Here is a 72,089-nt window from a genome sequence, read left to right as displayed (position 1 = left end):
TAAAAAAAAGTCCGAGTTTACTCCACAAGAAATAAAATTCTTAGGTCACATAATATGGCCCAAATGGATAAGACCAGATTCAAGCAAAATGGATGCAATTGCGAAATTTCCGTACCCACGGACGAAAAAACAACTCAAAAGTTTCATTAGTTTATCATCCTTTTTCCGAAGATTTCTGACGACTCAGCAGTTTAACAGCGAAGCGTTACTGAGCCTGTTAAAGGAAAATGAACAATAGTACTGGACATCGCAGTGCAGGGAAGATTTTGACAGTATTAAGAAGGCACTCATTAATGCACCGGCTCTCCATCATCCGCATATGTCAAAGGATTTCTTCATCGCATCAAATGCCTCAAATTATGGAATCGGGGCATGCCTGTTTCAAACTGAACAGATAAATAGCTGGAAGTCCAAATGATCGGATTTGCCAGTAGAATACTAACCAAATGTGAACGCTCCTACACAGTGACCGAACTTGAGGCACTCGCTGTAGTATTTGCTTTTAAAAAATTCCGGTACTATGTATATGGGAAGCATGTTAACGTCCTGTGTGATCATCAGACTTTGAGTTTTATGTTAACTTGCAAGTGACTGCATGGACGTTTAGCTCGGTGGACTCTAGCTCTGCAAGAATATGACTTCGAAATCAGGCATGTTCTTGGACCTAATAATACAATTGCCGACGCATTATCCAGGCTACCGCAAGATTTACCAGAGTTTGCAGCGTTGGCTCAAAACTCCACGGAATATAAGATCTTGCTGGTAAAAGACAAAGCTAATAGAAAAAAATTATCCATCGTTGTGGAAAAAGCTGAAGCAATGCCAAGAAAGTGATCCGACGTGGAAGAACATCAAAGACATATTGCGTCAGCAAAGTGACAGTTCTTTTCACCAGTATTATCAGTTAAGCAACGATACTCTGTTTTACAAATCAGACAATCCTAACAGTAATTGGTGTATTCCATCAGACCAGCTTGAATACCTACTTTGGTTAACACATCGAGCATGGTGGCATTTCGGTATTATCAAATGCACAATGAAGGTTAATCAGTATTGTTTCTATCCGAATATAAAAAGAAAAATACAAGGACTTATAAGAACATGTAAGATATACCAGAAAGTGAAACCGAGCAATGTATGCAGGGACATTGAATTACATCCCATTATTGCACGATGCCCGCGTCAGGTCGCAGTTGTCAACATTGCAGGACCACTACCAACTGCTAGAGGGGGGCTAAAATATATCTTAGCAGTGTATGATTTATTTACTAAATATATAAAGATGTATCCACTCCGAACGACAACTGCCAGCAGTACTGGGAAAAGGTTAAAAAATGATTATATCAAGTTTGTCGGATACCCATCTACTGTGATAACTGATAATGTTACATATTTCACTGGAGAGAGGTGGAAGGATCTTATGGAAGACAATAACATCAAACATGTCTTGATTTCACCGTTTTCTCCCAGCAGTAATCCGGGCGTGAGAACTTTTAGAGAGATAAACTGGTTCATCCGAACTTACGCCCACAATAAGCACACTAAGTGGGTAGAATACCTAAATAGTTTTATGGAAACCTACAATAATTTACAGCATATATCAACCGATTTTACACAGTGTGAACTAATGAACGAACAGAAGAACGAAGTAAATGAATGGGATAATCCCATACCAAAGATCCAAGAAGAAAAACTAACACATCAGGAAAAACTGGATATGACATTAAAGAATATAAGCCGCCAAGTAGAACTCCGCAAGGAAAAATTTGATAAAAAAACTTACTAACAAACAAGAATACAGTGTAGATGAATTGGTATTGCTAAGAACACATCCCAAGGCACCGCTGATCAGGAGGAAGAACAGAAAATGGCAATTATTGTACGAATGACCATTTAAAATAATCTCAATCCCACATGACGGATGTTATGTACTAGAAGATGTCAGTACAGGGAACCTACAAGGACTGTATTGTCATAGAGACATTAAGAAATACTAGCAGTAGGAAGCCACTTTTATGCCGGCCGCGGTGGCCGATCGGTTCTAGGCGCTACAGTCTGGAACCGCGCGACCGCTGAAGTTGTAGGTTCGAATCCTACCTCGGGCATGGATGTGTGTGATGTCTTTAGGTTAGTTAGGTTTAAGTAGTTCTAAGCTCTAGGGGACTGATGACCTCAGAAGTTAAGTCCCATGGTGCTCAGAGCCAAACCACTTTTATGCGTCTGTAAAGAAAATAATATGTCCAGTGCGAAAGCACAATAGCACAATGTAAATGAGTAAATAGTAATTACTGTGAAAATATTATCATAAGTAATTTCATGAATTTATATGTACTAGTCTGTAAGCTCACATGTCAGTAATTACACTGTAGTATTCATGAAATATAAATCCCAATGGGGGAGAATAATGTTTTATGATAATAATTTTAATTATTCTAAAAAAGTTCATTTACTCGATACAAGTTAGTGCAAATGCTATCTTAGTACACATAATTTTTCCTATCTTTTCTATGTAGGTTATAGAAATTCCGTATATACACACTGTGTTTATTCATGTACGAGGGTAAATGAGTCATGAATGTTTCTATGAACCTCACCTATGTAAACGCACACACGTAACGAATGTTAATTGTGTTTGAATTGCATGTCTGTATGTATCCGCGTTCACTATTCATGGAACGTCTTCCTGTTGTGTACCGTTTTGGATACGTTTTTTCCTTACGCGGTTTTATTTGCCGTTTGCTTTTATGAGCTTTTCTCTTGTTAGATAAACCGAACATGGACATCTGTCCATAATCTGGTAATAATTCTAACAAAAATATGAATGAATGAGTATAACGAACAGAAATAAAATGTATGTCATCAAATGTGTAAATGTACTGGTATCTACACAGTCAATGATGATCCTATGGTCAGAACAATGTGGAAGATTCTAACAGTCATCTTGTCTCATATTTTTTGACAGTATATGATCTTTACTATCATGTTATTAAAATATGGAACAATGTCCATATGAACAAAAAATTCATTATTTTGTAAAGTGCCAGTTGTATAGAAGATTGTCTGTTGTGTGGTTTATGAAACACTAGCAGCAGTCAGGACAGTGAAGCGTGTCTCACAAGAACTGTGAAAGCTAGTGTACTCGTGAAAAACCGTGTTTTCTTTTAAGAAAAGTGATGAACAGTGATTATAACTGTGATTATTGAACATACAAAAGCTCATAGGGTGTTAATGTTAGCAGCAACGACATGGACGTTGAAAAACTGTTAGCAGTATTAAAATTGATATAAAACTGTAGACCTCAAATAAAGGTGTTACGAATCATCTTCGCGTGCCAAATGTTACGAGACAGACTGTACAGCCAGCCGCACGGCAACAATATAATGCAACGCTGGCTACGCAACGCCTCGCGGAAATGTTTGCTTAGCGCAGGAGATAAACAGAGCACACGATGGACACCAAAATGAAAAACGGTGCAGTGTCGTACATGTGCACGGTTTATTAAAGTTGACAATGAATCGCTAAATTCAAACGGACAGTATCAAGATGCAGGACATCATCCGAAAACAAACTGTATGAATCCGTGTGAATGAAAGCGAATATGAAACTAACAATTCTTCCACAGGATAAATATAATAATTACCTTGTTACTGATAGCCCTTTACGACATTTCATGTACCCACCTTGTACGAGAGGGACGTGAAAAGAGAGAAGCACGACGTGCTGCAGTAATACTTCAGACAGCAACAGATCCTGACAAGGGTGCGGCCGACAGCAGCCGACGCTCCATGCACGCGGTCGGGGGCGCTCCAACAGTGGTCTCTACCTGCCTGCGATCCAGCTGCTCGACGCGGGGGCGGCTACGAGACGTCGTCGGGGAATCGTTATACGAAATTTGTTATTTGAGCTACATGACCTTTTAAATTTTCATGTTAAATCTCCTTGAAAGACTCTATTGACCTCTGATGCGACTGAACATAAATATAAATTGGTTTGTTCAAAATATTATCCGTTGTATTCATTTCAAGCCTGACACATAAAAGAAGGTAACTGTATTTTCTTGAAGCCCCTTGGACGGTTTTGTTCCCGGTTTTCCGAATCCAGTGAACCCAGATGGGGGGGGGGATAATTACTCCGGGTAGTCTCCGCCGCACTTTCCAAGATTCTGCAGTTACTGAAGTCATTTACACGATCACATCAACACTAATTGTGTCAAGAGTTACTCAATGCATATTTGAACATTTGCGTGATGAGAACAGTGTGTTAACAATGAACAACAAGGATATGGTGGCCTTATATATCTATCAGTTTTTTCTCAGCCCAAGGTGCAATGTAATATCCAGGCATATATTTATTCATAAAATTATTTACGACATCATTGTGAGTGGAATCTGAGTAAACATTCTTGTGATATTAATTAAAAAAGGACTTCATCGTTACGAAAATAATAAATAATTATTGTCAGTGACATGATTTAACATTCTGTAAAAACCTGTATCTCAGACAATACCTATGATAACGAAAATCTCCATCATTTGTTATCTATGATCCTTCTAGAATAACCCTTCTTCTTGTTCGAGTTCGAACTGTTGCACTGATCGGATGTGACTGATGTCTTGTAGCACTGAGGTTTGTAAAAACTGTATTATGTTGTTAAGTATTGTAATATTTGTAAAATAGGGTTTCTCTGTTATTGAAATCAATATGTGTGTTTGAATTTTTATTTTTATTTGATTCTCGTCCTCTATAAATGCTAAGTTTTCTGTTCAGCTACAATGGAGCGCAGCCATTAGCGCTATTGATCTACAAAGCAGTTTATTGGTATAATGCTGAATAATAAGTGATTAACATTGAGAATTTTTCTAAATGTTAATGCATATAGTAAACGTAGAGAAAAGATTTATATGTATTATTTGTTAATAGTAAAACAATGCCTAAACCAGATCCGATAAGTGATTCTCTTATGTTAGCCGCCATCTTAGTGAAAAATTGCAGCGGCAGTTTTAAATTGAAATTTTAAACAGACATAAATCTTGATGGTCAGTTACTGCGATAACTGTGTACTGGTGGCCCAGAACACACTCTGAGGTAATCAATTCCACTTAGATTGAGAATCATCTTTAAATATAGTGCAAACAAGCATCTTACGTGATAAAAATTGTTCTCTGCTAATGTATGAAGTCTGAGTATTTCGTAAGAACTTTCATGAAATATTTTTGACAGGAAAGAAAACTTTAGTGTTGTGTGCGTGTAGTATTGCGTGTAAAAACTGTTCATTTTGCTTAAAGAAAAGTGATGCCACCTCGAATAACAGTAGCAGTAAATTGTATAAGATTACTTTCGTTCATGAACTTAGTGCCTTTTACACTGCTTGACAGACAACATTGCTACACGTTCACAAGTGAAGATTTCTTTAACAAAATAAGGACTAGTAGCCGGGAGAGGCAATGATTAAATAAAACGCTAATAATAATTAATTTGTTTTGTTGTAGTTCTGCCCAAAATGGCAAAACACCTATTCTACGACGCGCTACATGCCCTATCTTCGAGGCCTCGATGTCTTCATCTTCCCAGAAGTTTACGCAAGATCGCATGCGGTCCGGGTTGTCCTGACCTACCTCGATACAGAGAGAGTTCAACTGCTGCCCTATCCAGCCCATTCTTTAGCTCTCTCAGCCATTAGAAAAGCTGGTCACTGGTTGCAAAGAGACTGGAACGCCTCCACTATATAGCCATTGCGACTGATGAACTCTGGCAAAGAAATGAACCAGTATGGAATGACATGCGTATCTGCCACCCAGACTGTGGTGCAGGATTTGGGTGGAGTGGAGTTGTCAGTGGATTCTGCAAGTACAGGCTTATAATCAATACTTCCTTTATTAAATAATATATTACGACACCAGAGAATGTATAAACAGTTTCAATTTCAAGAATAATAATTTCAGGAATCAAATGATTCAAGATATCGAAGCAATATACCGTCCTAACAGGAATACAACAAAGCTTATCTTACAATTAGCTGCCTCAATACATAACAGGACTTACGATAAAATACACCAATCCAAGATGGTGGAAATAGCCCACTTGTGTAAAGGACTCCCCATACGCCGTCTACGTCAGTGCAGTGAGGGTACAATAGCGCAACAGACCTACCAGGCAATGTGTTCGATTACCATCATCTTTAATTACTTTAAAATTCATATGTCTTCTGCGAATTTGATGCACTTCATGTTTGAACAATTTCGATAGTACCGCTATGTCACTGTAAATCTGTCAGAGGCAACAAAGAATTTTTAAGAGCAGTTGACTGTAACAGACAGTGTCTTCAAAGAAGGATGTAAGATCAGCTACAACAAAAATAAAACAAAAGACAGTGAAATTTAGTCGAATTAAAGCACGCGATGCCCAGGGAATTGGATTAGGAAATGAGACAGTAAAAGAAGTAAATGATTTTTGCTATTTGGGCAGCGAAATAACTGATGAGGACCAAAGTAGGGAGGACTGACAGTAGCAAGGACTGTATTTCTGAAAAAGAGGACTTACTTAACAACTAATATTAATTTAAGTTTCAGGAAGTATTTTATGAAGGCATTTGTCTCGAGTGTTGCCCTGTACGGACGCGAAACATGGACGATGGAAAAGAGAACAGAAGCTTTTTAAATGCGATTCTATAAAATTTCTGAATGTTAGGTGTGTAGCTGTCGCAACTAATGATGAGGTACTGGACAGAATCGGGGAGGAAAGAAATTTGTATCATAACTTGACCAAAGGAAGGAATCAGTTGATAGGACACATTCCGAAATCAGTCTTCGGACTGAAGACAACACCAAAAACAACAACAACATTGCCATACATACGAGAAGGAATCCACTACCGTACAATTACAGTATTTGTAACCGATTCTTGAGTATTGCTCATCAGTCTGGGATCCTTACCAGGTTGGATTAATATAGGAAATATGCAAGATCCAACAAAGAACGTTATGTTTCCTCACGGGATCATTTAGTCTGCCCTATGGCATTACGGAGATGATGAACAAACTTCAGTGGCAGACGCTGCAAGAGAGGCGTTGTGCATCGTGGAGAGGTTGACTGCTAAAATTCCGAGAGAGTACATTCCGATAAGAGTCAGACAACATATCACTTCCACCCACATACGTCTCGCGAAATGACCACAACCAGTAAATTTGAGAAATTAGAGCTAATACGGATGTCTACCGACAATGATTCTTCCCACGCATCATTCACGAATGGAACAAGGAGCGGGTATCAAATATTGGTTCCAGCGGTACCCTCCACCACAAACAGTCGTGTGGCTTGCGGAGTATTGAGGTAGATGTAGCAATGTATAGAACATGGGTTGCAGTCGGCATTATAACTACGTTGTCTTGAATATTCCTGTCACTTTCAGTGAATCCCACATTTTCCAGTTAGTTTGTCAGTATCGGTCTTGGCACATCAGCGCAAGTAAGACCATGGCAACAAACACATATCGAAGACGACTGGCGACTGATCGAAATTTTGTGCATGTAAATGGGATCGTCAAGCAGGTTATACATCTGAAAAACTCAGAAATCTAATTTCTTTTCGTTGTAGAAGACAAATTATCGCAAAAACATGTTAACAGAGGCATAAAAGATACACCAACGTCGTTCCTCGAAGGAAAAATTTTGGCAACAGTGAACATGAAATCTCGGATAATTCATAGCACACTTCTTATTCTCGTTAATTAAATACGCGATTCTCTCACACAGACAAATTCTCTCTCTCTTTCTCTCTCTCTCTCTCTCTCTCTCTCTCTCTCTCTGTCTCGCTCACTCTCTGCATTATTCCTTCGTATTTTTTAACAGCGAACGTCTTTTTATGTCTTGAAAAACGACTTAAACTCGTTCTGTGCTCTGGATCCTCTACGTTACACAGCAACCGATTATGAAAGCCTTAGATTTAAATAATGATGAAAAACAATCGCTGGCGAGACTTTTACTCAGTCTTAGCGTATATCTTCAAGATAGTAACCGCTTCGACCTTAAGTTGTTTTGCGGTATTTGCTGGTGCCGCAGTCGTGCTGAATGTATTACTATCTTCAATCAATAATAAATCATTTATACGCTGCGAATATTTCCGTACTTGACTTGCACGAAATCGTGAAAGGGAACTTCTGTCTTGGAATAATAATTAATGTACTGGTAGTTCACAGAATATATACGTAACAGAGATACGTCAAGGAAGCGATGATACTAATCTCTCTGATATTCTAACGTTTTCTCAGGCGGAGACCTTTGGAAAGTTGATAAAATAAGTTTCTCTCCGGCATAGTATTTTCAATAAGGCGTCGTCCAGATTATTTTAGCTAATCTTTATCTGTACCAAATACCTCTGCATGAAATCAATAGGATAAAAATACAGCGAGAGAAGGAGGCACAGGAAACTACTCGGGTGACAGCGAAATGTACGTCCACGTGCAAATAAAGTTCGCAGCACATAAGACGATTATTAGCCTCATGCAGGAAAAGAGAAAATTCGTTGTGACTGAACCTACTTGTCGGATGCACACAGTATCCTTATGATAACGATTTGCAGCCCATCACCGACCAAGTTCTAGCGACTAGAAAGTTTATGAATTCCGTAGGCTCTACTCTTGCTGCTGCGGACCACGTATGGCTTCGACAAGTTGCTATTCCACCGGCTAATTCGCCTCTTCCGATTGGTACAATTCCGTCAGCGTTAAGCAAATGTTCAAATGTGTGTGAAATCTTATGGGACTTAACTGCTAAGGTTCAAATGGCTCTGAGCACTATGGGACTTAACATCTATGGTCATCAGTCCCCTAGAACTTAGAACTACTTAAACCTAACTAACCTAAGGACATCACACAACACCCAGTCATCACGAGGCAGAGAAAATCCCTGACCCCGCCGGGAATCGAACCCGGGAACCCGGGCGTGGGAAGCGAGAACGCTACCGCACGACCACGAGCTGCGGACAACTGCTAAGGTCATCAGTCCCTAAGCTTACACACTAATTAAGCTAAATTATCCTAAGGACAAACACACACATCCATGCCCGAGGGAGGACTCGAACCTCCGCCGGGACCAGCCGCACAGTCCATGACTGCAGCGCCTGTGACCGCTCGGCTAATCCCGCGCGGCCAGCGTTAAGCAAGCTGATGTCCCACTCAACGAAACTTGCAGACTCATCTCCATCTGAAACCTAGGCTCGCAGTTAATACCCACACGTGGCTGGAACTGCTCCACGGACTTCCTACAAAGAGAGAACAAAGAAGTTCGTGTTCGAACAGCAGTCATACGGCGTTCGACCGGCTACCTAAGGATTAAGCTCTAGAAATATACTGCCTGGCAAAAAATGAAGCACCCAAAAGATACTCATACCATCGGCGGGTATGTAAATGATTAGAGTAGCAATTCACTGTGACAGGTAGAATGGCTACAACAGTGTTTAGCTGAATGTGTTCGCAGCTGTGAATATGAACCGCCTCCAGCTGTATAATGGAATGACGGAAATGAAAATTTGTGCCGGACCAGCATTCGAACCTGGATTCCCCGCTTTATACGAGCCCCTTTTTTTCATTTTGTTCGTCATTGTTCCCGTCATTTGACCTGGGCTGACATCACATGACACTCCTTCAAGTCCATCTTTGAATATTTCACTCAGTTTTTTTTTTAAATATTATTATTACTGCTGAGGGCAGCTAGCCCTCTGACCGAAAACGCCGAGCTGCTATGCCGGCACTGCTTCGGCTATCTGAGCACGACTCACGGCCAGATACATACAGCCGTACGTCGTTGTCCATGTGTCACATCTGTACTCGTGCATCCCATTAATGTTATTCACATACAGGCGAGACATGTTCTATTTGCAAGGCGCAAGACCGGTTTCGGCAGATAAATAAGAAATTGCAGTGCCTGTTTTGGATGTCCATATCCGACGGAACATTTCATCCTACTTCTTCACAGCACAGGCACCATGATTTAGTATTCTCAAAGTTTTTAGTGTCGTAACCAGGTCTAGTGATGTATATTATAAGAGGCTGAATGGCTTCAGATTTAAGTGTCGAGAAAACATGTAATTACACCTTTTACGCAACGACACAAACTCAGCACAATAGGCTGTAGGATGATAGGACTGGACCAAAGTAACACATCAGGCAATCACCATCGACAGTTCCTTCTAACATTTTATTTGGTACCTTTAAACAAGAGAACTTGGCAAATAAAACCATCACATGTTTAAAGCTACCACACAGCTTTAAAAATTGCCCTTCAGGTGAAAATAAATTACTTCAGTTTTAAACATTCATAAAAACGTGGCACTTACGGCCGATTACACATTTACTGAAATGAGTTAAATTTTATATACTCTAAACTATAATCAGGCTGAGGAACAATTTACTAAAATTTAACTAATGTACTCTTTCATTACGACAGTGATTGTTATTACCAAAATAATTCAGAGTTCAGGCAACAATCAGATACCATGGCACACAATAGGTTACTTAAATGGTAGGCACCACATAATTTAGCATATAACATATAAAATTTCGAGTTGGCAAACAAGCTCTTGAGATTCAACAACTACGCTCAGAAAACGGACGCCTGCCCGTTCAGCTGTTTCCAATGCAGACTCGACATGGACCCCCAGACGGGAGCAGCAACGGTCACGAATGGGCACGAGAAAACCCCAGAACTAGTGGGTACCTACAACAGGTTGACATCTGGCTTAAATAACTAGAAACACAACAACTCATTACAACACATTAGTAAAATTGATACATGAAACTAATTACAGTATCGATCTACTGTCATTGAAGCAATTCTAGTACCACCATCCATAGAATCCGTTTCAGGCCATTAAACACACAATAACAACTGGCCTCTCAATAACTGCTAAGAATTCAGGATATATATGTATATATATATGTTGTTGTTGTTGTGGTCTTCAGTCCTGGGACTGGTTTGATGCAGATCTCCATGCTACTCTATCCTGTGCAAGCTGCTTCATCTCCCAGTACCTACTGCAGCCTACATCCTTCTGAATCTGCTTAGTGTATTCATCTCTTGGTCTCCCTCTACGATTTTTACCCTCCACGCTGCCCTCCAATACTAAATTGGTGATCCCTCGATGTCTCAGAACATGTCCTGCCAACCGATCCCTTCTTCTAGTATATATTAACTCTGTGGTGAGATGTAAATACAATAACTACGCTGTATGTAAACAAGGATTAGCAAACTTCTTTCAATGGTGGTTAAACATTGACAGCAGGGATCTACAACGGAATGTCTCAGCACTCCAGATCCTTATAAATGTTAATGATCACACCCCCATACACCTTAAAACATTACATATTAAACCAAATAAAATCAACACATTGTAGACCAGACTCAGTAAGAGTAGCGACGGCCGCCCAAGAAAATACTGTCAACCTCACAGAACCCAGCAGTTGATTCCGACCACAATTTACAGGACAAGCAACGCCCTTACCCTCTTGCTTGTTCGGGGAAGCCAGCCGCCGCAGATCCCGATGCCAGGAGACGTGAAGCAAGCGAAAAAACAACCCCAACGGCTTCCCAGTACGTCTCTTTCCACGCCGTCGATATTTGCCATGGCGCCGTCACCCTGGTAAACAGCCCCTTCTGGACGTGCCCTGCTTGCTGGCTGACACCGGACATTAGCTGTCCGCCACAGTTCCCAAAACGCCGTTACTGCTCGGCATCCCTAAGCAAACTCACTCCCTCAGCTTTTCCTCCCCTCCCGATCTGCCCGGTTGGTGGCGCCAGAGCGCGCTCTGCGCACACCGCCGGAAAGATGACCCATACCGGCAACGGTAACATCGCTGATCGAGCCACACGGCTCACAGATGTTGAATGATCACTGAGGAAGACGCTAAGTTGCCGCGTACTCCAGTGAGACGGAGTTTCACCATCTGACAGGGCTTGAAAGAGTCATTGAGCGTCTCCATTTGGCTCGCTGGTCGAATCTTGTAATATCCAGATCTGTGGAGCATTTGGAAGTGGCAGATATGACAGTGACCTTTTGTTGCCCTGCATGGGAACGTGAAAGCAGGTATACGCGTGGTCAAGATTCTGGTCAACCACGTCTCACCACCAAAAGGGAGGATGGCCCTATGGTGCACCAATAATGGACTCCCTGCAACATTCTGTGCCATCCTGCAACACTGGTCGCAGACTAGCAGCAGCCCAACTAGGGATTTTTCGTCCCATACGCGGGCTGCCATAAACCAAACCACAAACGGCTGTGTTTGGAGTGTTGTGACTGAGAAGTATGGAGTGCTAGTGAATGGCGTCTCATCGCCTCCTTATCCCTGTTTATTTCATGCTTCCATCTTGTCCGTGGCCTCCCTCGGCTCCATCTGCCTTCCATAGATCCCGAGAATGCTACTCGTGGCAGTCTTCTATCTTCCATCCCAACAAGGTGTCCCGCCCACATTAGTCTTCTTTTCTTCCTCCATCGCACAATATCAGCTTGTGAAGTGAGGTTTGTTAGTTCCTGGTTTTTTAATCACCTCCATTTCTGTGACTGAGTGTCCCTTTTGGGCCCAAATATTTTCCTTAGTATCTTTCTCTCGAACACTAGTAGTTTCTGTTCACCTGTTTTCCTTAATGTAAATGTTTCAGAGCCACATAGAGCTACAGGGTGTTTTGTATACCGCCTGGAAGACGGCGCGTGGGTCTGCTCATGTAAACTGAAGGGTAGGCCGAATGTAGAAATCGAGTAGGAGCAGGAAAAGGAAGTACTGCGATACTGCGGTGCGGGTCTCTCGCATCGTCCCCTACGCTCTGTCATCATCAATATAAGATTGTGTGAGTGAGGCAGTCCACATTCAATTGTGTACGCCCAGCATCCAACGGTTCCAAAGATACGGTATTTCGGATGACTTCAATAAATCTCATTTGTTTTTGTTGGAAAATTCGTGTTATTATGTCGTGTCTATGCAGGGGGCTTGTCCGTATCTTACAGTTAGTTTTTCCCTGATTTCAGGCCACTACGAGCTGCATGTAAATCTTATGTAGAGGTCAGGTCGTCCATATTTTCTTATGTAGGTCATACCATGTTGAGTGTATTCATGTATATGTGTCGGACTTCCTATGTACGATGTGGGTAAGATTAGTGTTGTTCCAATGTCGTCTATGTTTCCGTCATTTTCATCTCGAAGGTGGATCTTTTCTTCCATGCGTAGATTCTTCTGATTCATTCTTATGTAAAGCATCCGTACTGCTTCTATTTTTGTGCGTATATATATACCAGGAATTGTTGGAATAAACTGCGAGTGTCGAGAATGGGATTGTACGTTTCCTCTCTCTGACCACCAACCTTTCGACAGGCTCGCGTACGTGTCAGATACGCAGCGACACTGTTCGTCACCTTTTCTTGGAAAGCGGGAGGGAGGGAAATCCCCCCTTCTTTCTAGCCTCCTCTTTTGAGCCCACCCTACTTCAGTCCTGGCTGCTGCCCGCTACTTACAAACAGCAAGCTAGTAACACGTGCTTCGTATCTGAAGAATATGCGCGACCCTCCGTGTAAGTTTTTAACTTTTCATTTACCATTATTTATCGTTAAATGTTTAATGCTTATTAGCTATTTAAAGTAGTGTACACGGTGAATTTACATGTATCTCGAATCGACAATGAAATTAAAGGAAATTGTGCCAGATAGAAGCGACCTTCAATCCTTGCAGCATGTTATTTAGTCAGTTTCGTTTAATATTTACTTATTAGGTACTGTGGGAGACAAAGAGATGTATAACTGAAACGATCCTTCGGATGCTGAAGCAGTGATAAATGCAATTCTGCGTGATACCGACGATGAGGATGATCAGGACAACAGTTTTGTAGAGGACAGTGACACTGCCGATGAAGAGCACGTATCGGAAAGAGACGGAGGTTCTTATACGAAACCAAGTGCTCAGTCCAGCTCAGAAGACGATGAAGATGTGAGCACCAAATCGACATTTCACTCTATTTAAAGGAAAAATAAAATAATAATCGAGGTTTGGAAATGGCAAAAAAAGCCAAGGAACAGGCAAAGTCGAGGTACACAAAATATTTTACTTCATCTACACGGAGTAACCGGACCTGCGGAAAACGTGACTAATATTCTAGATTCATGGAAATGCCTCATCTCTGACGCAATGATCGTATAAAATACAAACAAATGTATTCTTAGGATACAAGATAACTATTCTCCTTCAAGGGACGCTCCACAGACTGACACAGTGGAAATGACTTATTCGGGCTGCTTTATCTTGCTGGGGTGTACCACGCGAATCATCTCAATCTCGACGACTTATGGCGAATGGATGACTTCCTAACCGTCATCAGTATAAAAAGATTTCAGTTTTTAATGCGATCTATTCGTTTTGATTATGTGGAAACAAGAGAAGAACGAAGAAAAACTGATCGCCTAACTCATATAAGAATTATTTTTGAAGAATTCGTTGCGAACTGCCAAAAATGCTATTCAGTTGGTGAAAATGTCACAATCGGTGAAAAACTCGAGGATTTGCGAGGCAGATGCGGTTTCATACAATATATGCCAAAAAAACCAAGCAAATATAACATAAAATTTATACCTTGGTCTACTCTCGGCTATATTACACATGTTGTTGTTGTGGTCTTCAGTCCTGAGACTGGTTTGAGGCAGCTCTCCATGCTACTCTACCCTGTGCAAGCTTTTTCATCTCCCAGTACCTACTGCAACCTACATCCTTCTGAATCTGCTTAGTGTATTCATCTCTTGGTCTCCCCCTACGATTTTTACCCTCCACGCTGCCCTCCAATACTAAATTGGTGATCCCTTGATGCCTCAGAACATGTCCTACCAACCGATCCCTTCTTCTGGTCAAGTTGTGCCACAAACTTCTCTTCTCCCCAATCCTATTCAATACTTCCTCATTAGTTATGTGATCTACCCATCTAATCTTCAGCATTCTTCTGTAGCACCACATTTCGAAAGCTTCTATTCTCTTCTTGTCCAAACTATTTATCGTCCATGTTTCACTTCCATACATGGCAACACTCCATACGAATACTTTCAGAAATGACTTCCTGACACCTAAATCAATACTGGATGTTAACAAATTTCTCTTCTTCAGAAACGCTTTCCTTGCCATTGCCAGCCTACATTTTATATCCTCTCTACTTCGACCATCATCAGTTATTTTGCTCCCCAAATAGCAAAACTCCTTTACTACTTTAAGTGTCTCATTTCCTAATCTAATTCCCTCAGCATCACCCGACTTAATTAGACTACATTCCATTATCCTTGTTTTGCTTTTGTTGATGTTCATCTTATATCCTCCTTTCAAGACACTGTCCATTCCATTCAACTGCTCTTCCAAGTCCTTTGCTGTCTCTGACAGAATTACAATGTTATCGGCGAACCTCAAAGTTTTTATTTCTTCTCCATGAATTTTAATACCTACTCCGAATTTTTCTTTTGTTTCCTTTACTGCTTGCTCAATATACAGATTGAACAACATCGGGGACAGGCTACAACCCTGTCCTACTCCCTTCCCAACCACTGCTTCCCTTTCATGTCCCTCGACTCTTATAACTGCCATCTGGTTTCTGTACAAATTGTAAATAGCCTTTCGCTCCCTATATTTTACCCCTGCCACCTTTAGAATTTGAAAGAGAGTATTCCAGTCAACATTGTCAAAAGCTTTCTCTAAGTCTACAAATGCTAGAAACGTAGGTTTGCCTTTCCTTAATCTTTCTTCTAAGATAAGTCGTAAGGTCAGTATTGCCTCACGTGTTCCAGTGTTTCTACGGAATCCAAACTGATCTTCCCCGAGGTTGGCGTCTACTAGTTTTTCCATTCGTCTGTAAAGAATTCGCGTTACTATTTTGCAGCTGTGACTTATTAAGCTGATAGTTCGGTAATTTTCACATCTGTCAACACCTGCTTTCTTTGGGATTGGAATTATTATATTCTTCTTGAAGTCTGAGGCTATTTCGCCTGTCTCATACATCTTGCTCACCAGATGGTAGAGTTTTGTCAGGACTGGCTCTCCCAAGGCCATCAGTAGTTCTAATGGAATGTTGTCTACTCCCGGGGCCTTGTTTCGACTCAGGTCTTTCAGTGCTCTGTCAAACTCTTCACGCAGTATCTTATCTCCCATTTTGTCTTCATCTACATCCTCTTCCATTTCCATAATATTGTCCTCAAGTACATCGCCCTTGTATAAACCCTCTATATACTCCTTCCACCTTTCTGCCTTTCCTTCTTTGCTTAGAACTGGGTTTCCATCTGAGCTCTTGATATTCATACAAGTCGTTCTCTTATCTCCAAAGGTCTCTTTAATTTTCCTGTAGGCGGTATCTATCTTACCCCTAGTGAGATAGGCCTCTACATCCTTACATTTGTCCTCTAGCCATCCCTGCTTAGCCATTTTGCACTTCCTGTCGATCTCATTTTTGAGACGTTTGTATTCCTTTTTGCCTGTTTCACTTACTGCATTTTTATATTTTCTCCTTTCATCAATTAAATTCAATATTTCTTCTGTTACCCAAGGATTTCTACTAGCCCTCGTCTTTTTACCTACTTGATCCTCTGCTGCCTTCACTACTTCATCCCTCAAAGCTACCCATTCTTCTTCTACTGTATTTATTTCCCCTATTCCTGTCAATTGCTCCCTTATGCTCTCCCTGAATCTCTGTACAACCTCTGGTTCTTTTAGTTTATCCAGGTCCCATCTCCTTAAATTCCCGCCTTTTTGCAGTTTCTTCAGTTTTAATCTACAGGTCATAACCAATAGATTGTGGTCAGAGTCCACATCTGCCCCTGGAAATGTCTTACAATTTAAAACCTGGTTCCTAAATCTCTGTCTTACCATTATATAATCTATCTGATACCTTTTAGTATCTCCAGGGTTCTTCCATGTATACAACCTTCTATCATGATTCTTAAACCAAGTGTTAGTTATGATTATGTTGTGCTCTGTGCAAAATTCTACCAGGCGGCTTCCTCTTTCATTTCTGTCCCCCAATCCATATTCACCTACTATGTTTCCTTCTCTCCCTTTTCCTACACTCGAATTCCAGTCACCCATGACTATTAAATTTTCGTCTCCCTTCACAATCTGAATAATTTCTTTTATTTCATCATACATTTCTTCAATTTCTTCGTCATCTGCAGAGCTAGTTGGCACATAAACTTGTACTACTGTAGTAGGTGTGGGCTTCGTATCTATCTTGGCCACAATAATGCGTTCACTATGCTGTTTGTAGTAGCTTACCCGCATTCCTATTTTCCTATTCATTATTAAACCTACTCCTGCATTACCCCTATTTGATTTTGTGTTTATAACCCTGTAGTCACCTGACCAGAAGTCTTGTTCCTCCTGCCACCGAACTTCACTAATTCCCACTAAATCTAACTTCAACCTATCCATTTCCCTTTTTAAATTTTCTAACCTACCTGCCCGATTAAGGGATCTGACATTCCACGCTCCGATCCGTAGAACGCCAGTTTTCTTTCTCCTGATAACGACATCCTCTTGAGTAGTCCCCGCCCGGAGATCCGAATGGGGGACTATTTTACCTCCGGAATATTTTACCCAAGAGGACGCCATCATCATGTAATCATACAGTAAAGCTGTAAAGCTGCAAGCCCTCGGGAAAAATTACGGCTGTAGTTTCCCCTTGCTTTCAGCCGTTTGCAGTACCAGCACAGCAAGGCCGTTTTGGTTATTGTTACAAGGCCAGATCAGTCAATCATCCAGACTGTTGCCCTTGCAACTACTGAAAAGGCTGCTGCCCCTCTTCAGGAACCACACGTTTGTCTGGCCTCTCAACAGATACCCCTCCGTTGTGGTTGCACCTACGGTACGGCTATCTGTATCGCTGAGGCATGCAAGCCTCCCCACCAGCGGCAAGGTCCATGGTTCATGGGGGGATATTACACATATAATATGGAAATTACGCTGGAACCCAGCCAGAAGATCCATTTAGTGTAAGCAATAAACCATCCAACGTTGTGAAATGGTTAGCAGCACCCATTTTCTACAGTGGGAGAAATATCACGGCCGACAGTTGGTTTACGGATAACGATTTGGTAAAGGAATTGGCATTAAAAAAATTTCATACGTTGGCACGTTACTTAAAAGTAAGCCTCGGATTCCTCCAGAATTCACAGCGACCAAAAAGCGACAGCCCCACTCACGTATGTTTGGTTTTCGCGAAGAGGCAACACTTGTTTCATATGTGCCAAAAAAGTACAAGAATGTTTTGTTGATATCCAGCTTTCAAAACGATGGAAAAATCTATGGAGGAACAGGTGATCTCAAGAAACCAAAAATTATAACTTCTTACAATCAACGACAAACTTTGCGGCCCTTTCAACGTTGCGAGAAATACAAAGTGATGGCCTCTGGAGGTTGCTGCCACAAATTCATTTAAAATCTGGAAAGGAAACACCAGCGATAATCTCAAGAGAAGAAAATATCTCAACTATCTTTCGAACGAACTTGAGCAGGAACATGTAAAAAGGAGAAGTACTAAAGTAACTGGAAACTTCCGTAAAAAAGTTTTAAATGCGTCGCACACGGAAGACGAACACCAATAGCAACAAGGAAGAGGAGAAGATCAACCTCAGGAGCCCCTGAAGAAAAGATATAGGCCATGTTTAGTTAGTAAGAAAACGAGAATCGCCCGTTTCAAATGTGAAATATGTGGACAGTTTATTTGTTTACAGCATTCAAGAAATGTTTGCATTAATTGCATTTCAACTTCTAAATAACTTTAGTACATTGAGAAACCAAAATATCAAGCATAATCCTGTATAAATTTGACATTCATACACGGAAAGTATCAGCGCCTCGAAAAACTGTGGGAAGAAAATGTGTGTTTTCAAAAAAAAGCACTCCGTCTTCAGGCCACGAGTGGCCTACCAGGACCATCCGACCGCCGTGTCATCCTCAGCGGAGGACGCGGGTAGGAGGGGCGTGGGGTCAGCACACTTATGATGGTATTCTTGACCGAAGCCGCTACTATTCGGTCGAGTAGCTCCTCAATTGGCATCACGAGGCTGAGTGCACCCCGAAAAATGGCATGGCGGCTGGAGGGTCACCCATCCACGTGCCGGCCACGCCCATCAGCGCTTAACTTCGGTGACCTCACGGGAACCGGTGTAGCCCCTGCGCCAAGGCCGTTGCCGTTCGTTTTGAAACATAACTTCATTTTTAAATAAAATTTTACTTGGCTTTTGTTTGTATAACCCATGAACAATAGCTAATATTACTTTTGTGACTAAAATTTAATGTTTTAAAAGACATGAAGTTTGTTAACAAGTGCTATCTGCGGTATATGCGCGACCGCCCTTGTCCGACTACAAGGCGCGCCTATCGGAAGGTTAAGCGGTAAGCACAGAACTCCTTGGAAGTGACTTTTTGGTTTGTTTCTACGCCTGTCCGGGCTGGATTTGTTTCACATTAAAATGATATCCATCCGCTGCGTGCAGAAATATTACGGGCTAGTGTAGGACATCATATAAACGGTGTGTCTCCCGTTGTAGTCCCTTCTCTTCTTCGTTGTACAATAATGTCACGGCTTGTGTTTTCATTGTCTAAGATTATGATCGCGACTTCGTCTATATGAAGTGCATTAAATCGACATTCTTATTCTCCAGGTGGTCTTTTGTCGGCTGGAATTGTAACTTATTGTCATCAGAAAACATTCGATCTAGTGCTGTTCTGAATATGTTAATCACTTGATTTTTTTTTTTTTTTTTTTTTTTTTTTTTAAGATCCTCTGTACATCCTGAACTACTTCTCTTGTCAATACAGTTTATTTGTGCATCGTTGAAACAGTTTCTGTTTCTTCATTTCCGATTAAATAAACTTGCAGAAATTTATGGTCCTTGTTGGGTACTGATAGCAATGATGCAATGTGGTGATAGATTTGTCTTTGGATGGAAAAACATAATCGGTTTCTTCCTGTAGTGTTGATTGAAGTGACACCAAAAGATGTCATTTGGAACCCAGGCACTGTGCGCTTTATATTTTGCAGAAAGTGTTTTGATTCTGGAGTTTCCTCGGTCATGTAACGTGAAAATTCCTGCAGAGGTGCTTCCTAGTGGTAGTAATCGAATTTTTCCATTCGTGCAACAGAATCATGGTGTTCCACCACTGATTTTTTTCGCGTTGCAAAATTGGCAGGTGTTTTCCATTTTCCCGATTACGACGCGCTTGTGTTAGTCGGATCGTAATGAAATGCTTCATCTGTTGCGTTGTACTGTTTACCTGTCCTCGTCCGCGCTTCTCGTAGGGTGATGTTTTCATGGCTGGCTTCAGATGGCTATCTTTTATTATAAGAGTGTGTCACAATCCTTGATTCTTCAATCCATTCATTTCGTTGTTCTTCCGTTTCTCTGCTTCTCATGGTGACCATTCTCGTTCGTTGGGAACTTAAACTTACTTCGCACTCTTCCTCCGTTTAATTTTTCGCTGTCCTTTTTTGATTTCGCCGTTTTGCTTCAGAACACGCAAGATCTCCCACTCTTTTACGTTTGGGCATTGTCTAAAATATAAATCAAATCAACTTTTTATTAACAAATACTCAAGTTCACGTTTCACACTTAATTCTGATTTATATTCAGTCACTGTATCACTTTGACTACTCACACTTCACTGTTTGTTTTTATTCACTCATTACACAACTTTTTCGATTCCTCCCTTCGTCACTGACAAGAAACCGGCGTTCGAACCCACTATATATCTTTACCATTGTGTAGCCCCACCAGTGGCGAATTCCAGAACATAACAAAACGGCTTCGAATGGTCCACAATGTTCCAAAACATTCCACAACATTCGTGACTGTTCTGGAATGTTCCACAATGATCTGGGATGTTCCTGAACACTCTGGGATCCTCCCGAATGTTCCAGATATTCCTGTATCATTGATTAGCATTCCGGAACATTGTGGAATGTCGAGGAACGTTCTTGAACGTTCTAGAAATTTCTAAAGGGCGAAACCTCCCAGACCTTATATCTTCAAAAGCACTCCCTTCGGGTACAAACGGGAACCTTCTTCGCGGATGGACGATAGAGGGCTACCACCATGTAACCTTGATCGTGCCGGCCCTCGTTTCTGAGTTTTAGCGGTACGCACAATTGTACACTGATACTTGTCTTAACGTCACCTACATCGTTTAGGAGGTTGATAAACGTTAACAAGAATCATCCAGTACGTGTCAGCCAACATCAGTCTAATTTTTACTTCGACACTTTTGCAGAGACTTTTGTTCTGGTTTGTTTTTGGCCAAATGTTTGAGCGGAACTTGCCCGAATTTTCATAGCCGAACAAAGGAAACAAACAAATGGAGTATCAAACTGAACACCTTGAGTTCTATTTTTACATAAAGGTAATTAAGAAGAACTTAATTATGATTTCAAGGAAAATTTTAGTCTGAATTTTCATAGCCAATCAAAAAGTGGGAAATGGAGAAACTGACTAGCTCGACGTCTAGTTTTGCAAAAAAATGTTCAGTTGCCTGAAAGTAATCCGGGTAATGGAGAAAAACTTTGTGATTTGAGGGACAACTGAAATATTTCACTAGTTGCTGCTCCTAACTACGCAAAACTTCTGAGGCTCACTTGAGTGTTCATAACAAAAGGATTATCCACCAATGGCTTTCTGGGCTTATTGCAGCTTCAGCAAGCATCTTTTGACATTACTTTTCACTGTGGAATAGGCACCTCGCCACAAGTACGCCACACACGTGTTTTTCTTTAAGCAAGAGGTTTTCACAGCTATTTTTCTGTGCAGTAGAAGCCTGGACCTCTCACTTTCCATCCCTTGCATGTTTCCTGTAAATTTCGTGGTTTTTGTGATCATTTTAATTAGATTCACACAAATGGGTTAGCTTTAAACCTTGATAAAATATAGGTCATCCAGTTTCGCAGAGCAAGTTATTGAACGTGGATACTGAAACCATACAGTAGATGTGTTAAAATTATGATCAGTTGCTTTTGCAATGAGGATAATTGCCAACTTCGTAGAGATGAAACTCAGCAAGTTAACATATTTCCTTTAATTGATTCATATGCCATAATATTCTGAGATAACGCTACACTTATTTAAGTAAAACAAACTAATTCATATTGTATGTGGAATTTGCACATGTGTACCTTGTTTGCATATGTTTAACCTGTTGGGAAAATTAACTACGGCCTCACAGCACTTTATTCACTGATGAAATTTGCGGTCGACAACTCACCTGAGAGTCAAGAGAAACAAACATTCAGATAGCCAATTCTAGATTTTTTAAAAAAAGTGATCAGCACTGCCCTCTAGTAACTAACTTAGGTACAGAAAGAAGTGCTGTACACAGCTAAGAAAATGCTTGATAGTCTACCCACAAAAATAAAATGTCCGACTCACAGCAGCTGTATTTTCATACAAAGATTAAAGTTGTTCCTCTGTCGCAACTCTTTTCTATTTCATGAGGGTAGTCCTGAATACAAAAATATAGTCAATTACAAATCTTGTAATAGTATGTAGCCATACAAACATACATTTCTAAGAAGTGTGAGCAACATTTGTTCCACTGACACATTAGACATCATGAAGTTCATCATGGGACATGTGATAAAGTAACACTAAATTCCTGTGACCCTCCAAATAAAATTCCATAATCCAGAAGCTGGTGTTTGTAATTATCAAATTTCAGGAAATCTTTCATAGTCAACATTCACACACTTTGTCACCCATTGTCAGTACAGAAAATGGCTAACAATCTTCACTGAGATATCTACAGAAATGTGCATCTGCATCTGGCAGGTCTGCATCCCCTTCCTCAAAGGCGATATGCAATAGGCTTCTTTGTGAGTGACCTCAAACATTATCAGTGAAAGCTTTTACAGCATAATAGGTCACAGGCAAGTTATGTGTTGTGTACTGTACACTTTCATGGTTTGTGTGTAAAACCAATCTGGTCTTGATGGAAATGGATCAGTTCAATGTCCTCGCAGAAAAAATCATCACTGGTATACAGTAGAGATGGGCAAAACTGTTCTTTTCAGAGATCGGATCAGAACTGTTCACTCCCTGAAATGAACTAGCTCTTTTTCATGACTCACCACTCATTCACAATAGAAAATAAATGGAAGGCACATTGCCCTTTAAACTTGGTTTATTCCAGTACTATACCTGTATTTTGATCTTATTTGATCCTGTTTTGAAGTAATACAGATAATGAGTAAGATTTTTGTATTGTTTATTGAAATTTCCACGATATGACAAAGTTTTTGATTACTGATTTATTTTGCACTATCGTGGTTTTTTGGGTGATCGTAAAATGTTGTAACTTGAGATTTGCATTAACAACATATTTGGCTATAATGTATTAAAATTTCATTAACCTTGTACACATACATCACAAGCCATATATTTTTAAAGTGAACGTTTCCTTCTGAAGACGCCTAAAATTGCGAAATCCGTACCAGAATAAGAAAAAACAAATATAAATTTGACTGTAAGACTAAAGTGCTGCATATAGCCTTACACAGAATAAAACAAGGAAAATATTAGTGTATCACATTTTGCGATACGTTTATTGGTTCGCTCATAATTAAAGCGTAAATTCGAGTGTCCATAATAAAAATCCTATAGTAAGAGGAGCCATCAGGAACCTAATCTGATCAGTTTAAACAAATAAAAATAAGATGAAAACAAATGATGTATACGTAACATAATAACGTAATATACATAGCGGTATTACTACGAAGAACAATATCCAGTAGAGACGAACTCCGATGCAGAGGTGCTGAGTCAAGCAGGTCGAGCCGCGAGCTGTATTACTGCGTGAGCTAAGACCGCAGAGACCAGAGTGACACCTGAGTTGCTTTGCTCAACGCTCTGGCTAGAGTCGAGAACGGTGGGGTGAGCGTTGAGCGGGCGAGTTCCGAGGGTGGGGGGAGCGGTGAACGGCTACCAGTCACCCGCTCCGAGACAAATCGTCCGTTCTCTTGCGAGCAGGTTGTTGCAAGTAGTTCTTATGTTCTCCGCTAGGAGGCTCTCTGTCCTGTTGCTCGCATCAACTGCCCAGAGGGCAGGACATGCGACTGAAACGATCGCCGACGGAGTGCGATGCTAAGTTAAGGTGCGCCAGACACTGCACGCGGCGGAGGAAGCACAGAGACGGCACGCCATATCTGAAACACAAAATCCAATGGGGCACTGCACAATGCAGGCAGCCAGGCAGAGGCCGGCACTGGCTGTGTTGTGTGGCGTGCAGTGTGCTCTGACCAGCAGAGGCCCCGCTGACATGCTCGACTCTCTCTCTCTCTCTCTCTCTCTCTCTCTCTCTCTCTCTCTCTCTCTCTCTGCTGTGGGAAACGTTTGGAGCTACCGTTCTTTTTTTTCTGAATCACTGATTGTTCACTCCTTTGAAACATTCAACTTTATGAATCAGTTCAGGAGCGGATCCCCATCTCTAGTATACAGGTCATGGATCAAGTACCACAGAGCAGTATCGAAAAGTGTTGGTAAACAGAAACACAGTATTTTGTCTGAGTATTTCTAGATATACAAGTGGCATTTTGTGACAAGGAGACTTGTCTTTACAAAATAGTTTAACAAAAATATTGGGTTATTCATGTCAGATTTTTCTTCTAAAATTCATTAGATTAAATTTTCCGTAAAATTAAGTGTTCCAGCCGTCTAAGCCAAGCTGGGAGTACATCACCTTCACATCTCGTTCTCATGAAACCAGCATTTGTTTTTTACAAATTGAGGACGAAGGCGAAACACAGCAACAGATGCAAAGCAACTGGCTTTAAATGTCAATTTTATCCAACTGAGCATACATTTGGGTAACAGGCTTTCTGATACTGTTCTCGCAAAAAGTCATCACTGGTATACAGGTCATGGATCACGTACCACAGAGCACTATCAAAAAGTGTTGGTACACAGAAAGACGAATTTAGTCACTGCAAATAACAATGCTTCTTTCATTACTGTTATTATTTGTTTATTTTTAAGCACTCAAATTATCTAGTAAAGCAAAATTCCCAGTTAATCAATGGTATAGTGCTTCGTGGATTTCGGAGTAAATTCTAGAATCACTTGGCCTTCCACAGTTTCGAACACCCGATATTTTAGGGGTGAGTGAGAGAAACGAATGCACCCTATTGCGCATCGCGTATTTGTATGTGCAAGTCAAAGAAAAACAGTTACGAGAAAAAGATGGACCCGGCGGCCAAATGGCGGCAGACAAGTACCTGCTGTACGGTCCAAAGGAGAACAACAAGAAAACTTTATGTAGTATTCTGTGCTCTTTAGTGTCTGTTCACTGTCAAAAGACTGAGAACAATTGAATATAGATTTCTATGTTCATTCGTGTATTGGACTCATTTGAGACTAGAGACTTTTGAATTCCTTCAAGTCTTGGCTATTAACGAAGCAAGACACACGCATGCTATTTGAATATGTGTAAATGACTCTAATGTTTAAGGAATAAGTTAGCTTGCAGAAGTTATTGTCTGTGAAAGTTGAAAATATATAGTGATTGAACTGAAAAGTATTTTACGGGTACCAAAATTATTTGAAGGATAGAGAAGTATTTTAATAAATTCCTTTAACCAGCTATAGTCTTTGGAGAAAACGCTTTTGGGAGATCAGCGGAGCTGATTACCCAGAGAAGAGGATCGGCCACGCACAACGTGCAAGTTAACTGAACTGAAAGACGTGTGTGCCTTGCAACCCAATACCACATTATCTCTTGTCGTGCAAAAAACGTTAGGAGGCGCAGGAGTAAAAGCCGCCCCAGAGCACTTCATGCAATAAAAAATGGGCGTGAGGAGTTACAGATTCGATTGTGTAAGTGCCTCTGTCGGGTGTTTCATGAAGTGGTAAATAAATTGAATATCAGCTTATGTATGGGAGAATATTACAGCAGCAAAAGCTTGCCGTGATGGAAACAGAAGTTGAGTTGCTAGCAAAGATGGCCATTCCAACATTAACCATCTTATCTCACCAGTAGTGTCATTGTCCCTTTAAGATATTGTAGCTTCTTATTATAGCTGATTTATGATTTCTTTCCTCTTAATCATTAAGCAGGCATGCGGTGCATTTTGTACACGTGTACCTGTGCTACCAAGGTAAACACATTTGACCAAAATCACAGTTTAATCATAGTTTAATTAAAAAACAAGAAAATAAACTTACTTAATATGAGTTAAAGCACTGTCTAATTGAACAATAATGAAATAACTTACTTTGTCCCACTCCATAGCCAAGGCAAGTGTTACCCCACAGTAATGACCCACTCAAAGCATTATACAGCGCTGTTGCATCAGGTCCCAGCCAAGCATTTATTTGATTGCAAATTATCTGCCTCATTGGGGGATTGTGCTGCTAGTTCGTAATCTGGGTCATTTCCTTGCACAGATCATTAATTTTTTTTCTCACCAACCTCGCTGTTTATTTTCTATTACGCGCATCAGTCACATCTGCTCCTGAACTACTGGACTGATTTGAATCAAACTTTCTACACACAACAGGCAACAATCACCGTGGGATAAGAACTATCCACCTATCACTGTTCAACAGATATGACGTCAAAGACTGAGGATATGTGAAAAATGCCACATCATGCGTGACATTTTAATATATTTGTTCTTTACTACTAAGATACTCCAAGAGGCGAGTCAACTTACAGACATCCCTGACACATGGCAACACTTGACAGCTTTGAACTGCTAAGAGCAAATGGCTATAGGCAAAAACTATACCCGTATATAGAGCTATTTAAAGAGGTGTTCTACGAGACGTTTACAGAATCATGTTGTACACATGCTCCTTAATTTGGGTACTGTACCTGCATCATGCACATTTCTTTGTATGACTCATCATTTCAGAGGCATTCCCATGAATACAGGAAAATGAAGTTTTATGAAAAAATGGCACATTGCAATCAGCGATTAATGAGTCAACAAGTTATAAACACTGATCGGCTTCAAATTATGTTTCATTAATCTGACTGAAGCCTCATTAGTGAGAACATCCTCACAGATATTGAAAATGTTATCTGAAGTCGATTATGTAATACCACCACTAGAAAAATGGAACTAAAAACTCTCACTGCAATAGTTCTGTGTTTGACAAACAATGAAACATCCCTGAACTCTTATACACAGTACATGAAACTGATTTATTTGCGCCCATGTTATCAGCCACAGCTGTCAGACTAAAGTAAATTAAGAGCTTCAACATTTCTTGTTTACATCATTTCCAATTAAAAATTTTGGAAGAGGTACATGTCACAGGTCAATAATAATTAATAATGGTTAAAGTTGCTCCAAAAATTTATTGGTTTGCTATAATAATAATAATAATAATAATAAAGACAGGCTAAATGCACATATTGATGCGCATTTCCTCACAAATGCGATGATTGACGAAATTGCACTTTTGATGCTTTTTATATGCAGTTTAAATTGTTTTAAAGTAAGTTATGAAGTAATGAAAATATTTAAAAGTAAGTAAGATTAAATGCACATAATATTGCCAAACACATGTTCTTAATTATAATGGTAACTTTTTTGGCTTCAAATGAGTGGATAATGTCTCCATAACTGCTTTGATCTGTTGGAACTACAATCCTAATTTTAGCTTTGCAAAAAATCACTCTTCACAACGAAATTAGAACAAAAAAAGGAAGAAACTTCCACTCAGTAAGCAGCAGAGAACTTAACGAGCCCTTCTTTGTGTATTGTGTATGAGTACACTGTTTTTGTTGGTGGTGCTGCTGCTGCTGGGTAAGTACAAGTTGTTCTGTTTTTTATTATAACTTATGCAAATATATAATAAATACTTAAATTCTTTCTTCCATAGGTAACTAATGGCAGTCTTTTGTACATGGTTATCTGTGCTTCTAAGCACAGTTTTTGTTCCGTAATTCTCCCTCAATTTGCTGAAGAGTTTATGTAGAAAAATAATCTTATACAGCTCCAAAGCCAGGACTATAATAATTTGTACTTATTTTAAACAATATCCTTCATCACATAAAATGCGAAAAGCAGTCTTCTGCTTTGAAGACATATGATACTAAGCTCAGCTGTAAATTTTAAATTAAGTATTAAAATTAAATACAATTCCATTCTTCGATTTGTGACAAATGAATTTTTCCTCCCTAAAAAGCCACACTGTTTATTATGGTACTTTAACACCATACTTAAAACAGATCTGAGCTGCCATATAAAGAGAAAGACATCACTCAAGAATAGCTACTCACGTGCAGAATTCAAGGCACATCTCAAATGAATCATTTACAGCCTACAAAAATGCTTTTTAAGCAACTAAACATTCAAAATGAACATTTTAAGAGTGTAATTTTTAACAAAAAACTGGTCCACGAAAGAATCATGCATCAGACTGATTAGCCTTCTCCATCCCTATTAATAGGGTCTTTCCTTTTTTCCACAAAAATCTTTTTTTTTTTCAATTTCTATAAGAAATAAACTTACATTTCATTGAACCACAGTTATATGGCTTCATAAACTAATACATGTGTATAATTATAAATAAATCAAAAATATGAAATCCTCTCACTACATGCTTGACTACTACCATGAAAACCAATGCACAAAAATCTGAATAGAAATATTAACTGGTCAGTCTGTTTGGTTCACCATCAAGTGTATCTGTCATATATGTAATCTTCAGTATTCTAGAGAAAAATTGCTTCTCCAGTGGATGATTGACAGTCCATGGAATAACACGGACTCCTCGTTCTTTCCATTTGCGGACAGTCTCACTGCAATAATTATTAAAAACTAATTAAATTTCTGAACAAGTAAGTCCATATAAACTTTCATGAAACAGTTAACTATTTTCACACTGCCTAAGAAACAAATTTTTTTCTGATTAATTTCATGCACTACTGCTCCCAAAATTACAAGAACAATTCCCAGATGTTTAAAAAAGATAAATAAGAACAAAGCAGAAGTGCAGCCTTCATATACTGGTAACTGGCTGTTTCATTCTGCCTTACACACTACTCCACATTCCACACACAGCTAGCCAACTACCGATGCCGCACTGTTCTCCAAGAACAATTGTAAAATAAGTCTGGAGCACATCACTAACTGTGCATTTACTCATAATCTATCACAATTAATAGACTTCATCAACGGTGAAGTACATTGTCTCAATGAGCATCTGCAAGTCTTTACAACTGCTTCTTTCTGAGTAATGATATCAGGGGAAACACAACTTTATACTTTTGTTATTTCTACTGCAAACACAGTTAATATTTTAAGAATAACTGCCAATGATGGACCAAGTGGAGAAATACTTAATGCATGATGGCAACCATTTCATTTCTGAGGGTATCTAGGTTAAAATCATAACAACAGGGATGAATCCTTTTGATCTGTTCTGACGAAATAATATTTTAAAGACGCAATCAACGGAGTGGTACACTTTTCTGGAAGAAAAGAAAAAAGTGCACACCACATTTTTGCCACAAATTTTCTTATTAGCCTTAGGATTGAGATTTGCTCTGGACAATAAAAGTTTGGTCTGAATCCCACCTGATATTCACCAATTTTTTGTTCAAGTTGTTTATGTGCTCTATCGAGAAGAGACAGAATTTTGATACAACTGATACTAGTGAGATTATTCCCTTGCAGTTATTTCAATCTGTTCCGTCCGTCTTCTTGTGTAACTGATTAATTACCGCATTTCCCAGTCGTCTGGAATTTGTTGTTTGTCAAACGTCTTGCGTGATTTTTGCGATTTCTTTTATGGCATTTGAGCTTGCCGATTTGAAGATTTCTGCTACAGTTCTTTCTTCCCCCAGTGCTTTACGGTTTTAGAGTCTTTTGATCTGTCTGGCTGTTTTATTTTCGTCTGATGAAATGAATTTGGATTAGTGTCTTCAGGTACTTGCGGTGGGAATCTTTATTTGGTTATGGGCAGTTATGCAGTTCTTTGAAATAAGGTATGTATTAACACAACAACAATCAGGACACTACATACAATTACAGAGACCGTGAGACTACACAATAAACTACATAGCTGAAGTATCATTAAGAAAATTGTGGATTACTGTTTTAGAATATTTTTGATTTTCACTGACAGTAAATAGTAATAAGGTATCTAATACATAAGTAGGACTTACTTCCAAGGTCGTACCAACAACAATGTACTTGTGCTACAACTGCTGGCCAGCCACTGCATTTATATTTGTTCACATCAGGTTTATTCTGATGATGAACTAAGTATAACCTAAGTTGGAGCGTACTTATAGTAGTACACCACTAATCATTTAGATAGACTTATTTCATACAGTTAACTAAAATTGAATTGAAATTAGGAGCACACAATGATTAACACACATCCCTGTACCTTTTAGTAGGTAACATGCCTCTTACATATTACTCAGATGTTATGCACCCTACATCCTTCTGAATCTGTTTAGTGTATTCATCATATTTACCCTCCACACTGCCCTCCAGTACTAAATTGGTGATCCCTTGATGCCTCAGACTGTGTCCTACCAACCGATCCCTTCTTCCCTTCTTTCAGTCAGGTTGTGCCACAAATTCCTGTTCTCCCCAATTCTATTCAGCACCTCCTCATTAATTACATTGACTACCCATCTAATCATCAGCATTCTTCTGTAGCACCACATTTCGAAAGCTTCTATTCTCTTCTAGTTTGAACTATTAATCATTAATGTTTCACATCCATACATGGCTACACTCCACATAAATACCTTCAGAAAAGACTTCCCGACACTTAAATCTATACTCAATGTTAAATTTCTTTTCTTCAGAAAAGCTTTCCTTGACATTGCCAGTCTACATTTTATATCCTCTCCATTTCAACCATCATCAGTTATTTTGCTCCCCAGATAACAAAACTCATTTACTACTTTGAGTGTAGCATTTCCTAACCTAATTCTCACAGCATCACCTGATTTAATTCGACCTCAATTCATTATCCTCATTCTGCTTTTTTAGATATTCATCGTATATCCTCCTTTCAAGACACTGCCCATTCCGTTCTCTCCAGGCCCTTTCTCATCTCAGAGAGAATTACGATGTCATCAGCATACCTCATACTTTTTATTTCTTCTCTACGGTTTTTAATTCCTACTCCAAATTTTTCTTTTATTTCCTTCACTGCTTGCTCAATATACAGATTGAATAACATAGGAGAGGGTTGTACACTGTCTCACTCCCTTCTCAACCACAGTTTCCTTTTCATGCCCTTCGACTCTCATAACTGCCATCTGGTTTCTGTACAAATTGTAAATAGCCTTTAACCCCCTGTATTTTGTATTTGCCACCTTCAGAAGTTGAAAGAGAGTCAACACTGACAAAAGCTTTCTCTAAGTCTACAAATGCTAGAAATGCAGGTTTGTCTTTCCTTCATAGTAAGGCAAAGGGTCAGTATTGCCTCATGTGTTCCAACATTTCTACGGAATCCCAACTGATCTTCCCAGAGGTCGGCTTCTACCAGTTTTTCCATTCATCTGTAAATAATTCGTGACGGTGTTCTGTAACCATGACTTGTTAAACTTCTAGTCTGGTAATTTTCACACCTGTTGACACCTGCTTTCTTTGGGATTGCAGTTATTATATTCTTCTTGAAATCTGAGGGTATTTCACTTGCCTCATTCATCTTGCTCACCAGATGGAAGAGTTTTGTCATGGTTAGCTCTCCGATGACTATCAGCAGTTTTAATGGAATGTTTTCTACTCCTGGGGTCTTTTTTGACTTAGGTCTTTCAGGGCTCTGTCAAATTCTTCACACAATATGATATCTCCCATTTCATTTTCACCAACGTCCTCTTCCATTTCTATAATTTTGTCCTCAAGTAAATCGCCCCCTATATATTCCTTCCACCTTTCTGCTTGCCACTCTTTGCTTAGGACTGGTTTTCCATTGGCACTATGTTCATTCAGGTGGTTCTCTTTTCTACAAAGGTCTCTTTAAATTTCCTATCTTACCCCTAGTGATATAAGCCTCTACATGCTTACATCTGTCCTCTAGCCATCCTTGCTTAGCCGTTTTGCACTTGCTGTCAATATCATTTTTGAGACATTTGTTTTCCTTTTCACCTGCTTCATTTACTGTGTTTTTATATTTTCACCTTTTATCAATTAAATTCAATATCTCTTCCTTTACCCAAGGATTTCTACTAGCCCTCATCTTTTTACCCACTTTATCCTCTGCAGCCTTCACTATTTCATCTCTCAAAGCTACCCATTCTTCTACTGTATTTGTCTATCATTGCTGAATGCTGTCTCCGAAACACTCTACAACCTCTGATTGTTTCAGTTTATCCAAGTCCCATCTCCTTCAATTCCCATCTTTTTGCAGCTTCTTCAGTTTTAATCTACACTTGATAACCAATAGATTGTGGTCAGAGTCCACATTTGTCCATGGAAATGTCTTACAATTTACAACCTGGTTCCTAAATCTCTGTCTTACCATTATATAATCTACCTGAAATCTTTAAGTGTCATAGGCCCCTTCCACATATACAACCTTAATTCTTAAGCCAAGTGTTAGCTATGATTAAGTTAGGCTCTGCGTAAAATTCTACCAGGTGCCTTCCTCTTCCTTTTCTTACCCCCAGTCCATATTCAGAAACTACTTCTCCTCCTCTTCCTTTTCTTATCATCAAATTCCAGTCCCCCGTGACTATTAAATTTTAGTCTCCCTTAACTATCTGAATAATTTCTTTTGTCACACCGTACATTTCTTCAATCTCCCCCTCCCCCTCCCCCTCCCCCTCCTCCTCGCCGTCGCCGTCGTCATCGTCGTCATCGTCGTCATCGTCATCATCGTCATCATCGTCATCGTCATCATCGTCATCATCATCATCGTCATCATCATCATCGTCATCATCATCGTCTGTGGAGCTAGTTGGCATATGGACTTTTACTACTGTGGTAGGCGTGAGGTTCGTGTCAATGTTGGCTACAATAATGTGTTCACTATGCTGTTCAATCCCTAATGCAATACATATACATGTTATCATATAGCAAAGAATCAAGCCAAACTGCTAAAAGTCCCAGAAGACCAGGTTTAATTTCTTTTATTTTAATTGGCCTGAGTGTTTTTCTAAACATTTTTTCCCATTTCTCAATATTAACTCCAATCTCTGCAATGGTTCATACTTTAGCTCACGTCCAACACAGCGGCAATAGCTTTCATTTTGACATCAGTCATCATTTACGGGTGAAACATTTCATGTCTTATATTCATGGCAATATCATCTTTTCAAATGCCAATTCACTACCTCAATACGTAAGCTGCATAGCTCGCCCTAACTGGCTTCACTTATTGCAACTGTCCCTGCAACCTTTTTATAAGTGGACTTTCTGTGAGGCTAGCCCTGAAACCATTTGCCCGCTCACTCACACACTAAACAGACAGATACTAGTTTACAATACGTGTCTCACATTTTAAAGTTACAGAGCAACACATCGTTAATATTTTAAATGTAATTGTGAACTTACAGTGTAACATTGTCCTTCTGCAGGAGGACAGCAGAAAGGCCAAGAATGTAATATGTAACATTATGAAGTGCCCAGTCACTGGCAGCATCAACTAATAAAGCCAAGATATGAGAAATTAGGCCATTGAAACGTGGATGGCTCTCACCAAAAGTGCCATCATATGACTGATACGCATAAAAATTTGGTCTCCAAGCCATGGAACAAACAATATTTGGGTCTGCTCGTCGTATCTGTAAAAATGAGGTAAAGAGTCTCAAACTAGAATAATAGAGGCTACACACATATATGCATATACACTGATCAAAAGTATCCATACACCCCCAAAAAAGACATGTTTTTCACATTATGTGCATTGTCCTCCCACATACTGCCAAGTACTCCATATCAGCAACCTCAGTAGTCATCAGACATCGTGAGAGAGCAGAATGCGGCACTCCGCAGAACTCATGGACATCGAACGTGGTCAGGTGATTGAGCGTCACTTGTGTCATACATCTGTAAGCGAGGTATCCAAACTCCTTAACATCACTAGGTCAACTGTTTCTGATGTGATAGTGAAGTGGAAATGTGAAGGGACACGTGCAGCACAAAGTCATACAGACCGACCTCGTCTGTTGACTAACAGAGACTGCCGAAAGTTGAAGAAGGTTGTAATGCGAAATAGGGAGACATCTATCCAGACCATTACACAATAATTCCAGACTGTGTCAGTATCCACTGCAAGTACTATGACATTCAGCGGAAGGTGAGTAAACTTGAATTTCATGGTTAAGCGGCTGCTCATAAGCCACACATGCCGGTAAATGCCAAACGACGCTTCGCTTGGTGTAAGGAGTGCAAACATTGGACAACTGAACCATGGAAAAAACGTGTGGAGTGACGAATCACAGTATACAATGTGGCAATCCGATGGCAGGGTGTGGGTATGGCGATTGCCCAGTAAACGTCACCTGTCAGGATGTGTAGTGCCAGCAGTAAAATTCAAAGGGGGTGGTGTTATGGAGAGGTCTTTTTTTTTTCGTGGAGGGGGCTTGCACCCGTTGTTGTTTTGTGAGGCACTATCACAGCACAGGCCAACACTGATGTTTTAAGCACCTTCTTGCTTCACACTGTTTAAGAGTAATTCAGGGATGGCAATTGTACCTTTCAACACAATTGAGCACCTGTTCATAATGCATGGCCTGTGGTGGACTGGCTGCATGACAATAACATCCCTGCAATGGACTGGCCTGCATGGAGTCCTGACCTGACTCCTACAATACACCTTTGGGATGTTTTGGAACGTCTATTTCGTGCCACGCCTCACCGACCAACATTGATACCACTCCTCAGTCCAACACTTCGTGACAAATGGGCTGCAATTACCAAGAAACCTTCCAGCACCTGATTGAATGTGTGCCTGTGCGAGTAGAAGCTGTCATCAAGGCAAAGCATGGGTCAACACCATATTGAATTCCTGCATTACCGATTGAGGGCGCCATGAACTTTTAAGGTGTTTTCAGCCCGGTGTACGGATACTTTTTATCACATAGTGTAGTAGGTAATGACCACATGATGGTAAGTACATTAGTAAACACAACTATAGTTCAATTCTTTTATTTTGGCGGCTCGCGCATGCCCGCCCAGACGCGGGACATTGCTGCGTTGCCAGTTGCACACGACGCATGCGCCAATAGAAGCAGCACCATAGTATAGCATAGTTCGCAAGCTTACGTTTAGGGGGGGAGTGCGCAGTTCATGAAGTAAAGCCACCACGGCCGCATTAACCCTTTCGCTGCTACAAAGACTCGCTCCCTGCATTCCGCGCTGTGCGCGATTTTGTCACTGCACTGCTCGCCTGTGCAGACACATCGTGTTCCGACTGCTTTGACACTTATCATTCGATTCCACAAAAATTATTTGGCCCAAAAATTAGATTTTTACACATCATCTTCACTGATACCTTCCCCCCATAAATGACTTAATTTTGTTTCGATGTTCAATGCAGTTATTATGCAGCATTAAATAAAGTAAACCACTGCACGAAATTTTGAAGAGTTTGCAGAGGTAAAAGTCCATAGAGTATACTTTCCATATGGTCGATTTTAGTTGCCACAATGTTGAGAATTAAATGTGGACAAGATACCTAAATTTCATATAAAATTTACTGTATAACAATATCTCATTTAAGTACCACATAGGTGTCGGATGTAATATTGAGAAATATTCCGTCTTTCGCGACTGTAACAAAAGTTTTATTTACACTGAGCACGTTTGGCTTTATTTTAAAGCACTTCAATCAATCAAAAGGAAGTAGACGAAATACATTAAACAAAACTGTGGACTTACAAAAACATTAGGACTTGAATATACCGTCTATCAGTGAAGTGCTCTGAGCTATGTCAAATATAATTTTTGTGTGTGGCACACACAAACATCATTTATTTGCTAAAACACTGATCAGCCAACACAAACGTTGAATATTGTGTTACAGCAGCACAAAACTACGAAAGGTGACTTGGCAATGAAGGAGACAAAATACTGTCCACTGAAGACGCTTCAAAAGAGAAAAACGCATCTGGTCTAAATAAGTCGCTTATTACAGTTGCAGAAGAGGAATATATTTCAGTACCATTGGTAAAACTGCGACTGTGGAACAAAAACAAGAAAGAGAACATGAGTATCATTGTGTATGTGCCATACCTTTCATTGATTGAAGTGCTTTAAAATAAAGCCAAACGCGTCCGGTGTAAATAAAACTTTTATTACAGTCGCGAAATACGGAATATTACTCAATATTACATCCGACACCTATGTGGTACTTAAATGAGATATTGTTATACAGTAAATTTTATATGAAATTTAGGTATCTTGTCCACATTTCATTCTCAACACTGTGGCAGCTAAAATCGACCATACGGAAAGTATACGCTATGGACTTCTACCTCTGCAAACTCTTCAAAATTTCGTGCAATGGTTTACTACATTTAATGCTGCTTAATAACTGAGTTGAACATCAAAACAAAATTAAGTCATTTATGGGGGGAAGGTATCAGTCAAGAAGACGTGTAAAAATCAAATTTTTGGGCCAAGCAGTTTTTGTGAAATCGAATGATAAGCGTGTCAAAGCAGTGGGAACACCACGTGTCTGCAGCAGCGAAAGGGTTAATGAAGAGACAAAGCACTAGAAATTTCAAAAAATTGCATTCAAACGAATATAATTCGTGAAGTAAGGCACTTCGATATTGTTTTTAAATAATGAAAATATTAAGCACCACACAAGGTTTAAACTCTTAACCTTTCACATAGTAGCCAAACACCTTAGCTGTTACGCTATCGCGGCCCGTCCGCCTACAGGATGCTATGAGGACTAACACGTCACGCAAAATACTGACAAACACTGTTGGTATAACTATGAATTACTCACACTTCGTCGAAGTACAATAGAAAATAAACAATTACCGCTGTTCTTTATTGCGAAAAAGCAGTATAAAAGAAAGTCTGCTATCAAGACATTGCTTTTGTTCTATTACTTTATTTATGACTGAACGTTTCTAAAACTGAAGACACTCGTCCATGCTCTGCACTGCAGTCGAGATCTGGCAACTTCATTCTCTGTTCATTGGCTGACTGTTTTGTGACGTCAGATGCGCAGAACGAACCTAAACTCGGCCGCCAACATAAATGACGCGCACTTTAGTTCCACATTATTTGTGGGAAGGCCATATGGGTCTTCCTCCATAACTTGTTGGATACAGATTTACACAATATTTTTAGTAAGTAAAGTTACAGCAGAATGCAAATAATTTACGATCAATGGGGACAAATCACAGAACAGCAGAAGCATTGAGTCATTGAGGAGCACACACAAAAGAAAAAGAAAACTTGCTAGCTTTCAGAATATAAATCCTTTCTTGTGCAAGTACACATAATAGAACTGTTACCAATATCCGTTATTCCACAGCAGAACGTCCGCCCCCCAGTAGCTGAGTTGTCAGCGTGACAATGTCAATCCTAAAGGCCCGGGTTCGATTCCTGGCTGGGTCAGAGATTTTCTCAGCTCAGGGACTGGGTGTTGTGTTGTCCTAATCATCATCATCATCATCATCATTTCATCCCCATCGACGTGCAAGTCACTGAAGTGGGATCAAATCGAAAGACTTGCACCCGGCGAACAGTCTACCGACGGGAGGCCCTAGTCACGTGACATTTATTCACAGCAGAACAGTTTAGTTTGGGAAGACAAGATATTTTTTAAGTTTACGAGCTGAGCATTGTCTCTGCAGTGGGGCCAGTGCAGCTACAGCCACAGCATGCATCTTAAGCAATTACACATGGTGAGCAGGCCAACAGGAAACATCAAGCCCAGTACTGCAGGGTATAAACGCAAGCAATTCAGTTGTAAGCGTGTTACACAGAGTTTGCCATGCCTCTGTAACATTACGCATGAAGCAAGATCTGCATCTTCATTCACCATGAGTTTGTCGTGAGTGCTAACATACCAGAAGGAAACTTCCTGGCAGATTAAGATTGTGTGCCGGAGCGAGACTAACTCGGGACCTGTGCCTATGGGCAGCAAGTGCTCTACCAACTGAGCTACCCAAGCACGACTCACGCCCCATCCACATAGCTTTACTTCTGCCAGTACCTCGTCTCCTACCTTCCAAACTTAACAGAAGCTCTCCTGCGAACCTTGCAGAACTAGCACTCCTGAAAGAAAGGATATTGTGGAGACGAGGTACCGGCAGAAGTAAAGCTGTGAGGACAGGGCGTGAGTCGTGCTTTGGTAGCTCAGTTGGTAGAGCACTTGCCCGCGATAGGCAAAGGTCCCGAGTTTGAGTCTCGCTCGAGCACACAGTTTTAATCTGCCAGGAAGTTTCATATCAGCACACACTCCGCTGCAGAGTGATGATCTCATTCTGATACCAAAAGGAAGGAATTGTTATGCAAATGTAGTAGTGGGATAGAATGCTGGCAGTTAGGAATAGAGGAGGAATGTTATGAATAACATCTAATAGCAAAAAACCGTAACAAATATGTCAGCTAACAGACAGGTAGTCACTTGATCAGAAGGATCAATGGTGTTTTCCCTGTCACATGCCAATACTCTGCTTACTGTTAGATAACAGTTGTGCAAGATTGTTCCATTTCTCCTGTACACTAATGGACAAGGATGACAGCATCTTCATGAGCTGCGAGCAGCCGTCTTTAAAGATCAGAATGAGAACTGCTGCTAACAAGCCACTGAGTAGACTGTCAGCACAATACTGAGCCGGAGCATGAGCTGCTGTAACATCGCTGCCTCCAATTTACCAGCAACTTGCTGAATGGCAGGATCACCGAACAGCATGACATCATGACATGACATCAAGATAACGCAGTCACTTGATAGGCAGTAGTGCCAGTCAACATAACTGACAAACTAACAACATGGCAACATGCAGTGCCCAATGGGGCAATAGGATGTACACACGAAGGACCACAGCAGCAGACAGACCTGTGTTTTTCACGCATTGCTTAAAACTGTGGACTTCAGCAAAGAACTTTCCCAGTAAAATATTAACTTACATTTAATTTGCTACAAAAAGGTCCAATTCATTTTTTCTCAAGGACTAACAGTTCCACGTTGCAAGGGATGGAAAACAATAAATGATTAGAAGTATTGTTTTAATGGAATAAAACTAATGTTTATGATCAAATGAAGTGGGTTAAAAGCTAATATTATATGTGCATACTACATTTAACTGCAGTAGAGCAATATTAAGGGATAAAATGTTCTGAATGTGAAACAGCATCATAGGCGGGGTGGGGGTACATGTGGAGAAGCAGCATGATGTAATTTAGGTCAACATACGGTGCTCAGGCACTTAACTCCTTCGTGGGCCTGCAAATTTAAAATCGAGGAGGTGATTCCCGACAATGTCACAAGAAGCAACCACAGGCTGTCTCAAAACATGCAGAGTCTCCACAGTGTACATAAGTTATGTGCACTAATTCATTGTTCACTGTACGAGTGCCTCCCACCAATCAAAAATTTTGAAAGTGATACCTTTATTCAAGAGGAGTAATTGATAAAGTTGAAAGTTAATGTCCCATGTTGCCCCTATCAGCATCCTGTGCAGTATCTCAGAATGATACAACAAATCAAGTACTTGAACTGTGATCAGCTATTGAACAGTAATCAACACAGCTTTCAATCTGGTAGTACAGGAACACCAATAACGGTTTACACAGACGTATTTAGAGATGTAGACTACAACACTGTTGTAGGAGTTAATTCAGATCTTTCTAAAGCTTTTGATACTGCGACACAAACTGATAGACCATGTAATAAAACTCTTCCAGGAGTTCTATTCTGGATGTTGTGCTCTGAGAAACACTTCAAAGTATGCTCCTCAGAAGGTGCTACAATGGCTTACTTTTGTTACTTTCAGTCCCTCTTAGCTTAGGCAGTAGTTTCTTGAGGTAGAACTAACAGTCATTTCATTTTTACATTACAGAGAAGGGCTATTCAAACGTTCTCACATAGCTCAAGGGCTTACTGCAAGCCTCTAACTACAAAGTTATGTACACTTACAGCACTCTCCCCTCAACCGTGTATCCCTTCAAGTAAGGTGACCAAAAAACTACTATTTCTCAAAGACATGTGAGGTACTTTGGTGGTGGTCTATGTAAGGCATTGCCACCACACAAAGAGGCTGGAGTAGGACAGTGCTTCTACAGTGTGAATGAATATGTTAGCCTACAGAAATACTATGCTCCATTTATTGTTGCGTATTCTTTTAATATTCTCACAGATGTGCCATCACCTATGCTGTGTGTCTCTGCACAAGTATGCTCCTGCTGTTGGTTTCCTGTTTTCTTGTTTGAGGTCAAGTGCAATACATCACCTCAGAGAAACTATCTTTTGCAACATTAGTTGTGATGAATACAGTATTGGCAGGTGATCATGTTTTATACTTTTCAGCAGTGTTGTATAAGACATTCATGTGTTTACATGTTCCAGAAGTGTATTACATCAAAGTTTCACGTTTTAGTTAAAACATTTATTTGACTACTTATGCATCTTGTACTCTCCTTGTAGACCATGTATAAGTGGCTTCCTTTTCAATGATATACCAAGTGAGGTGGCTATGCCAGTTTTAATGCAATCTACTCTCACTCTAAAGGAGTGAAATTCGTACCCCATCCTGCCACCATGACTTACGTTTGCGTGGTTTTTTCAAGTTGCTAAGGTGAATGTTTTATATAAATAATTAATAAATAAATACCATTTACATATAAAACAAATGAGGGATTGCTCTGTTACTGCACAGATATCACTAATACACTAAATTACCAACTTCCTCCTTATACAGTGCCAGCTTACAATGAATGTACTTATGTCTTGATGTCTCTGGTCTTGGCAGCCAGAGGTAGGTGTGTGTGTGTGTGTGTGTGTGTGTGTGTGTGTGTGTGTGTGTGTGTTCTGATGAAGGCCTTTTTGGCCAAAAGCTTTGTTTGACAGTGCCTACCTGTGCCTCAGTATCTCCGCTATACAATGAGTAGCAACTACCCATTTCCCCATTTCATAATTTTGTCTTTATTCCATCCCTTATTTTTCACCATTTGATTTTGTACTTGTACATATTTATACAACAATGAAAATGGAATGATCACCAATTTCTATAATAATGAAAAACTGTATTTACTGCATCAACATAGTAAAAAACTGAGCACATGACATTATAATGATCTGACTTAGCTTCTCTTCAACAGACAGAGAATGCTGACAACCACTAACAAATATGGTTTCCTCTTTAACTGCTTCAACAGCTAACCAGTTTGATTTTCGTTACATCAACAGTAAATAAATCATTACAAGCAGCACCAACAACTGCAGTATTGTAACAGAATTTGTAACACGCTACTATCTGGTAAAGTTCCATCAATTGTGCCTTTCCAAAACCCACATCCTCTCTCAAAGTTCCTTTGTTTGGATGTGGCACTGCATTACTGTTACGTCTCTGGAACTGCTACTTAGTGTCTCAAGTATCATTTTCCAATTCAATAAACATTATACCATAGATTGTAGAGGAATATTGCAAAGTCACATCTTTAAAACCAATCCCAACACAAAATGTGTAAAATACTAGCTAAAGTTTTAGCTTACAGAAGAAAATGCATTGTTCTGTTTTCTTACAGTCATCATTTATGAAACATTAATGGTTAAGTATATTGGATTAGCTTATTTTATCAAGCTGGAATTAAATACTGAGAAACAATATCAACATAATTTTACTTACCATGTAGATTAAGTATGGATTAAATGATGATACAACTGCAGTCTTGTACAGTCTACTGTTCTTATCAAATGCATCCAGCACAACTGGAACAAGCTGAAACATCAAATGTTTCCAAGTCAAATCACCATTACAACTAACTGCATCATTTCTTGATCAGATAACTAGGATAGAGAATCTAAAAATAGGAATCAGATGCAATTCCCTCTGTCTGCTGGGAGAATGACAGTCTCAGAATATTCTCCGGGTTGTTCTCCAAAGAAGAGAAGGAACCACTTAAACAGTTTTGGAAAGATTTTGAAACAGCCATCCTACCAGCAAACGAAGGGAACAGTATGGTCATATTAACACAGCAGTATCAAGCAAAAAAAACGTACGACCTATTGAAGTATGACGCCTACAGGAGAACTGGAGATGATCCCGCAAACTAAATGAAGAAGACTACCTACCTACTCCAACACATATTCCCAGATCGTAAGACGGTGACGAGACTTCGTCCACGAGCAGCTGCACCACCTAGACTTAAAGGGCGACATAATGTCTACTAGGTACGAATGGCACCCCACTTGACTGTTAGCAACACTGGTGCACCAACATATGAATTAGCAAAACACCGAACAGCAATGCTCAGCCCCCTTATGGGCAATCACACAAAGACGACCTCGTGGTTAGCTTCGATGTGGTGTCTTTCTTACAGTGGTTTCTCAAGGACACTTCCTAAGCACCATAGGACGAAAGTTTTGGTCAGCCCTAGTGGCACTGAATTCGTACTTAGTCCGCCTACTTTCTATTCAGCAGAAATTACTATGGACAGACAGTAGCAACAGACTGCCTACTGTCACCAGTGGTGACCACTATGTTTATGGAGGCATCTGAAGTAGCAGCCCTGGAGTTGGTAGTCAACATGACCTCACGCTTTTCTCAATATATAGATGATATGTTCACAATGTGACTACACAAGGGGTACAGCCTACAAGACTTCCTGCAATACCAGAGTTCAACAAACTATTACATCTAATTCACATTGGAGTTCTGGATGAGCTCGCCAATCTAAGACCAGACCACACACCAGAACACTGTGCCTACCATAAACTGACGAACAGATTCATATTTGTATGTCTTCAGCTGTCCTGCCCCTTCACAACACAAAGATGTCCAAAGCACCCTAGCACACTGAGCATATGAAACCTCTGACCATGACCATCTAGCAGCCGAATCACAGCTCCTACAGGCTGTGTGCAAAAACAACTAAGACCATAAGCGCACGTCACAATTTTATATCATCATGAAGTAAAAGAACAAGGACTTGCATGTAAAGAAAGGTCCACAAAATATGCTGTAAAGACACCACAGGTCTTGTACCAAAGATTAAATGTCCTCTGCCATATTGCTACGAAAGATAAAAAGTAAAACATGGTCGACAGCCAGTGCGTCATTCGCTGAAACAACAGTTACCTCAGACAGCAGACATACATGAGAATATAAGTGGTTAAAAAAAAGAACCTTCGGTCAGCAAATGGCAAACCATTAAAGGTTGACAATGAGCACAATGTGGTGGGGGATCATCACTTAACCAATGGCAACGGCTAAAATGAAGATGTCCAATATGCAACCTAGCTAAAATGACCTTGCGGCAAGAGGGCCGAGATGAAGTCAGCCAAGCCACTGGATGATATTTAATTTGTCGGAGACTGTTCCTGCAAAGATAATACCAGTGGTGATGCCACAGTGACATCACCTGCTGACAGACAGCAACACATATCATCCGAAGGGACGGAAGAATTACCGGACAAAGTTAGGACTGCAGCCTTGGCAGTAGCGTCAGCAGCCTCATTTCCCCATCAGAACGTTGTGACCAGGAACCCACATGAACATCACACTGGCTCCCTCAAGAGCGAGACAATAGAAGCTTTCTTGGACCTGTTGCACTAAGGGATGGACTGTGTACAGCCCACAGGGGCTCTCAGGATCAGAGTACATGACACAATGAAAAAGCCTGTGTCACCTGATGTACTGGGTGGCCTGATATGAGGGCGAAGAGCTCTGCTGTAAACATTGAGCAGTTTTCTGACAGCCAATACTGAAAATGGTCAGTGCCAAACACAAAGGCAAACAAATCACAGTCAGTCTTACAGCCATTAGTGCACACAAAGGTACTATCCCTATGTTCCGTGCGAAGATTGAGAAACTTACGATAGATCGAATCCAGAGTAGTTTCCTTAGGAAGCAGATGAATTACAAGATGTACATAAACCACCGCAGGAAGATGAGGTGATGAAGGATTCACAACCATCGAGAATGTGGCAGGTAGTGTGAAGTTAAACTACCAGAGCAATAGTCAAAAACAAACTCCAGGAGTTAACAGAAGAAGGTCGTGCCCCATACTGGTGGTCACAGGAGTCGTCAAAGAATGAGGCATAGGATGCGTGGCCGGGTATGGCAGACGAACAGCACACACATCTGCTGAAGAGAACTGGTATGACAGAGGTAGTTCGGTAGCTTCTGCATAGAGACTCTCAACCGCGCTAGTGTAAAAGACATCAGTGGCTGAACAGATTCCAAGACTGTAAGATGGACGGACATGTAGATGCATGAACGAAACTGCCATAGTCTAGTTTTGAACGGACAATGGATCGGTACAAACAGTGGAGGGCAATAGAATTCGCTCTCCAGGAAGTACTGCTTAGAACACAACGCATCAGGTTTGGAATGTACGGACGGACTGTGATGACTTCATACCCAGCTTTAACCTTTGGTGAAAGCACTTCATCATCAGATGGACTGCTGTAACACTCTGATCAGAGAGGTAAGTTTAGATTTCTCCGTCAATCAGACCATCGAGCAGCCTAGAATAAGTAACACCACACAAACAATTCGGCGGTCGATGGGACTCGACACTATAAGGATATGGTTCAAATGGCTCTGAGCACTATGGGACTTTTAACTTCTGAGGTCATCAGTCCCCTAGAACTTAGAACTACTGAAACCTAACTAACCTAAGGACATCACACACATCCATGCCCGAGGCAGGATTCGAACCTGCGAGCGTAGCGGTCGCGCGGTTCCAGACTGTAGCGCCTAGAATCGCTCGGCTACTCCGGCCGGCACTAACAGTATAGCCACGTATGAGCGAAGCTGCAAGCAGCTTCTGGGCTTGAAAGATCACACTTGGTCTCAAAAAGCAAAGTTCCATTACTTAAACGAGAGCAGGATTTCACAGGGTTTGCAACTGCAACAACACCTTTCTGAATAATAAATGGATTAACCATAGCAAAGGACTGACCTTCAGTACATGATGCCACAAGAAACCAAGGTGCAGTTTGGAGAGTCTTGGAATCTTTAGCCTCACTCTGTTTATGTTTAGTAGACACAGACTGAGATGGTGATTGGCCCATTGCAAAAAAATCCTCCAGGACTGTGGGCATCTCCGATGGTGTGCTCTTTCCAACTGCACCCTCACCCGTGCCCCCCCTCCACCCCAGAAGGGGCTTCACACCTGATCTCCTGACAGAGGGACCAATTGGCAATTTGGGAATGTAACAGCTCAGGCCATCACCACTCCCTTGGCCTGGCCTGTACCAGGGGTATGTGTGAACCTTACCTATCGACCTGAGGCTGGGAAGTATGCATTACCCCGTCACCTGCTACACATCAGATGTGTGGGGCAGCCTTCATGAGTACACAGGGAGGAAGCAGCAACAAAGGGGAACCTCAAATGCCAATGTGGAGGAAGGATAGGAGATGTAGAACAGAAAAAGAAAGAAAAAGCAGTGGAGGCACTGTTCTGATTTCCGGCTACTACAACTTCAGAACACATTCCAAAAAATATCCCAGACATGTTCTCCTGGGAGGGGAAAACAAATAGCAGGAAGATAGACATGCAGCATGGAACGGGTAAAGGCTGGGGCCTCTTGGTAGCCAAGCACAAAGTCATCAAAGAGTGGTGAGCCCCTTGACAGGGTGAGGTGGAGTGGGTGAATCACAGTCTGATGAAGATAAAGAGAAACCTGTTGCAATGGATGGCGATTATCCAATTTGTTGTGAGCACATTCGGGGGGGGGGGGGGGGGGGGGGGTGTTACTCTGGAAACCTAACATGGCAAGTGAGTATCCCACCCACCAGCCAAGGCAAAAACCTTGTTGCAATCAGTAAACAATGACCTACAACACCATAAACGGTGTCTATCACATCTTTTTCCAGTGTGAGAAAAGGTGTGTAGACCATACTACCTGTAAAGTACAAGCCTAAACACCACACAGACAACGGACCACTAACAAATGATGCTCTACCACAGAACACTGCGTCTCCCAAGGACATGACATGAGGTATGATGACACGAAGTTGTTTTAACGGTCTAACACCTATTGGGATTTAATTCTGAAAGATCCTTTAGACATCTGACTATTTGACAAAAGACCACAGCTTTCAATAAAGCACGGCATGAAAACCAGCTTTGAGCACAGTCAAAGCACAGTGTCAATCTACATTAAATCTGCTCCTGTCATGGCAATTTAGGAGGAAGGGAACGCACTGTCGCTATACTGGCAGAGACCCGCACCTGAAGACATTAGATCAAGTCCCAATTTCACTCTTCCACCACCGCACCAGGTCCACATCCTTCAACCAGATGGATGGAGGCAGTAGGCGATGTGGGATATAAATGTGGTGCCAAGAGGAGACAAGTCATCAAGTATGTCTGAAGATGAAAAAATATCAGCTTGCTGAAATATCACGCATTTTGGAAGTTACCACCCAGTTGAATATATGAGAAATATTCCAAATACTCCAATGACAGGAAAACCTAAATATCATAGATTTGTGTGAAACTGTAGTTGATGTTTATATTTTCATGCCATGGAAACACGTACGGCTATTGATTAACTTTAAATAGTGTGTGTTGTATCTTGAGGCTTGGTATGGAGGTACCAACAGGTATACTGAATCACCTAGTTTACCCAAAAAACTGATGGCACAACTTGACTGGAAAAAGGAATTATAAAATGTATTAATGAAGGGAGTGTAGGATGTAGCACTGAAGAGGGAAACCAAGACAACTGCAGTAGGCAGGCTCAGATATGTGTAGGTTGCAGTGGTTGCACAGAAAGAAAAATGCTTACAGAAGACAGTAGCAAGGAAACTTGCAGGAAAACAGTCTTCAGACCAGCAACAACAACATTCTTATACTCTTAACAACTCTGCAGCTCAGTGAAGCATAAAATGTGACTTATCACAAAACATTATGAGTAATTTGAGTACAGAGTGGTGCAAGCTGACTGCTCCATGGGGGGGGGGGGGGGGGCTGTAAAAATTCAATTTCCTGTAAGTCCAGAAACATTTCAGATCCAAAAACATTTGTAACATGGAGTTTTACAGGTAATTTTCTTAATGTTTTATTATAGTAATTGCTGATTGCCTTCCAAGCACTCTGCCGATTAAAGATGAGGCCATACTGAAGGGAGTGAACAGTATCAAATGGGTTAATGAGCAATGAAGGTCTGAAAACTTAGCCAACTAAAGCTTTCTGCATAGTTCTCTTTAAAAACTTATCAAATAAAAGTAAATTAACAGAGTTAAATTGGGATCAAAGTACCAGCAAAGAATTACACTAAATGATTAAAAAGAGTGTCTAATCCCCATGTCAGTCATTTCAGGGGTTTAGCTGAACTCAGAATCAGATGTACAGAATACAGGAACTATTTATCTGTAATGATTTAACAACCTTTGGAATAAGCCTTTCCTAGATACACGTGAGAAAGTTGACAGAAGTTGCTAAGTCTTGAATGATAGATACAAATGCTGCCAATTCAAAGTTTGTTTCAATGCTACTGTTCTTAGCTATGTAGTCATATTATTCAACATGCCCTTGCCTTCATTCAAGCTACAAGGAACCAACTGTTTCATGGGGAACATAGACCAGGGACCAGCATCACACTTTCCTTGTATATAAAACTCACTGACAAGTGACAAGCAATTATGAGAAAATGGGGGGGGGGGGGGGGGACTGACAGTAGGGATATGCTATACACAGAGTTAACACCTTGTTATTTCACAGTAAACAAAACTCAGGTTACATATTTATTAAAAACTATGTTTCTTTTATTTTACAAAGCTTTGCATACCATTAAATGTGAAAGAATGGCAATTCAGTGTGTCCTCAAAGGCAAACTGAAAGAAACAGAAAGCCCTAGAGTAGTACACCATGTGCCAATATGGTTTCTGCTGGTATGGTGGACCAGCTATTCACTATCACTTTGTAATTCACATTCATATGACTTTTACATACAACAAAGAACATAAAACTAACCTGCTACAATTCAGAGTGCACAAAGTACACAGATGTTTTTAAAAATTGCATATGGAACTGAAATTGTCACTGCAAAACATTACTTGAGGGTTGTTTACTGAGCCAGCCTTAAACCGATCTTACCTTTAAATCGTCTCCTTTCAAGTCAAGAAATACTCTTAGTCCCAGTTTAATACATTCCTGAATGGCTTCATCTAGCAGGGCAATTCTCTCTCCCTTGTATCTGTCACTGTAAAATTAATCAACTAATAACTATACATGAATCCACGAAAAATTCATACTTGTAAAATATCTATTACAGGTTGAGGATTTTTATCAAGATTGTCCAATAGGGGCTCACCTGAATGGATGTTTTGAAGAAATATCCAGATTTTTCAGTTGGGCCCAAGTCATATCTTTCACTTCACCAGTGGCTGTCGTTATTCTATCCACAGTATCATCATGAAAAACAATAGGAACACCGTCAGATGTAAGAGCAACATCTATTTCTACAGCACTGCATCCTTTTTCTTTAGCCTGCAAAACATACAACGCACATTATTAGTCCAGAGTAAACATAATCCACAAACTGAGTGGACCATAATTGTCATTACGTCAATCTGCGTATTTAATCCGAACTTTTATTAATAACGGGTAATCTGGAGTTTTTACATATCTGCATACATACAAAATTAAGAAGTACATATATTTACCCTCCTCAAAGCAGACAAACTGTTTTCTGGAGCATCTAAGCCCGCTCCGCGGTGAGCAACTGTTCTCATAACATACCGCTCATTATTCGTTTCATTTGTTCCGTTGCCGTTGCATTCAGCTAACGCCCACGGATCGCATCCTAATACATCTTCGACTAGTTTTGCATCAGGTGGGGGAATTCGTAAATACTTAATCCACAATGCCAACAGTATAGGGGCGAGAAATGAAATTGGTACTGTACAACACACTGCTTCTGATAAACACAAATAGAGACCATACAAGTAAGTCCAACATTTAAAGCAACTCAGTAACATTCCCGGCAAGCTCATGGCAGCAACACAAACTGCACCGGCGTACTCTAGGCACTAGGCAGTATGACAGTAATTGCCTCTTACACGTGGATTCCTACGCTTTTATAGTTCTCGCCATCGACCACACGCACTTTGAGCGCAAATAATTAGTTACTATAAGATCACACTGCACTGGCTTCAACAAAGATTATGCACATAAAAGTTATTTATGGCAACCATGTGCGCTTTTGTATGTATACACATTCCTCAACAGGCGCGAAATACGAAATATCCACGTAGAATAATGAGACGGAAACAACTTATGTAGTCCATAGAATCGTCAATTACACGTGTTATTAAACAGCAGGCTGCCTATCTTACTACAGAAAGTACATTTCCCGAGAGGTGGAAAGTAGTTGTAGGTTAACAATAGCACTAATTCTTTAGTTTTGTCATAAGTATCTGTATTTCATAAGTGAATTTTTCAGGGAAGATTTAAAGTTTATACAACTAATGGCTTCCACGTCATAATATCGATACTAGCACACCATTAATTTCTAGCACCTTTAAAATTTGACGGCACACAACATTATCAATTGGAAGCATTTTCGAACTAAGAAAATGTTTCACAAATATGCATTAGGGTAAATGTGCGCAAATTTAGCAATTCGCATAATTAGTATGTTTAATCATTTAGTTCGAAATTTAACAATCAGCAACACGTTTTACCGTCTTATATGCGTAGTAAGGTTAAAAAATCTTGGCACCACACTTCTTTCATCAAATTACTAGTTACTTTGCTAAGTCTTGACTGCCTTTCACATTTAACAGCGACTATCGAATTTTAATTTTACAAAAATTTGGCTCCCAATGTTTTGTCAAAAACCTGCTGGTATCTGCCATACACGATCACTCACATGTAAGCTAGTTATAAATTTAGTAAGAAAAGTTGGCGTCACTTAGAATTTATTATTGATCAGCAGCAGCTGGGAAGGGCAATGAACAGGCTACTACTCTTGTTACTGTAGCAACACATGTTATTGATGCAACATAGCATCTGCACAGATAATGAACCACTGCTGTGATTGGAGAACGGTGCTTTACTTGGTATGGTGCCATCAGGACATATGTTTAAGTATTGTCATAAATGTGTAAGCAAATCAGTAAATGTGGTGTTTAGTTTTTATCTCTGTTGCAGTATTTTGAAATTATCACCTGTCCAGTACTCAATTTACAATATTTCACTGGATATTTTCAACATTCTCTTGTACCACATATGGAAATAGAAAGAAAAAGAAACACTGTTTTGAATTTACTGTGTAATGTTACATCTGTATGACTTTTTAAAATATGTAATATTCTGTAGTTCTCTGGCAGATCTTCAGAATTAGCAGCGTTTTACAGTTTGCAGAACTCATAATCCAGTGTACATTTAGTTTCTGGTGTGCAGCTTGTTAAGAGTAATATTACTGCACACACATCTGCCATGTTGTAACTATGATCAATGCTACCACATTTCAGGAGGAATTTCTTTGATTCATAGTTATTTCATTGTGAAAACCTACAAAATTATCAATTTATACATAATATGCATTTCATTGCAATCTGAAAGAATGTCACATAAAACTTACAATTATCTGTGGTCTGAAACTCAGAGGACAGTAGATGAAACTACCCAGACAGATATTGTGTTGAGTGCTGAGAAGCCACAGAAAGACAAGAAATTAGCACAAGTTTCTGTTTCTGAATTATACTTCAGGTATGTAACTGTGGTAAATAGATTAGACCAGTGTTATGATCAGATAGTACAGCCACAGAAGAGACTTGTCATTCGTAAATTGCTAGATGCTTCAATTGGGCGTTTGTTGGAATTGAAACATGAGCTTGTCAACCTGGACTTATCAGAATTCAGTTATAATGATGATGTTTTACTGAAATTAAAATTGTCTCCCACAGAAGCAGAAGTAAACATACCAGTACATTATAGACGAGAGAGAGAAAATGAGATTAAAAAGAGAAGAAAAGATATGGATGACATTCTTAAAAAATTAGGTTTTTATGAAGAAGAAGTAATTGAAGAACCAATGACAGAAATTGAAGCTGTTCGCCTGTTGCAGAGACATGAAAGGGCACGCCAAGGACGACTCCGCTTTCAGTTCATGAAAGAAATTCGGCTAATGAAGGAGAAAGGGAAAGTGGAACCACAAGAAGGGAAAGCCACTGATGGTGGTTCAGCCGCTCTGAAAATTCAGAAAGTATGGCGGGGTTACATCACACGGAGAAAAATGAAACAAAGAAAACTGGAAGAGATGCTCTTAATAGGGATGTTGCAGCCTAGTTTTACTGAGACCAGCAAACGACAGAGAGCTGAAGAAATTAAAGAAATTAGGCGTCAGCTGCAATCTGAGTATCAAAAGGACTATGAAAGGTCACTTGTGGAAGAGAAAGAAAAGATAATGAGTAAAAGAGGTGCCACTATGAAGGAGGAAATTGCAGATGAAATCCGGAATTGGTATATAGAGTATGAGAAAGAGACTGGGAAGTTTCCTGAAATTCCTTCAGAAGAATCAGGAGGCTCTGCACTGATATTCCAGCGCCAAGGAGCAGAAAGTGAAATTAGTAAATCCACTACAGCCTCTTCAGTAAAGAGCAAGAAAGGTAAGAAGGAAAAAGAAAAAGAAGGAAAGAAACCAAAAAAGGACGACGATGAAGAAGATCCAGGGTTTAAAATGACGCCATCCAATTTTCTGTCCGATATAATGTCTGCTAGTGAGGAGTACCAAGAAACGTGGAAAGACAGAGATGAGTCAAACAATCCTTGCCAAACTGCTGACATAGATATGATAAGAATGGAGAAAACAGCTGAAGTGGAGAGTGAATTGCGCAAAATAGTTGACCAGTTGATGAGAAAAGAACTGGAAATTCTTCAAGCTGCTTTAGACAGAGATCGTGCAAAGAAAGGTAAAAAGGCAAGAAAGAGTGCCAAAAAGAAAGGAAGAAGTGGTAAAAAGAGCAAAAAGAAAAAAGAAAAGGATTTAACACCTGATAGAACTTTGGAATCACTTTTTGAAGAATTGATAACAAATGGTATTATAAAAAAATATCCAGAAATTCCTCTTTCTTCATTTCATGGTGAACATTCTTTAGCTGCACACGATTTAAGGAAACAAGGAAAGGATCCACCACCTTCCCTTGGTGATGTTCGACAGATTATAAAGGAGTATTGCATTTTACCTCTAGGCTCAAATATTATTCATCAAATGGCACCACTGGTAAAATCATTAATGATAGTTGGGCCCCATGGAAGTGGAAAAGACATGTTAGTTCATGCAATATGTACAGAAGTTGGTGCAGTCTTTTTTGATTTGTCTCCAGCAAACATTGTTGGAAAGTACCCTGGAAAATCGGGTCTCATCATGTTAGTACATTTAGTTAACAAAGTCTCTCGCCTGTTGCAGCCTTCTGTTATATATATGGATGGTGCTGAGAAACCATTTTTGAAAAAAGTTCCCAAAACAGATAAGACAGACCCAAAACGTTTGAAAAAAGATCTTCCAAAATTAGTAAAAGGCATTGCACCAGAGGATCAAATAATGTTGTTGGGTGTATCACATTGCCCATGGGAATGTGATCAAAAAGCCTTGGCACAAACTTACAATAAATTTGTTATGATTCCCCCACGCCCTGATTATGGTAGTATCTCATCATTGTGGAAAGAACTGTTATTTCAGTTCAGTGGAGTAAATCGTCAGTTTGACACTGCAGCAATGACTAAACTGTCTGATGGCTACACAGTAGGGTCAATATTAAAAGTAGTGCAAGATGTTATGACATGCAAAAGAGTCCTGCAACTTCGAATACGACCTCTTACACATGCTGAACTTATTAATGAACTTTGCAAACAGGAGCCAGTGTACAAAGAAGAGGAAGAATCATTTATGCAGTGGTATGCCAAAACCCCTATTGGGAAGAGAAAAGCCCGAGCCCTAGAGATAGAAGCTGAGCTAAAGGCTGAGAATCAGACGCAACAAACAAAAAAATGAAATGTAATAACCAGTTTCCTTCAAAAAATTGATAAAGCTGTGAGCCTAAAAGTTTATAATAATGTATGTGGGAAGAAAATAAGTCATCATTCATGGCCTAGAACAAGGCAGTAGGTAGGGAATTATTAAACTGAAAAAAGTAGAAGTGTCAAGCTCATTTCTGTTTGGGAGCAATTAGTAACCACCCAGTTGGAATCCTACAGTTGATGTTCTGCATACCATTAACTATTGTAGCTAATTTGTGTGTTTCAACTTCTGATTTATGTTGCACAGTTCACGACTGTATTATTGCACCAACTTTTCATTTGAAATATGACCTCTGTTAACTCAGTGTCTAATTGCAAATTATCTCTCCTCTTTTCGACATGTCATAGTGTATGCCATACGTAAAATTTCTTAGTGATTGTTAGATACTATTCTGAAAATCACTTACACTGGATTCAATATGTCACCACCAAAAAAGACAGTATCATAAAAATACCTCCAAGAAATGCATTTTCTGTATGTAAAAACAAATGTCTAATGATAATAGATGAGTTAGCCAAACTGCAAACAGTTATTAAAATGTTAGAATAACTAGCATCAGTTATTTGTAAACCATTTGTCAATGTACTCTGTTTGTAACTCTTAATAATATGCTGTTTTAATCTGTAGACATTCTTGATTCTTAAATATGAATGCCAAAATCGAAAATAATATTTCTGTATCATTGCTGCTTGTTACTAATTACTTTTTTTAACATTACTTTCATGTGTGGCAGAGATGCATTGTTTGATCTTATCTTCATTTGTATCACCAAATAACTGTGTCCACTTGTACTAACTTCATAATGGAATCTCATCTTTAAACTGTTGGATAATCTGTCTTAGGGGGCAATTGAAGTAATACATACAGTGTGTCACAATATTACGTAATTTAAGTTCATTGCAATTTGTGTTACCATTTTAGGCATTATATTTCTCATTATGTAAATTTGTTCATTAGTTCATTATGTAAATTTGAAGTCAATCCACTTATAACTCACAACTGCTCCTCAGAAGTAGTCCCAAGGAAAGGCTACCCACTAATGTGTATTTGATACAGTAATAGACTGTCTTAAGCTGTCTGACTGGAACTACTGAAGTCTTGTATTTAGAAAATAAGTGACAAATGGTATCTTAAAGTGATTTAATTTGTTGGTCCTGTATGTCAAACTTTTACTTGTATGTGATCTCACAGTACATGCTTATTACTATATTTCAGTAAAAGATGATACAGGAATGAATTTATGTAAAAAAAGTGATTTTTTTAAAATTTATTCAATATATTCATATGGTTTGAACAGTAAGTTGTGCATATTAATATTATACAAGGTATATTCAAAAAGTAAGAACTATTTCATATTTAATTGCTGACAGCTCAGAACAGCATTTTATAAATCCAGTGCCATCTATTAATTGATTATGAAGCCACAGAAGTGACTGTTTTGATTGAGTATTGGCTTGACTGTGAGTGAAAGTAAACAACAGTGGCTTCAAAACTCGTTGCTTATGCCCACTGCAGTTTGCATGCTGTAATTCAATTTTTGTGTGCTTTAATTCATCAGGAGTTGACCTACAGTAATGAGCAAAGGTAAGATAATGATGTCAATATTTTAAAAAGTGGCTGTACAGTTGTGCATGATGCAGAACATAGCACCAGGCCAGTTTCCAGACTAATGAAATCATGTGACAGTGAGACCAAAAGCTGCAATCTAATCAATGATTTGTGCTTTGACTCATGAAATTCCTCATATTGGACACATCATTATTTACAAAACGTCAAGGGAATGCTTCTGTGGACCAAAAATGCTTACTAGCCAGCATAAAGAGCAAAGAATGTCAAGCACACGAGCATTCTATACCACTACTGGCCATAAGGAGATAAGTCATTTTCCTACATTCTTACAGGTGAGGAGAGACAGATATCTTACACCAATGCTAGATCAAAACAGTAGTTAACACAGCAGCAATGTTCAACTTCACAAAGTTCATAAATATTCAAGAAATCTCCTTACTCTGGCTGAAAAAGATGGCTACTGCTTTCTGGTATGAAAAGGGCATTCTTTTAGCTGATTTCTTGGACCATGAATCAACAATTGCATCTGATGTGTGTTGCAAAATACTTATTAAACTGAGGAATGTCATCCAAAATTGGCAATATAAGTAACTGTCATATGGGATGGCCCTCCCCTATGACAATGTGTGTCCCAACACCACTGGCCATACCGAGAGTAAAATTCAGCAATTCTTTTAGGAACTTGTTCAGCACCTGCCCTATGGTCTCAAACTCACACTTTGTGACTATTACCAGTTCTTGCACTTGAAACAATAGTTTGGTGGATAACAGTTTGAAGATAACAGTGAACTAAAGACTGCTGTTATCAATTGGTTCCATTCCAGGTGGAGAATTGCTATACAGAAGGACTGAGGAACCCAGTGCTACATTACAGGCAGTGCCATAGTGCTTAGAAGTGAACAGCAATTACACAGAAAAGGGTAACAGGTTTGTTGGAAGCTAAAATCATCAAAAAAAAGCTTTTTCTAATGAATATTTTTTTAGCGGTGTAATAGCCCGACTGATGTGTATGCAAGATATTGAACTGCTTCATAAAGTAAATATGCAACAGTTTTGAGTGAATCACATTTATTTTCTTTGGTTAGTCTGACTGTGGTGGTAGAAAATCATATTTAACCAAATTTCTAACATATTTGCATTTTTCTTATTTTAATGGATATAGTTCACAAGGATCCATAACATAGTAATTGACCTGTGCCACCATGTTACAATTCTTTTCTGGAATGATAATTCACGAGCATAGTAACTATTATTTGCACAGATGATGTATGTATTCAAATATATGTGAATGTAAAATGATTCATTCCACATTGCTGTGATTTATTGTGCAAATAATCCTGAATCCTTGCAATTTCACTCAGTTCCTCTTAAATAACTATTGTCCTAAAACTTTTGCTAGCCACAAATGGTTTGTCTAACAATGGAAAACAGATTTCAATTGAATATGGTGGACTGAGTGATGTTCTGCAGTCTGCCAACGATTTTGTTAGAAAATTGAAGGCTCTCATACTGCAATGCACATAGCATAATGAATCATAGTTTTATATAAACAACAATAAAAGTGTATATGCTTTGTGGCCAAATTCAAAGGGCATTTTAGTAAATATACTCTGTTTGGCAATAGGCTATGCATTGAAAGGTTTACGTGTGCAGCCTCAAAGAATCACCACATAATGATGCTCCAATAGATTGGGTTGAGTTTTAAGGGTCCAGGAGTTCTCGCATTCCACTAGAGAGATATTTCAAAGGAGTTGGGTAAATCTGCCTGGATGCTAGTTAGCATTGCTCTGTGAAGTGGAGAGGTAGTGACAGGAAATAATTACTTGTAACCATTTCTATGATGTGCCTAAAATAGTAATTTATAGGTAGTGCTAAATTATAAAACATGCTATATGAACTAATCATCAGACATCTCTGTCAACTATTGCCTTCTGTGTCTCTTGTAGCACAGGTACAGAGGTCAGCAACACAACAGTCCATCAGAGTCAATAATACTTGGTTACCATAGTTGTGTTTAAGCACAGAACTCATTCATCAAGAGAACAACATTGCTTTCTGGTGTATGCAATGCTTTCATCATAGCAGGAAACAGTGGAAGAGTTAAGAGTCTGCATTCCATGGATGTTTAGGTTGACAGTTTACTTCTTTTTCAATGTGCTCCTCATTTAGGCTGATGTACTTGGCCCAATTCTTTCTTTTTTTCTCCCACGTAGACTCAACATTTGTATTCAGCTAATCATTTATTAACTGTTAAAAATGAAAGTAAACCCTGTTTACAGACATTCACCAATTTCTGATGAATTTTAATTGGTGATGTACCATGCAAAATAAATAATTTCATGTTAGCACAGTATTGCAGTTTACCTGTTGACTTAAAACACACACAACTGAACTAGCTTAAAAAAACTATATAAAGTGAACTATTCTTCAGGTGAAGTTGACACTCGAATTACATTACATTATTAAGTAACATGTTCCAAAATTTTAAAAGAATGACATTGATATCAATGTTATGTCTGTGATAGTTGCAAGTAATTTTCATCTTGGCCATGGACAAATTAATTGAGTGGGTGATATACTGTTAGGACCCTGGACTAACTTTTGAGAGGAGTTAAGTTCAGATTCCCACATGGTTGTCCAATTTAGGTTTCCTTGGTTTCCCTAAAGGAATGCCAAGATTGTTACCTTGAAATGATCTGGGTAAAGTTCTTTCCCTATCCATGTCCTAGCTGCGCTTGTGATCATTTCTAAAGACCATCTTAAACACAATCTTCCAGTGTATGTGCAATATCACAACCACACAATCAATTGGACCAAATAAAACAAACAATCAAAATCAATTGGTATTCAGGTATGCTTCACTACCTAGTGTACACCTGTGTACTTAAAAATTTGTAACAAAACTGGTAACTGCACACACTGAAAATCATATTAAAAGGGATTAAGGTGCTGGCTAGTTACTGGTGCTGTAGAATATAGTGCAGAGTTACAGAACTACAAAAATATTGTTCTAAAAGTGAAACTGGGAGAGTACATTGAATTATGGGAGAGGCAAAAAGAATACAAAGAAAAGTTATGTACTTTAACCTATGCTCTGCAAGATATGATGATGCTGTTAGTTTTGTAACTATTGAAGTAATTAAAATTACTGTAGCTTCTTATTAATATACACTACCATCCTTTTGTTACATTAATATTAATATAAAAATAAAAATAATAACAATAATAATAATAATAACCCTCCATGGAGGCCCGGGAAAAGAATAGGCCTCCGATATGTTCTGCCAGTCGTAAAAGGCGACGAAATGAACAAACCACTAATAGGGCAAACCCCCCTTTTAGTGTGATTAGTTGGTTCAGGACAGAACTAATGAAGCCTCAGACAAGCGCTGTCATGGTCGGGGACAACGCTCGAACCCTATGCCCATCCACAATGGTAACGACACTGCTAGCCACATGGAAAATGATTTAAATCCAAATAGAGGTGTTTTGCAGGATATGCTTCCTGCAACCACTCTAGAAGGAAAACAAAGACAGAGGATGATATGGTCAGATGAAGTTAACCGACACCTCATGTTCTGTTATTACCAAGCAACAAACTTAGGAACAAACGCAACTGGATACAGATCACAAGTATACGCAACATTCATTACCAGATACCCGTGTAATAATAAAAAATAACAGGATACCCCAGTCAGAATTAGAAAACATCAAACAACAAGTACAACAAATACTGGAACAAAATAATGTGCAATCAGAAGAAGAAGAAAATACAGTAATGGACTCAAACATCCCAGAGCAAACAAACAAAGAACAACACACATCAATTAAACAATCAGAGTAAAATGAAATCTTAAGACAGCCACCAGAACAAGCACAAATAGAACACGAAGTGACACACATGTTAGATATAGAAGAAAAATTTCAGCTGACATATATAGAATACAAAGACACAAATACAGACATTAGACCATTCTTGCATAGGCCACCAAATAAGCCACAAGTCGAAACAACAGTAACAACTATCAACACAATCATACACAACAAAATAAATGAAAATACAGTTATGGAAGCGTTACAACTACTGGTTTATGTAGGAGCACTCACTACTCTAAATATACACACTAGGCAGAGATCAGAACCAACCAACACACAGAAGAAACCCACAAAACCAGCATGGCAACACAGGCTACAGATCAGAATAGAAAAACTGAGAAAAGACATCGGACAGCTAACACAATTTATAAGAAATGAAATATCAGACAAGAAACGAAAAAGGTTAGGTAAAATCTCACAACAAGAAGCGATAGAGCAGTTAGATGAAAAGAAGCAGAAGTTGCAAGCATTGGCCAAACAACTTAGAAGATACAAAAAAAGTGAAAATAGAAGGAAACAAAACCAAACATTCAACACAAACCAAAAGAAATTTTACCAGACAATAGACAACACACACATTAAAATAAACAATCCACCAAACATAACAGACATGGAACACTTCTGGAGCAACATATGGTCAAACCCGGTTCAACATAACAGGCATGCATGGTGGATACAAGCAGAAACAGACACATACAAGATGATACCACAAATTCCTGAAGTGATAATTTTGCAACATGAAGTCACCCAAGCAATTAATTCTACTCACAATTGGAAAGCCCCTGGAAAAGATAAAATAGCAAATTTCTGGCTAAAGAAGTTCACCTCAACACATTCACATCTACCTAAATTATTTAACAGTTACATTGCAGACCCATACACATTCCCTGATACACTTACACATGGAATAACTTATCTGAAACCTAAAGATCAAACAGACACAGCAAACCCAGCAAAATATCGCCCCATAACATGCCTACCAACAATATCCAAAATATTAACTTCAGTCATTACACAGAAATTAATGACACATACAACACAGAACAAAATTATAAATGAAGAACAAAGAGGCTGCTGCAAAGGAGCACGAGGATGTAAAGAGCAACTGATAATAGATGCAGAGGTGACATACCAAGCTAAAACTAAACAAAGGTCACTACATTACGCATACATTGATTGCCAAAAAGCTTTTGATAGTGTACCCCACTCATGGTTACTACAGATATTGGAAATATACAAAGTAGATCCTAAATTGATACAGTTCCTAAACATAGTAATGAAAAATTGGAAAATCACACTTAATATCCAAACAAATTCAAATAATATCACATCACAGCCAATATAAGCGTGGAATATACCAAGGAGACTCATTAAGTCCTTTCTGGTTCTGCCTTGCTCTGAACCCACTATCCAACATGCTAAATAATACAAATTATGGATACAATATTATTGGAACATACCAACACAAAATCACACATTTGCTATACATGGATGATCTAAAACTACTGTCAGCAACAAATCAACAACTCAACCAATTACTAAAGATAACAGAAGTATTCAGCAGTGATATAAATATGGCTTTTGGAACAGACAAATGTAAGAAAAATAGCATAGTCAAGGGAAAACACACTAAACAAGAAGATAACATATTGGATAACCACAGCGACTGCATAGAAGCAATGGAAAAAACAGATGCCTATAAATATCTAGGATACAGACAAAAAATAGGAATAGATAATACAAATATTAAAGAAGAACTAAAAGAAAAATACAGATAAAGACTAACAAAAATACTGAAAACAGAATTGACAGCAAGAAACAAGACAAAAGCTATAAATACCTATGCTATACCAATATTGACCTACTCATTTGGGGTAGTGAAATGGAGTAACACAGACCTAGAAGCACTCAATACACTTACACGATCACAATGCCACAAATATAGAATACATCACATACATTCAGCAACAGAAATATTCACATTAAGCAGAAAGGAAGGAGGAAGGGGATTTATCGACATAAAAAACCTACATTATGAACAGGTAGACAATTTAAGAAAATTCTTTCTAGAACGAGCAGAAACTAGCAAAATACACAAAGCAGTCACCCATATAAATACATCGGCTACGCCATTGCAATTTCATAACCACTTCTACAACCCTTTAGATCACATAACGTCAACAGATACAAAGAAAGTAAATTGGAAAAAGAAAACACTACATGGCAAGCACCCGTATCATCTAACACAGCCACACATCGATCAAGATGCATCCAACACATGGCCAAGAAAAGGCAATATATACAGTGAGATGGAAGGATTCATGATTGCAGTACAGGATCAAACAATAAACACCAGATATTACAGCAAGCATATTATTAAAGATCCCAATACCACAACAGATAAATGCAGACTTTGCAAACAACAAATAGAAACAGTAGATCACATCACAAGTGGATGTACAATACTAGCAAATACAGAATACCCCAGAAGACATGGCAATGTAGCAAAAATAATACATCAACAACTTGCCATACAACATAAACTAATAAAACAACACATTCCCACATACAAGTATGCACCACAAAATGTACTGGAGAATGATGAATACAAATTATACTGGAACAGAACCATTATAACAGATAAAGCAACACCACATAACAAACCTGACATCATATTCACCAATAAAAAGAAGAAATTAACACAACTAATAGAAATATCCATACCCAATACAACAAATATACAGAAGAAAACAGGAGAAAAAATTGAGAAATACATCCAACTGGCTGAAGAAGACAAGGATATTTGGCATCAGGATAAAGTTGACATCATACCAATTATACTATCAACTACAGGAGTCATACCACACAATGTCCACCAGTACATCAACGCAATACAGCTACATCCAAACGTATATATACAACTACAGAAATCTGTAATTATTGATACACGTTCAATTACCCGAAAGTTCCTAAATGCAATGTAACATACACCATACAGTTAAAAGAAAGTCACACTTGATCAAGGTCCGTGTCGCTTTCCATTTTTAACCAGACATAACGTCTGAGACAGGAAAGAGAAATAATAATAATAATAATAATTATTATTATTATTATTATTATTGTTGTTGTTAACACTCTTAGCATTGCCATCATCATTATCGTGCCTCACCCAGAATAAACCAATAAATACATATGGCTGTATGTAATTTTGGTTGTAACTTAGTAATTTGGTATTTTAATCAATGTCTGTCTGTAGCATTTGTGAGTACTTAAAAAGAAATTTTGTTATCCATGTCTTTTGTGATGTTATTGATTGGAGACATTGCAGAAGCTAATTATTTGCAAAGATAATCAGTGGTATATATGTTTGCTTTTGCATCTTCCTCAAGTAATCTGCCGCATTAATCTGCAGTAGGGCTGGGATTTTTTCTTTCCTCTTTGAACAGTTGAAGAAATTCATTGTCTTCCAAGTTCAACCTTCCTTAAATGCTGTTTCCTTGAGCTGCAAGGAAAGCTGCATCTCCTGAAGATAACTACTTTTTTATTATTTGTTTTGTCATCCAGAGATGATCTTACAATGATATAGGATTTGTTATCATAATAAAATGAAAATAGATCGCTCAAAATATACATAAACATAGAATTTATAAGTATGTTTTTACAAGAAAGTCCGACCCGATAGCTGAATGGTCAGCACTGTGGTCTGTCACGCCAAGGGGCCCGGGTTCGACTCCCGGCTTGGTTGGAGATTTTCTCCGCTCAGAGACTGGCTGTTGTGTTGTCCTCATTATCATTTCATCATCATCAGTGGAAGGCAATGGGAAACCACCACTGGAATCACTACCCTAGACGCTCATGTGGAGGACCTTTCTGACAAGGCTTCCCCCATGACAAGACCTGCCGTAAGGCAGAATACAAAGTTCATTTTTACAAGAATAGGACAGGTGATCAGCTGTGGCCTGAAATAATTTAGAAAAACCTTGGATGACCTAAACTTGGATGGCCATACAGCACAAACTCGTTCTCCCCTAATATAGGGTCATCATCTTAACGGCTGTACTGACTCATTTGGTTGGTCTCTATTGTACAAAGTTCTTTTGATCATATGCAGTTTTCACCAGATAACTTATAATATGGAGCATAGTTTATCACTGCATACACTGTGGACACTCACTTGTGGCTCCTAGAAAACTACTAAGCTAATCCTTCTTTGTATAAAACTGGATGCAATTTTGTCTTAAAGAAGAATAAAATCATTGGACTACAGTATAAAAATAAAACAGCTGACCTGTTCACAACAAAACCACCAAGGCCACTACAGTGTGTTAACTTCAAGTTGGCTGATTTGATCTCTAATTCTGAATTGGCAGAAGTTGATAAACACCTGTTTATTTTTTACTGCAGCCAATGATACTTAGCTGACAGTTCTGTGTGAGGTAGTCCTTGTTTACTGCTGTGTTGTACTTCTCTGTTTCATAGTGTTTCATTTACTGGTAATAATGTATGTAATCATTGCAGTTAGGATCTTTATTAAACATTTCAAATCTAAGATGACTGTGGTTTTGATTATGAAAAAACTTTAAATGATCTTCACCTCCATGTATGACACAGTTAACACACTATACTATGTTTAGTGCTCTAGTCATCATCAGTAACCTCTGTCTCCTACAGTTTGATTAAATGCCGCAAACAGTATGGTAGGGGACTCAATTCAACATGTCTGCAGACAATCTAGTGAACAGAAAATTTGCAGCACAGAGATAATGAAACAAAAACCTGGGTTTTTGGATTAGATTAGATGTATTTTTCATTCCATAGATTCATGATGAGGATATAGAACATGTCAAAAAACAAGAATACGCAATAAATGTACCTTCTACAGGTCCCGAGTGACATGGTCATCATGCGTGTTGAATAAGTCAAAAAATCTTAAACATATTATCATTTAGATGGTAATAACGAACTTGTCACACACATAAATTTTCAGTACGCTGAGGTGCGTATGATAATTCTTAGGCTATTGTGGCCACACATCATCACAAAGAATAATTATTTTGCAACATTTATTTACACTGATCACATTACTGCAGTGAAATTGTACAAAAGTCAGTTTTACATAATATTCGGATTATTTTTTATATATATAAAATTGGTTCTACTAAGAAGTTCATCAATGGAGTAAGAGGAGTTGGCTACCAATAACTGCTTTAGGTTCCTCTTAAATAGAAATTTATTGGTAGTTAAATTTTTTATGACTGCTAGCAAGTTATTAAAAATGTGTGTTCTTGAACAATATCAAAATGAGTGAAAATCACTGTGAAGATTATTCATATTTTTAGTACGATATTTATTCTGTGAGCTGAAATATTGATCTGAAAAAGAAATATATTATTAATGAGAAATTATGTTTTTTTAACAAACAACTGTATCAGGAAGCAGTTATTTGCATCCCCAGTTCCTTAAACAGATTTCCGCAGGACACTTTTGCGTTCACACCATTGCACATTTCTGGACTCAGAAAACTTCAGCATAGCGAGATAAGTCACCGCAAAAACTGATCCCATATGACATTATTGAATGAAGGTAATCAAAGTATGCAAGTTTTTATTTATTTTTATATCACCTGTGTCTGACAACATCTGTATTGCAAATAAGGGTTTGTTTAAGCACTTCAGCAGTTCTGTGATATGCTCCTCCCAGATGAATTACCATCAAGCTGCAATACCAAGAATTTAACATAGACAACATGTATCTGCCTGTAGTTATATTTTAGGCACCTACTGGGGTAAAATATCCTACAATTTCTAAACTGCATATAGCATGTTTTTTCAAAGCTTAGTGACACAGAATGGGCTAGGAACCATATATTAATGTCCCTGAAAATTGCATTAACCAATCTTCTGAAAACTATACTTGCTCTGCAATTTATTGCAATGTTTCTGTTAAATGCAAACAAAACAAACTTGGGATCTGGTAATGTTACTGATGAAAGGTAATTGATATACGTAAGAAAAAGGATTTTTGTCAGAGACCACATATAAGTAGTTCCCAACTGTATGATGCTTGATAACTTAATATAAGTCTGTTTCGATTGACACTGTTTTTTTGTTAGAGATATACGGTATGAACAATCTTGCAGCATTTCTTGTTAAATTGTCATATTCTAATTTTCTTTAAAGAATTGACATAGTTGAATTCCTTTGACAGATCAAAAAATATACCAGTAACCTGTAATTTCTTGTCTAACAAAGTAAGTACATTTTTACTGTATGTGTAGGTAGACTTCTCAGTATCAGAAGCCTTTAGAAATCTGAACTGTCACTTTGACAGTATATTCTAAAAAAAAAAGGGGCACCATGAATGAGTTATGCAAATTGGTCACAAACTGATATTTGTGCAGGTATCAATGGAAAATGCAAAAATGTAAACTTCAGTGGCTGATGGATGAATGTGTGACATTACAGTGCAATTTCACTGCTCAGCTGACAAGGATAGTAAACTGGAGACTTATTGGTACCAGTACATAAAGTCTTTACAAATTTAATTCTGTGCACTCTGCTGGACAGTAACTATGCCTCACAGACAGATGTGTGAACAGTATATGCAAATGTCAGCATTTGAGAATGGATGTCTCGTGCTAGAAGAAGCCAGTTGGAGTAATTGGCAGTCACTCAACATTACAATAGGAGCAATGCAACTGTTCAGTAATGTTGGTAGGAATGAGTGAACCATGGCCAAACAGAGCATTAAGAAGGAAGCAGTCAACCTAGAGAGATGACAGAACTTGAAGACCACACAGTTGTTGGAGAGGCACTCAGTCCCAGATTCAGATTCATCATTATCACCAATACAAAGTGCAATTGGTGCTTCAGTGACTACAAGAACCATTAACAGGTGGCTCACAAAAGGGGGGCTGAGTTCATGGTACTACTGTGACCTCCATCAATGAGCACATTTGCAGCGGTGTTGGTCACATTTGTTCTGGAATCTGATTGACTGCAGTGCCCTAACTGAGCTACTGTGATCAGTAATGACATGTCTGGAGATGCCGAAGCAGATGTGGCATACCAACCTGACTGTCACCCACCACATGGCTTGACAACCAGGAGTGATGTTCTGGGGTGCCATTTCATTTTATAGCAAGACCCCTTTTAATTGTAATCCTTGGCAACCTTACAGTACAGTGGTATATTGACGATATTCTACACCCTGTTTTGTTGCCCTTCATGGCAAACCATCCTGGGTTTAAATTTCACACTGTGAGAAATTGTACTGCTAGTCTATATGCTTGATAAACCCTACCTTGGCCAGCAAGGTTGCCGGATCTCTCCACATTTAAGAGTCAAACATTATGGGCAGCAGGGCCCACCAGCTATCTCGGGAGTTTGACAATCAAATGTGCAAATGAGACAGAATTTGGCACAATATCCCTCAGAAGGAGATCCAACAACTCTATCAATGAATGCCAAGTTGAATAGATGCTTGCATAAGAGCCAGAGGTGAACAAACACATTATGAAGCTTTTTGTCTTGTAGAAATCACCCAGATTTTCTGAAATTGCAATCATCTGTTTGTACATGTACATCATATCTACAGATTTCAATCCCATCCCATTCAATTCCTTCATGGTGCATCATTTTTTTCTGCCTTTGAGTGTATTATGTGTAGTAATATGGTTAAAAAGCTGACTGTGTGTTACCTTCTCTAAAATTTTTGAGAATCCTGGCAAAAAGTGAAAATGAATGGAAATTTGATGATGTAATTTAACTCATTTCTTATAAAAATGCTTAACTCAGCATATTTCAACCATTTAGAAAATGTTCCTCTGATAAATGACTTGTTACATAAATAGCTTAATATGGTGCCCTGAAGCACATTCTTTAATTAACTTTGTTGACAATCTAACATAACTATTAGAATTTTTTTGATTTTAAAGATTTTATGGTGAACAGTACTTCTACTGGCGTAATTAGGATCATGTTCATATTAATGTGTATAAAGAAGATAGAAAATATGTCTTTTTTAAAAAAGAAAATTAAAAAAACCATCCATTCATTGTTTGCCCTTATGCTATTAAGGAATATGTCGAAGTAAAAATTTAAATAGTATGTCAGTATGCATTGCAAAGAGACACTGTAACAAATTCAAAACTGTATATAGAATCACTTCCAATATGTGGGGATGTATGAAACAATATTTCATGTCAAAATGTTGATGCTGCTATCCTTTACTTTTTTCTGTGTTTTCCTGGCAGTGCTGAGAGAATGAGAGAAGATCAAGGAACAATGAACTATATTATCATTGGCTGCTTTTATAATATACTTTTAATGACAGACTCAGCACCTCTACCATATGGTGAGTGGCAACTTTCTTCTTAATAATATTGTTACATTCCAACCTAGATTTTCCTTTGTTTAATTAGTTTCCTACATATGTTTCTACAGAAATTCAAGAATACCAGTATGCCAAACCAATGAAGAGAAACTAAAACTTTCATGGTTATCGCATGTATTCCGAAGTATCACTGCTGTGTGGAAGTAATTACATACAATGTGGTTTGTTCCAGAACTTCTAGATTTTGGACCTTTTGATGTGATATACAGAAAACAGTTCCAAATTTGTAATGAACAACAGGTTTAAAAGCAAAAGTGCATTGTTTTACAGGTAGAACATTTACAATTTATACATTCTACAATTGTTGAATATATAAATTTCTATTTAAATTTTGAAACGGTTTTCAGTTAATCCTTTTACAAAGTATCACAAATCTCCAATGAAAGGTTACGCCTGTTGGATGACGTCATTAATCGACCAAGTTTTACAAATTTTTAGTCTCATATTCTTTGAAATCAAATTGATGGGTGCTCTAAAATGAAAAATGTCAATTAACAAAAAATGATACTCTGAATACTAGTAAAAGGTTAATGTGTTCTGTGGATGGCATGGGTTTGCGTCTTGTATTATTGTGGTATAGTTCACCTCTGTGGATATATTTTTATTTATTTATCCATCCATCCTAGGTACATTCAGTACAACAGTTTGGACATACTGCTGGTTCTAGGATGATAAACAAATCAATAAAAATAATGGAGACCAACTGTACCACAATAATACAAGATACAAATGGCAGTGCAGAAAATTGTCTGTGTTGGTCGCAACTTCATGCCACAAGCATATAACTTAACCAATGTTTATCTTTTTGGTTGCTTGTCTGTTTGTGAGAGAAATTTCCATGGACAAATGGCTCCTTCATTTTGTTGAGAAAGCTTTTGTTACAAATATTCTGAATGTTACCAACATATCTTCACCTCTACATCTATAGTTTGCAAAACACTGTAAGGTGTATGGCAGGCATACTGTTCTTTAAAGCATGTGTTATAGATTTGGTATTGTTCCATTATTCTTCTTAAGATATTATTTATTTTACTACCCTCCCAGTTACTAGGGAAGTGAAAGCTACAGCAGGCTATGGCAGAACATTCTTAAGAGTCATCCCTTGAAACGAATTTCTGAAATTTTATATGAAGGTTTTTGAAGAATAATAAGCACTTTCCAGTGCAATTTACCCATTATTCTCTCAATGAACCAAAGCCTGCTCCCCTAGCCTTACCCACACCTGAATCCATCGATAGGATTTACAGAACACAATGCGTAAATGGGAGAAACTCCTGTACCTTTGTAAATGCTGACAGCTTATGAAAAAAGGAGTAAGATGGAAAAGCCAACATATACAGTAAACTTTTTCACCAAAATTGTACCTGACACCATGCCACAATCCATCTGTAGCTAATATACTGAGGCTTCGCCATGGAGATCCTTTGACAGTGTTCGTAGGTCTCTACAGTTGCACTGACGTAACAGACGACAATGAAAATGATTTACATGGATTGTTCCCATGTACAGCTTGTCCTACCAAAGGTTCAGTTTTGTTCACATTTTACAGTTTTTGTTTTGTTTAATATGCAACTTGGCACTTTATGACATTTACTCTGTAAGACTGAACACTATTCTAATAGTAGTTGAGTAGTTGTTGGTGTAATTATGATATTAATGTACTCATGGCTGTTCCTTCAGCTACTTGGCAACACGGCCACAGCCACTGCAAGTGGCCGAAGGGGAGGAGGAAACAAAACTATACTAGGAACACTGTACTTTTCGAACCTGCACAAATTCTCATACCTTGAAACTGCAGTTCAACCACTAGTGAACTTGTGGTGATTTACAATGTCTACAAATACATTTGCTTTCTATTCGCATATAATGTTAATTTACAGTGAAGTGCTTTGAAATGGGAGAGCTGCATTTATCTAGAGCCTTTTCAATGTCACATGAATGTAAGACATACAGTTTTTGTCACAGTTGATCAGTGGTTGAGAGACATGGTCTCCTTTATTGCCAGAAAGATCAAATGTGATGCTCCAAGGAGACACTACATTCCTGATGTTAGAGTGCTTCGTGAACTGAAAAAGACACTGTCAATCAGTACATAACATGTTACATTCTGTGGGTGTATCTCAGGAAGTACTCTGACTATCCTTCATGAGCAGCAACTACACTCATTCATCCACAGAAGACATTTGTCTACACCTTCAGTTGATTTCATTGATTTTTTTTTTTTTTTTTTTTTTTTTTTTTTTTTTTTTTTTTTTTTTTTGTGGATTTTACACCAAATTTTTTTCTGTGGCAAAGCTACATGATTGTGTCATTAGTTGAAAGAATCTTGTCTAGACACAGGAAAACCCTCATGCAATAGGTGTTCATAGGTCAGCATCAGTATGTCGGCTGGTGCTGTAGGTGTTTCTATGATTGGGAGATATGATTCACTCTACACCATGAGGGTACATAGTTATCCTACCTCCATGATGTAGCACTGGGATTGTAGAATGCAGTTTGTACGAAATGTAATTTCAGAATGATGATGCACCTAGTGTATTTTGTACTTCCCATATAAGGTCATATCAAGTTGATGATCGGATGGGGTGTATAGATCTAGGAAGACCAGTTAACTGACTCCACAACATCTCAATTTAAAACCATTTGCAATGGAGTGTATCTGCACCCATCCAGTCAGAAGATCAATAGGGATGGCTTGTGTGCATGACAATGGAGATTTTACACTCACATGACGTTTTCAAGTCAGTGTACAAGAACATGCCGCACACATACTATGCATGCAACAAAGTTCTCAGTAGCCATGTTGAGCTCTTTTTGACACACCTTCATTTAACAACTCAGTGCAGTTATAAGCTGGTTCTAGCGTATTATTCACGTGCTACTCATTTTGTTTCTCCTGGGATGCTATTTTCATGTTTGTAAGTAGATGTCAGAGGCAATATGGTTGTCATATGATATGAATGTATATACATATATCTTAATTCATGTCCAAAACAGGAGAGTTCAAAAATGATTTTCACAATAGTGTCACTTAGTAAAAAAAAAAAATCATCTTGTTCTCGCTCAATAATTTACCAATTAATGTCAACAGTTTCAAGCCAGCAATCCGAGGTCATTGTCTTGAGTTATGGATGTTCTGAAATACTGATCTTATATAAGCCTGATTTTCGAAAATCATCTTTCACCTGAGGCAAAGTTACTGGTGATGCGACAAGAATTTTCAATGCATTAGACAGTTTAGGAAGAAATTACACCGAACTACTTTTTTTATTATATATGAACATAATTCTTAAGTAGACTGACCTATCTGCTACTCCATTATAAATTCTACACACACTATCTATCAAAAAAGTGAAGCACTTGGAAGACATGACCAGATATCAATTTTACTTTGTACATGTACACATCATTGGCGGGTATGTAAATGATTTAGAGTTGCAGTTGACTGGACAAATGGGACTGCCAACAGGGTGCTTTAGTGTTCTTCATGTTTAATGTTGTTACCAGTCCTGGTAGATTGTTTAAGGGGCATGAATAGCGTCAGATGTTGACTGCTCACTCACTAGCTTCGTCAAGTTCACCCTGCGATGTCAACATGCTCAGATGTCATACTGTGGAGGGCCTGGTGGATCGCTGTCCAGCAGACCCTGCGCAGTCAGTGGGCCCATCTGCCCACACCCTTACCCCCCCTCCCTGCTTATGATGAACCAAGCTACAACTTTGGACATGATTACAGAAATAATAAAGGCCGAATTAGAAGTTCCTCTCCCAGAATCATAGAACAAACACCTATCAACTTCATCTACTTGTGTGACAAATAAGGGGAGAGCCTCTGCTGATGCTGCCTTCCACTGGGGCTCAATGAAGGTGAAGGAGTAGAAATGGATGCCTGTACCTGATGCTGTGGGTTTTGCATGGGCCACCAGGACAATGTGATGGGTGGAACTTTCCATCACAATGCCAGTAGATACTGCTAATGCCTTTCAAATGCTAGACATGGATGTTAGTGAGGTATGCAAAGAACAGAAGCCCCTGCCCATCACTGTCAAATTTGAGAACTTTTATACCAAACTCTCTTGTCTTCTGTTGCAACTAATGGGAACAGTTCAGTTTCTGGTGGCAATGTGAGATGATGCACCAACTGCTCTGGCTTATGGCAGAGGCTCCAAACAAAGCTCAATGCCAGGAGTGCTTTGGAGCCATCTTCCTTGATGTGCCAAGAGTGTCTGACTCTGACTGGCACCAGGAGCTTCTACACAAGCTGCCTGGCATGGGAATCCCCTTGTCACATGTATGCCTCCTTCATTCCTACCTGCAGGGACACAGTTTCCATATGTGGGCAGAAGTGAAGTCTCCAGAATACTTATTCGTACTACCATACACCAGGGTCGTCCTTGGACTATTGCTGTATGCTTTGTACACAATGTACACTCTAATGACAGTATGAGCCCTCTTGGACCTCTGTGCCAATGATATGGTGCTCTACAGCCACACCAAGAATGCCACCCATCTTCAATGCTGGCTGCAACAAGTCATCAATGATTGATGCTATGTGCCACCAAATGGCCTCTGGAATTCAATGGTGAGAAAACTCAAGTCACTGTGGTTGCTGGATGACCAATGACAGCAGCACTGCCATTGACAACTGTCTGGGAACACACAGACCACCGTTTCACTTTATCTAGCTGTCTACTTGACACTCATATATCCAATTTTCCAGTACACATCAGTTGTCTGGGGTAATGTGATGGACACACCATTGATCATCTACAGGAGCTTCACGATCATACACTCCACCTGGCCCTCTACCTATTCCTTTGCTTCCCAACAGATGATCTGATGTGAATTAGCAAAGTGCCATCCCTTTGTGAGAGATGTCAGTAGACTGTGAACCTCTTCTACAGGAAAATAGTGAAGTCCACCAACCTGCAAGTGCATGCACTTGGCACATGTGTGCTGCGCAATGCGTGTTGGTCACACCTATGACCAAATTGTTGTCAGTACAAGAAGATGTCACAAAACCATTGCATGTTTTCACCAAGGACAACCAAAACCATTGGACAGCACGACACCACCACTGCTTGGAGATGTAACTACTCGAGTTTCAGCTCTGCTGAT

The 72,089-nt window shown here is 39.1% G+C and overlaps 2 protein-coding genes and 1 long non-coding RNA gene across 5 annotated transcripts; 2 read left to right on the top strand and 1 right to left on the bottom strand.

The window, feature by feature from the left end:
• Positions 1 to 27,322: 27,322 nt before the first annotated feature.
• LOC126475489 (glycerophosphodiester phosphodiesterase 1) lies at positions 27,323 to 49,355 on the bottom strand. The gene is made up of 6 exons (XM_050103396.1): positions 48,772 to 49,355; positions 48,420 to 48,595; positions 48,203 to 48,308; positions 41,779 to 41,871; positions 33,515 to 33,744; positions 27,323 to 28,791 (listed from the first exon to the last, which is right to left on the bottom strand). Exons 1-6 carry the CDS (start codon positions 49,099 to 49,101, stop codon positions 28,641 to 28,643), a joined length of 1,086 nt encoding a protein of 361 aa, XP_049959353.1. The 5' UTR covers positions 49,102 to 49,355; the 3' UTR covers positions 27,323 to 28,640.
• Positions 48,916 to 67,300, top strand: LOC126475490 (uncharacterized). Of its 3 annotated transcripts, none has more exons than XR_007586740.1 (4): positions 48,919 to 49,053; positions 55,526 to 55,621; positions 66,832 to 66,932; positions 67,022 to 67,300. It is a non-coding gene; the product is annotated as an uncharacterized LOC126475490 (long non-coding RNA). The 3 variants fall into 3 exon arrangements; XR_007586738.1 differs by having other exon boundaries at positions 55,526 to 55,628; XR_007586739.1 differs by lacking the exon at positions 55,526 to 55,621 and having other exon boundaries at positions 48,916 to 49,053.
• Positions 50,484 to 54,317, top strand: LOC126475488 (dynein regulatory complex protein 11). Its single transcript, XM_050103395.1, has one exon. It carries the CDS (start codon positions 50,676 to 50,678, stop codon positions 53,103 to 53,105), a length of 2,430 nt encoding a protein of 809 aa, XP_049959352.1. The 5' UTR covers positions 50,484 to 50,675; the 3' UTR covers positions 53,106 to 54,317.
• Positions 67,301 to 72,089: the final 4,789 nt, after the last annotated feature.

This window comes from Schistocerca serialis, chromosome 4 (assembly GCF_023864345.2).
Source record: "Schistocerca serialis cubense isolate TAMUIC-IGC-003099 chromosome 4, iqSchSeri2.2, whole genome shotgun sequence".
Lineage (NCBI taxonomy): Eukaryota > Metazoa > Arthropoda > Insecta > Orthoptera > Acrididae > Schistocerca > Schistocerca serialis.
Note: the sequence above shows the minus strand (reverse complement) of the source record. Positions and strands in the feature narration are given on the sequence as shown.

What these genes read in the sequence shown, in the direction of transcription:
- LOC126475489 (XM_050103396.1), bottom strand. Translation starts at nt 49,101, where the DNA reads ATGAGCTTGCCGGGAATGTTACTGAGTTGCTTTAAATGTTGGACTTAC. An exon ending in TCTTCAAAACATCCATTCAG is followed by an intron (nt 48,309 to 48,419) that starts GTGAGCCCCTAT and finishes TTAATTTTACAG; the next exon opens with TGACAGATACAAGGGAGAGA. An exon ending in CAGAAGGACAATGTTACACT is followed by an intron (nt 28,792 to 33,514) that starts GTAAGTTCACAA and finishes TAATTATTGCAG; the next exon opens with TGAGACTGTCCGCAAATGGA.
- LOC126475488 (XM_050103395.1), top strand. Translation starts at nt 50,676, where the DNA reads ATGTCACATAAAACTTACAATTATCTGTGGTCTGAAACTCAGAGGACA.